The following is a 65,680-nucleotide window of genomic DNA, read 5'->3' as shown; positions in this document are numbered from 1 at the left end:
AAAATTATAAAAGAAACCAAAACCACAACAAAATCATCAACTGGCTGTGAAATGCTTGTAGTGAATAATATTGTAGAAGCATATTCTTATTCTCACTATCACACCTTCTCTGACCCTCAACTCTCACACACACACACACACACACACACACACACACACACACACACACACACACACACACACACACACACACACACACATCCACTTGCATTAATTGAGCAATGTAAAGACTATAAATAAGAAAAACAAGAAAAACAACATATACATAACAATAAATAAATAAAGAAAAAAGAGTCTTTTGGCTTTCGGTTAGCATCTAAATCTCTCTCAGGACGCATCGAGGCTGCCTCACCCCACAGGATGAGCCCTCTGACACACATGTTGAGGATAACTTCATCCTGGACCAGCTGCAACCACAGCGGCGAATAAACCCCGATGCCCCAGAGGAGCCATTGTCTGCGTCTCTCAGCAAACCTCCTGAGACCCGAGTTTAGACCCCGGAGCGTCTAAACGCTCCGCCTGCGACTCCCGTCCAACCCACAGGTATGGCGGCGCACGCTGCCACGGCCAAGACGGCGTAATCAGCAGATTGCGGGGTTGGAATCCGCAACCGTGAAGATGAGTGGCGCCCGCCATCGCAAGTCGTCATTGAGAACTAAGCTGCAGCTCCGCGATCCTCTGGGAGGCTCGCCGGCCTTAAAAATGTCTCTCAATGCGGTCTCCACCGGAGAGCGAGCGAGAGAGAGAGAGAGAGAGAGAGCCACGAGGCTCCTCGCTGCAGGAAGACGCCGACGTCGCTACGAGTTCTTCAGGGGTTCAGGGGACCAGTTTATTTCAACTTGTTGCGCAATAGCTCACGGAGTTTACGGCAGAGCGGTCGGCCGCGAGGTCGAGATGCTATTTGCGGGTTAGTATACAAACAGGAACACGGGAAACCAGTCAAACTCGTCCAAATATTTAGATTGAACTGTTAAACACAAGCGCTTCTCCTGGAGGTGTTTCACACCTGCAGAGCGGTCAGGGCCCGAGGTGAAGTGCATTGTGGGTCATGGGGCAGACGGAGCAGTTCAGCTGCGTTCACGCCGAAAGCGATTAGATCCCATACCCGTACCCTCTGTTCCATTAGCACCATTAGCACCATTAGAATTTTAATTCTCCACCAAAATTCTATTTGTCTAAACTTTGATCAATTTAATTGAAACAAGGAACATGGTTGACGGCCGGCAGCGACTTTTACTTTATACTCTCATCTCCACATGTTACTCACTATGATTTATTATTTCCTCATAACTTCTCAATTACCAACTCTACATTTTTTATTTTGTATATCACACCCTCCCTTGCTTGAAGACTCCTTCATTGAGCACACGGCTGCACGTTTAAATGCATCTGCAGCCTTCTACTCAAACTTAAACACACATTTTGAATTGCAATGTTACATCCTAATCAGAAGTATTCAGATTATTCCTGAAAACCCCAAATTAAACGTCTTTGACAAAGTCAGCGCTAACACCTTCTCCGTGATTAGCCGCATCATCGCTATACGAATGCCTCCCTCCCGTCTCTCTGCCGTTGTCTCTCTTTAAACATAGATTCAACTATCCTGGCGTTGGGCAAATAAACCCCCTCGCATCTCTGAAGCCCATTACACAAGAATGTAAACAGGGTGGCCTCGGCCTTCCTGTATTTAGCCATTATTACTGGGCTCTCGCTTCTCGGGCAACGCGACCGGTCTGCTATGAGCCGACTGGTTTAGAATCAGATCCAGGTCGGTCATCCTCTCTCCCGGTTCTGACCTTTGTTCCTCAAACATCGCCGACATGGACTTGGTTAGAACTTCATTCTCAGAAGATCCATTGGGCCGCCTATATACACTATATATAAATATATATAAATATAAATATATATATTTATATATATACATTTATAAATATATATAAATATATTCATATATATTTATATATATACATTAAAAATATATATAAATATATATATATATGTATATTTATATATTTATAAATGTATATATATAACTATATAAATATATATATTTATACATACATTTATAAATATCTAAATATATAAATATATTAATATAAATATATATATATATATTAAGGAGCTTTAAATATACCACAATCTCTATTTGATCTATTTGAAGCTTCCTCATGATCTTGAAAACATAATTATAACCGATATAATTTGGGGACTTACAATGAATCCAAAAGGTTAAGACATTATTCCGTGTATGCGTTGAAGTCCAACCACCCACCCAGAACACGTGTATGGCATGACTCAATAAAGAGAGGCCATGGCTGAGTGAGGGTTTATGGGATGGATCACAGTGTGTTCTGCTCCTCTCACTGTGATCTCTCAGCACGAGGTAATGACGACTTATCGGGTTCAGCGAGTTGGTCCATGAGCCCTCCGCTGACCCCCCCCCCCCCCCCCCCCTGCACTCAGCTCTGATGCTCGGCCACGCGAGGAATGTTCACACATACGGATACAAACACAAACACTCGGGCATGGCCTGAAAACTGGAAGCAGGCGATCGGACATTCCTGACCCGCAAGACATTCGTTCTAAATCTGGAGACAGAAACACAGCGCGAGTTGAAATGCCTTAAAAGTTAACGATTTTCTGAGAAGGAGCTCATGTGGCCGTGTGAATTATGACTGTTGTCTGTCAGGAGCAGAAGTGGCAGCAGAGTGATGTTGTTAAAGTACCACAAAAGCTCTTCGGGAAGAGGTCTGACTTGATGGTTGGGTGACACTAGATGCTTTTTTTCGTCACCTTTTTTACGACCAGCTGTCAACATGCTCGCCTGAAGCCAACCACGGAGTGTGTTTTTATAAGCCCAAACCACAATATGCTATGTATATACAGTCAGGGCCATAAGTATTTTGACTTTGACACAGTTGTTCTAACACACATCTGCGATGGATTTTAAATAAAGCAGTCGATGTGTGGTTCAATCCTTATGGATGAATTTATCTCTCTATTGCACATTACTAACTCTGGTTTCTCCCCGGAGTCCTTTTGACTTCACGTCATAGATCCATCTGCCTGATGGATCGTGGAATATGACTACTACCAACTACGCCACGGCCCTGCTGAGACTCCGCCCACTGCTGAGACTCCACCCACTCCTCCTCTCTACCTCCACCTGATGGATGGTGGAGGTTTGGATGGTGGAATATGCCGACGACCAACTCTTCATCCACTCTGTCGTATTCATTGTGTTGTTGCTGTGTTTTAATGTGTGTGTAATGATTCCTTCTGGTCACATGACATCTATGACACCTGTCCATCCTGGAGAGGATCCTCCTCTGTTCTCTCCTCAAGGGTTCTGACCTTTTACCCTGAAGGGTTGTTTGGGAGTTGTTCCTGATCCGATGTGAGGTCAAAGGTCAAAGGTCAGGGATGTCTATGTGTACAGATTGTAAAGCACTCTGAGACACATTTGTAATTTGTGAAAATGGGCTTTACAAATGAACTGAATTGAAAACTGAATTTGTTGAATTGTCGACTTTCAGCGAGATGTAACAAAAAATATGGTATTAACTGCCATTTTTACGCAGTCCTTCACATTTTCATAATACTTGGAGGAGAATCCTTAACTGTGAAAGTCTTCCACCCACAGTCACCACCCAACGCTGAGCTTCCTCCCCGGAGACGCTTTGTCAGGCCTCCTTCCGTTGCTGCTTGTTTGTGCCTCTTTCTGCCTTCAGTTTTTTTCCCTAAGTAAATTAAAAGCATGCTCACTCGGGTTGAGATCAGGTGACTGACTCGACCCATGAAGAATGTTCCGTTTCTCCGTCTCTCCGTCTCTCTTCACAGCGTGTTTTGGGGTTGTGATCCGTCTGTCCAGAGAAGCAACATCCAATCAGCTGTGCAGGATTTGGCTGAATCTGAGTAGATAGCATAAAGCCCTAAAGACCTCAACACTGATCCTGCTACTTCCAAGAGTGGTGACATCATCAACCAGGGACTCGGTTCCATTAGCACCATTAGCACCATTTGCACCATTAGCACCATTAGCACCATGTGTACCCTCTGTACCAGTTGCACCATTAGCACCATTTGTACCCTCTGTACCATTTGCACCATTTGCACCATTAGCACCATTAGCACCATTTGTACCCTCTGTACCATTAGCACCATTAGCACCATTAGCACCATTACGAGCGGTGACATCATCAACCAGGGACTCGGTTCCATGTAGCGCTGCCTCCACCATGTGAACCAGGCGAGGTGCTGCGCTTCGGCTCGGGAGTCGTTCCTCTCCTTCTCTAAACTTTTGTCTTCCCATCATTCTGATACGAGTTCATCTTGTTTTCATCTTCCAAGAGAACCTGATCAGGCTCGTTCAGAAGAGTCTAATCTGCACCTTGTTGTAAACTTTATACATTCACATTCACGAAGGCAGCTTTTGACTCTAGACTTTGCCAAAAACACGTCTTCTTGACCGCTACATCCATCTTCTGAAGAGGGATTTCCTTCACCAAGAATGCTGCTACATCTCGCACGTTCCTTCTTTTTTAGGAATGTACCAAACTTTTGATTCGGTCCATTCAAACCAACAACATTGTGACAGTAGCAGTCCAAATATTTAGGGCCCTGACTGCATGTATAACACGTCTAACGTTGGCCAAGAAGTGTTTTGCCACGCTAGAGACTAACATGTCAGTCTGTTGGTCACTTTGGGCCAGAATGAAACATTTCAACAAATAAAGAGAGGATTGTCAGAACATTTTGTACAGACATGTCCTGTGAACCGCTGACTTTGACTTCACATGATGGCTGAGGACTAATGGTGTTCTTCTCCAGGGCCATAACACCCTGGGGAGACCGGCATACTGGTATAGCCACGCCTCAATCAGCCTCAGTGCTAACACGGCCCCAGACTCCTCTGGAGGACAACCGCCCCACCTCCTTCCTCCTCGTCTTCGTGGCACAGCGGGTTTATCCGGGCTTTGTTGTGGCCGAGCTCCGATACTCTGTCCTGCACCCGGCAGCTTCTCGTTGAAGCCCAAGGGGTTTGGCAATGGAAGAAGTTCTTCTGTCACTTCTTGGCCGTCTCGTCTCTCTCTTTCACCTTCGGTGCCACTCGGCTCGACGGAGAGTCGTGAGTTTTTTCCTCTGGATGTCTCGCAGCTCTGCTAATGAAGCGAGCGTAAGTTCAGACAGGAAGAGCATACCCCTCATGCCAGCCCAGGTCTGGACTCCACAGGGGGGGGCGGGGGGGGGCTATCTCGGCCCTCAACTACAAATCTCCCCGTAGAGTCCAAGCGCCAAAGACTCTAAGACTTCATCATTGCACATCACCTGTTGACAATAAACTTCCTCCTTTCTTCATTTAACTGCTCTTCCCTGATTGAAGTGGCTCGTGTTTCTCTTCACTGGCCACCGCATACAGCTTGTTGACAGTTCTATACTCTGTAATCTGTAACTGTTGTATTATGTTGTCCCTCCTGTTCTTGATAGCTGACAGTGATAGTTGTCACTGCCTGAAATCGGCTGTTGTTTGCAAGATTCCACACACATCCTCTTCCAGCGGCTGGCCATTCACTGGAGTTGTGTGACGGAGCACATTTGATGCACAGTGAACCTGAGGTAGGTGGAGGTGTGGGGGTCCAAAGAAGCGATCCCTCGGCATAGCACCTGTGGGCCTCATGAAGGGCCCCTGTGTGCCGTCTCTAATAAAGGGCCCTTCTATCCTCACGGGCCATTCGCAGCGTGGTCTGGCTCCAGGGGCTCGACCCTAAAAATAAAGAAAACGAGCCTTTACGTCTTTTAGGAATCGGTGTATTTGTGTCATAGAGAAGTCATGCACACTCACTGGTGCTCACGCCAGGGAGTATATTTAGAAGAGGAATTTAAAAAAGAGAAAAAAGAGAGGTTACTTCATGGTTTTTTATTTAAAACGATTCATTACAGTTTTACAGGCTGACAGCAGCACAGAAATATGCAGTCTTCTTCTGACCCTCTTCTTTCTGACGGCATTGGGATGAGGTCGGGAACATGTTGGTCAGCAATGCTGTTTACAGAACTGCCGAGCACATGAATTCATCTTCGCTGCCTGTCAGTTGATATATTGTCAAAATAGTCGCACTTAATCAGTGAAAGTTCCCCAAGGAACAAAATGTACGGAGCAGACAGAAACACGGTGTGCACCTCCCACGGCTCACCCCGGAGAATACGTGTCCCAAAGCACTGCTGGCACACAGAATAATCATCACAATAATCATAATAATCCATTAAATTTATATGGCACTTTTTAAGCTACTCAAACACACTTTACGAGTGACATTTATAAACCCTACGGGGAGCAATTCAGGGTTAAGTGTCTTGCTCAAGGACACTTCGACTCGGGCGGGCATTGAACCGCCGATCTTGTGATTAAAAGACGGACGTCCAAACTGACCCACAGTCGCCCGAAATGAAGCTGCATGTAAATCTACAAAGTTAATCAGCCCTAGATATATATATATATATAAATAAATAAATATATATATACATATATCTATATATATTTATTATATATATATATATATATAGAGAGAGAGAAGATATATATATATATATAAATATATATATATCTGTATATACATATATCTATATATATATAGATATATATATATATTCTCTCTCTCTCTCTATATATATATATATACGCTTTGATTTGGATGTGATATATGAGGGCAATCAGTTTAATAGTTAAAAAGTATGTTTAAAAAAAAAACTGAAATATTGTTCCTACTTAAAACTGCTATGAGCAATATTCTTATACTAACAATCACGTGACTTTTTGTTTGTGAAAGACTTCTCTGGAACCTCAGACTCCCCTTCACTCATCATGACGATAACATCTTCCAACTCGTCCTGCTGGTTTTCGAGCCCCGACTCGTGCCTCTCGCTCACTGCTGAAGTCCTGAAGTCAGACTGTAAACTGTGGACTAGCTAGTGAACACAGTGCAGCGTTTAGCCGCTAATGAGCCAGATATTCCCCTCGAGAGTCGGCCGAGGACACAAGCGGAGCTCCAAAGAGAGAATATGGACGTGTTATAGGCGACTAGAAACACAACTCCATGTGAATGCTAATGTTTCTGTACCTGCCGCATGTGGAAATACACAACTGTACTAACAAGTCCTCCATATCAAGATTAAAGATGATAATATCTCAGTGTTGTATTTAGAGCTTATTCCTGCTGCCCCCTAGTGGCCAAATACATGAGTTATTGCAGGTTTAACTAAAGTAACACAAACTTATTGGATGTCTTTTAATCATACCGCGTGCAGTGAGCACTGAGATTAGCCTAGTTTAGCTTCACGTAGAGGAATACCAGAGGACACCAACAGCGTCACACTTTCAGTTGCATCAACCCGAATCCGGGGCGGGGCGACGACGCTAGTGTCACACTACGATCAAGTGTTAGGTACAAACGTTGTGCAAGTTAATCAAGCTAACGTTAATCAAGCTAACGTTAATCAAGCTAACGTTAATCAAGCTAACGGTGCGCAACTAATTAAACCCCCTGAATGAGGATGTGATGCATTTCCAAACCTTTAACAATACCTGTCACTTGACCCAACGACCTCCAGGAACTGGGCCAGGCCGAAGCCCCCCCCCCCCCCAGACCCTTTAAGAGACTCAAAGACAGACAGGGAAGCAGCGTGACTCCAGCGTTCTGCAACGCGCACGCCAGCTCTTCCTCCTTCTTTGATTTCTTATCTTCCTCTTTGTGCTCCGAGGCTCTTCATCCACTTCCTGCTTTTGTGTGCGATGAAGCTAGCAGAGGGGTAGCTGGAATGTGTGCGTGTCGGGGGGGTAGGAGGAGGGGGGGGGGGGGTATGTCGGGCCTCTTGCTGCGCGGATGTCGTAATTAGAAACTGCAATTCTGGGAATTCCTGGAAAGGTTCGGCGGTCCGAGGACATTTTTTCATTTCCTGCGGCGGCCGAGCCCCCTCTTTGAATTTTTTTTTCCGACGCAATCAATTATAAAACCCGTAACCCCGACGAACCCGAACAGGACAACACACAAACAAACAAATATCCATAAACATCAAACTGTAACCTCATGGCACGCAGCTTCACAAGCATCTGTGATCCGAAGCCACGAATTCATGCCGCCGGCTAATTAACCTCAACTATTCTAAATATATCATCATTTAAAAATGTTTTATTTCCCAACAAGAGTTTTTTGTTGTTGTTTTAAATTCACTCCTCATCAGTACAATACTAAATCACTCATTCTTAGTCTCTTATATTTTCACACAGGCGCCAGTGCAGAAACAATGCTCTCCAATTAAGACGTGTCAAAAAAACACTCTTCTAACGAGCCTCAAAGGTTTTATAGCTCAGTAATCAGAGAGAGTCGGACTTCCTGGAACAGCCACGCTCAACAAAACTATTCATGTAATATTATATTTTTAATTGTTGGTGATAAAAACACAGCGGTATATGTCAGCGTTTTTTTGGGCCCTTTTTAGCATCTTTAAAAGGGCACGATGCAACGAAATAAAAGATTAACCAAACCTTTTATAACAGTGTTTCACCTGGAGCGTCATCACACTCAGTCCTCTTCGGGGTTTCAGCTCGTCAAGCTGTTTACTTCTCGCTCTAAAGAGTCGGAGCTCATAACTTAATAACTTCTGGTGTGAAACCAACAGAGCTCACAGCATCTCATGGGACAGGCAGAGAGAGACATTCACTTGTATAGAGAGAGAGAGAGAGAGAGAGAGTCATTAACTTGTATAGAGAGAGAGAGACACATTAACTTGTAGAGAGAGAGAGAGAGTCATTAACTTGTATATATATATATATAGAGAGAGAGAGAGTCATTAACTTGTATAGAGAGAGAGAGTCATTAACTTGTATAGAGAGAGAGACATTAACTTGTATAGAGAGAGAGAGTCATTAACTTGTATAGAGAGAGAGTCATTAACTTGTATAGAGAGAGAGAGAGAGTCATTAACTTGTATAGAGAGAGAGAGAGAGTCATTAACTTGTATAGAGAGAGAGACACATTAACTTGTAGAGAGAGAGAGAGAGTCATTAACTTGTTATTATATATATATAGAGAGAGAGTCATTAACTTGTATAGAGAGAGAGAGAGTGATTAACTTGTATAGAGACAGAGAGAGTCATTAACTTGTATAGAGAGAGAGAGAGACATTAACTTGTATAGAGAGAGAGAGTCATTAACTTGTATAGAGAGAGAGACATTAACTTGTATAGAGAGAGAGAGAGTCATTAACTTGTATAGAGAGAGAGAGAGACATTAACTTGTATAGAGAGAGAGAGTCATTAACTTGTATAGAGAGAGAGAGACATTAACTTGTATAGAGAGAGAGAGTCATTAACTTGTATAGAGAGAGAGTCATTAACTTGTATAGAGAGAGAGAGTCATTAACTTGTAGAGAGAGAGTCATTAACTTGTCGAGAGAGAGAGTCATTAACTTGTATAGAGAGAGAGAGTCATTAACTTGTATAGAGAGAGAGTCATTAACTTGTAGTGAGAGAGAGAGTCATTAACTTGTATAGAGAGAGAGAGAGTCATTAACTTGTATAGAGAGAGAGTCATTAACTTGTAGAGAGAGAGAGAGTCTTTAACTTGTAGAGAGAGAGAGTCATTAACTTGTAGAGAGAGAGAGTCTTTAACTTGTAGAGAGAGAGAGTCATTAACTTGTAGAGAGAGAGAGAGTCTTTAACTTGTAGAGAGAGAGAGTCATTAACTTGTATAGAGAGAGAGTCATTAACTTGTAGTGAGAGAGAGAGAGAGACATTAACTTGTAGAGAGAGAGAGTCATTAACTTGTAGAGAGAGAGTCTTTAACTTGTATAGAGAGAGAGAGTCATTAACTTGTATAGAGAGAGTCATTAACTTGTAGTGAGAGAGAGAGTCATTAACTTGTATAGAGAGAGTCATTAACTTGTAGAGAGAGAGAGAGAGAGAGTCATTAACTTGTATAGAGAGAGAGTCATTAACTTGTAGAGAGAGAGAGTCTTTAACTTGTAGAGAGAGAGAGTCATTAACTTGTAGAGAGAGAGAGAGAGTCATTAACTTGTAGAGAGAGAGAGATAATTTATATCATATGGGGCAGAAGTTTAATGTGTGTGTGTGTTTGTGTGTGTATGTGTGTGTAATTAAGTGAGTAATTAACTTGTAGGTTGAGGACATATATATATATATATATATATATATATATATATATATATATATATATACAGTATATATCTACACTGGTTCACACGGGTCCCTCAGAAACACGTCTACATCACACACGTCACACACATCACACACTTCACACACGTCACACACGTCACACACATCACACACATCACACACGTCACACACGTCACACACATCACACACATCACACACGTCACACACGTCACACACATCACACACATCACACACGTCACACACGTCACACACGTCACACACGTCACACACGCCACACACGTCACACACGTCACACACGTCACACACGTCACACACATCACACACGTCACACACGTCACACACGTCACACGTCACACACGCCAACGCACGTCACACACGTCACACACGCCAACGCACGTCACACACGCCAACGCACGTCACACACGTCACACACGTCACACACGTCACACACGTCACACACGTCACACACGTCACACACGTCACACACGTCACACACGTCACACACGTCACACACGTCACACACGTCACACACGTCACACACGTCACACACGTCACACACGTCACACACGCCAACACACGTCACACACGTCACACACGGCAACGCACGTCACACACGTCACACACGCCAACGCACGTCACACGTCACACACGTAACACACGTCACACACGCCAACACACGTCAACGCACGTCACACACGTCAACGCACGTCACACACGTCACACACGTCACACACGTCACACACGTCACACACGTCACACACGCCAACACACGTCACACACATCACACACGTCACACACGTCACACACGTAACACACGTCAACACACGTAACACACGTCACACACGTAACACACGTCACACGTCACACACGTCACACACGTCACACACGTCACACACGTCACACACGTCACACACGTCACACACGTCACACACGTCACACACGTCGCACACATCACACACGTCACACACGTCACACACGTCACACACAACACACACTCACTTTATTCATGTATTGTCCATATTACCGGCGAGTGAATAAATAAAGCCAACCCGGACCACCGTGTGGTTCCCCCTGCGCAGAGCGGCCCTTGTTCCCGCTCGTCTTCCCCTCTAATGAGGCGGGAACAGATGACTCTCCGCTCTAACGCTCTTCCTCTACGTGCTCCTCTCTGAATATCGTCCATTCTCCCGCCGTGTCTTGGCTGACCCGGCTGCATGTGGGTCACGGTGCTGCACAATCACCTGGTCATCACCACAGAGTGAACACGCCGGGCCGGGGGACGAGTTCTGCTGATTGTCAGGCGTCCACAAAGGAGCCTTCATCTCTAATGAGGGCGAGCGTGTCATATGATGTTGCACAACGATAAATAAATAAATATATATATATATTTATATATTTATTTATATATACATCTCCGGATCCAATATTACGGGATCGATGAGATTTCTGTGTGACCCAAAAAGGCAGTTTTACCCCGAAGGACGCCAAATCAACGACCTTACGTAACGCGCCCCGCGCCCGGCTCTTTGAGTCCGATGGTTAATTGCTCGCCGGTCTTTTCCTGCGGCGCGATGTGCGTGAGCCACCCACGGAGTCCCGGCTGCGGCCTCACGCTCTCATTAAACTGGGCCTTTGTGTCCCAGCTGCTCTCAATGCCCACCGACCAGAGGGGTCGACCCCTGTGTCTCCGGCCACCATGACATCATGCTCTGCCCTTGTCGGGGGGGGCGGGGGGGGGGGGGGCGTCCAAGGTGAGGGCTCTCATGGGGCGAGCCATCTCGTCCCCCCCCCCCCCTCTTATCACTCAATCGCTCCTTTGTGCCCGCGGACAGTAACGAGAGGGGGCACTTTGTAATCTCCCCCCACAGCAACTTCTATAATAGCACATTGTTTGAGGCGAGCTAAGTGAGGGTCTGACATCAGAGCCAGGAGTTCGCCCGCTGAGCTGGGCCAGTAAAAACCTCTCTTTTCACGAGTCAGGTGAGTTAATGCACCAAAGAGTGTGATAATCGGAGGGGGGGGGCTTTAAAAGCTCTAAATTACCAAACTGCTTCTTTTTGTTGTTGTTGTGGTATTCACAAGATCAAGTCGACATGCCCTTCGGTGAGTTGAGACTCTGATGGGGGAGGTCATCCTGCTGGAGCATGCTTTTATGAAATGTGGCTCCCAAAATGTAGGAGACACAATATACTCACCTGACACACACACACACACACACACACACACACATTTGAGAAACCAAGATCTCATCTTCAGGTTGGTATTTCACGACTTCTGCTCCTCTCTTCCTCTCAGAGAGATCGTATAAATTGTGTGAGCTTGATTTACTCCCCAATGCAACACGTTGATGAAGATATTGTAAGCAATGTGGGTGTGTGCGCATCTACTCTTACAATATTAAGAGTTATAAGCTATAAGAGTTTTAAGCTATAAGAGTTTTAAGCTATAAGAGTTATAAACTATAAGAGTTTTAAGCTATAAGAGCTAACACATCGAGTCAGTGCATTGCATAAAGTCGTGTTCAGTGTGAAACTGGCAGATATACTCAGGTTGCATATTATTTGAGTTTTTATGGGATAATTCCACATATTTAGGAAATATGTATTCATTTTCTAAGGAAAAGGAATATTTCACCTGTTCCTGCATTGGTTTCTCATCACCAGCTACACAACTCTCACTGTTTTTTGTGTGTTTGTTTGTTTTGTATTTCTTCTTCTTGGCGTCGATGCAAAATGCCAAAATTCCATTCCAAAAATAATCCTCCGAGCGCAGAATCAATGAGAACTTTTCAAAAAACATCACAGTCACAATATTCAAAGAGTTTTATCCCATCGAGTGGAGGAAACATACGGAGGAGACACCAGAGCCGCGTGGTTACAGTCATATTCACACTGATCTGATCACAACTACATGCATGAATTGTTATCTCGATTGCACTTTACGAACTCTGCTTCCTCCGCGGAGTCCTTTTGACTTCACGATGACCCGAAGAGACGTCATAGATCCACCTGCCTGATGGATGGTGGAGGTCTGGATGGTGGAATATGCCGACGACCAACTCTTCATCCACTCTGTCGTATTCATTGTGTTGTTGCTGTGTTTTAATGTGTGTGTAATGATTCCTTCTGGTCACATGACATCTATGACACCTGTCCATCCTGGAGAGGGATCCTCCTCTGTTCTCTCCTCAAGGGTTCTGACCTTTTCCCCCTGAAGGGTTGTTTGGGAGTTGTTCCTGATCCGATGTGAGGTCAAAGGTCAAAGGTCAGGGATGTCTATGTGTACAGATTGTAAAGCACTCTGAGACACATTTGTAATTTGTGAAAATGGGCGACACAAATAAACTGAATTGAATTGAACAGATGAAGTGTGTCAGGTGATCCGAGCCTGAAGTGTGTGAGTGTGTGTGTGTCCCTCAGGAGTTATTACCCCCACATGCTTCCTGCACAGCTCTATAAGGAGTCTGTAAACTGGGAACATTAATTGCTGTTACAGAAGCCTCCCTTCCAGTGAAGTGCCCCCCCCCCCCTTCACACACACACACACACACACACACACACACACACACACACACACACACACACACCCCTCAGTCCGACCTCTCTGTTGGGGTTTCATTGGTTGATCCCTCGCCAGGTCCCCAGGGGTCCCGACCCAGAACACATGTCTGCTCTCGGTGTGTTTACAGTGCGGCAGTTACAGTTCCTCCTGTCGGAGCACGCTCGTCTCTCCTGGACAGCGTCACCACACACACACACAAAACAAAGAAAAGAGGAGACGACGCCTCCACGAAAAACACGAAACACATTCTAATATCTCCAGAAACAAGACGGGTCGAATGCAAAACACACACGTGTAAACACATCACTCACTTAGCTGTCACGCGAGCATCTGGGGCACGGCGGGCGAGGACCATCCTCACACTCCGGGCCACGTGGTCGTGGTTACCGTGACGACTCAGATCATGTTTAAATATTCAGAGGGGACCCGAAACAGATGCAAGAGAGTTGCTGAATGACAAGCGTGGGAATATAATATTTCGAAATAATGAGTTAAACTTGTAATCCCAAAAAAAAGACAGGTATTCGCTATACAGACAAATTAATAAACTTGAGAATATTAAGCCACGGTGGTCATAGTTCAAATATATATTTATATATTATCTTTCACTGCTCACTCATCGCAACCCGATATGGAAAATGTGATTATTTTAAAACCTTGTGAATAAAGTTTTAATCATGTTTCTCGTTCCCAGTGTTTGGCCTTGTGTGTTGCGTTCAGGGAAGTGGTAAATACGAACGCTCCAGGACAACTTTACCTTCTCCCCTCTGCCAATTCCCTCCAGTTTTCTCCAGTAAATTATTTTTAAAAGTAGGCCACCATTCACCTGATGTTCCACCCTATCAGACCCTGTGGAGCGTCGCGTTCACAGTCTTCACTCACTAAAATGCATCGTTAGCATCGCTGAGCTCCAAAAAAAAGAGAAATTTATTGAAAGCATTTCTTGCCTCGTAAAACATTTGTAACGCCTGAAGTTTGGATGCAACCTCACAGCCGTGTTTCCTAGAAAGCAGTGTTCCTAATCCCAGACTTTACTGGCGCTTTGCTGCATTTCTTGGCGCATTAGTGCTCGGAACAAACACATGGAGGGTTCACTCATAAAGAAAGAGCTCAGAAACTCCACAAATCACATTTAACTGAATTATAAATGTTATAATTAGATCTCTTTAACGTGATTGGTCCTTCTTGGAACAGTAGCATGACCAAAAAACTAACATAGAGGCGACTTAGGGGCGACTCTGGGTCAGTGGTTAGCAGGTTCTGTCTTCCAATCAGGGGGTTGAAGGTTCAATCCCCGCCCTAGTCGGTGTGCCCTCGAGCAAGACACTTAAGTAGAGACACCGTGTACAAATGTAACATGTAAAGTGTCTTTGAGTACCTTAAAAAGCACTACTTAAATTATTATTATTATTAACGTAAGACCTCAAGGTTCCTCGATGGATTGCTCCGTTGCCATGGCGATACGTTGAGAGATGCCTGAGATAACTCCCAGAGCTTCCTCCCTTCACGACGATGAAGAAGTGTAAATGTAAGCTGGAAAATGGACTTTGACCCTTTTCTCTTTTTTTCCCGTCACAATAACTGAAGAGAAGATATTAATTTATGTTGGCGCTGTGTCAGCACTAATGTCGAATAAGTGCCTTAAAATGCTATAAAAGTATTTAATTGTCTCTGCAGCTCGAGCACCTTCAGCTCGTTCTGCTCTTGTGTTGAAGGCCTCTTGCAGTTTTTCTTCTTCTCCTCTTCCCATGCGACTTGAACGCAGCACCGCTTGGCCACTGTGACGCACTCTCACGAGCCCGTGGACCGCTGCGAGCCCTCTGATTGGTCCAAACCGAGGGTGTGTTCACAGCGTGGGCAGCTTTTTAACAGACGCGAATTGAGGAGCCGGAGATTCCAGTTTGCGGTGGAGGCGCAAATTCGAATTCACCCAAGAGCATCCAGACACATGTCCGGACGCGCGCACAGTGCGCGCGCCTGCGTAAAGCTCGCTGGAAATACAACGGACGATGAGAATACTGCTGCGTTGCAATTTCCGTCCAGATGAATCCGCGTTGCGGCCCACAGGCTGGAACAACGTGTTATTACAGACAACAGCTTCTATAAGATTAGACCTTATAGCGACACGTGTCTGTGTGTTGGAGTGACGTCACGAGGACACAAGACAGGAGCATCCTAACTGCGTGGCAGGCTCAGCCTCCCACATCCACCAGATAATATAGAGTTTTAAGACGTTGAGGTTTATGCTTCACCGTCTCCAAAATACCTCCCGAGCCTCCGCCGTGGTGACTTCTCCAGAATTCATTCCACGGCCTGAAACCTCAATTAACCGATAGGTATGCAGCCAATGATTATAATTATCTTATATTTAGAGCTTTATAAGTGAACGTCATTTTGGTCAGATTAGAGTCCAAATCCCGCTCAGACTAACTTCACGGTGGGTCTAAATATAGACTGATGGGGTTTTAAAGTTTCTCTCCAGCAGACAGAATCAGAGCGTCGATGAAAACAGGAGCTTATCAAATAAATGAAATGTGTATCGTGTTTATAAAAGAAATGAAATGTTTAAAGTGTTAATAAAAGAAATGAAATGTTATAATGAACACGTTTCAAAGTCATCCGTCTATGAAATCCGTCCGGCCAGTCAGATGTCTGTCTGTCTGTCTGTCTGTCTGTCTGCATGCCTGTCTCTGTGTCTGTGTGTCTGTTTATCTGTCTGTGTGTCTGTCTTTTCATATGTCTGCCTGTCTGCCTCTCTGTCTCTCTCTCCTGTCTCTCTTCCTGTCTCTCTGTCTCTCTTCCTGTCTCTCTTCCTGTCTCTCTGTCTCTCTGCCTGTCTGTCTGTCTTTCACCGTGGCCACTCGACTACCCTTCGTCTACGCCTCTATGGAGTGCCTGAGCGGTGGTGTCACGTTTGTGTCTGGTCCCCACGCCCACACACACACACATACACAAACACACACGCACACACACGCACACACACACACACACATGCCCACACTAACACACACTCACTAAACCACATCACCATCCTTCAGGATTACTGCCACACATTGAGGGAAGTGGAAGTTTGTCTCTGCAGCATTTGATACGACAGCGTCCGTCTCCACATGTCCTCCATGTGTCCTCCATGTGGCCTCCACATGTCCTCCATGTGTCCGCCACATGTCCTCCACGTGTCCTCCACATGTCCTCCATGTGTCCTCCACATGTCCTCCACATGTCCTCCACGTGTCCTCCACGTGTCCTCCATGTGTCCTCCATGTGTCCTCCATGTGGCCTCCACATGTCCTCCATGTGTCCGCCACATGTCCTCCACGTGTCCTCCATGTGTCCTCCATGTGTCCTCCACATGTCCTCCACATGTCCTCCACGTGTCCTCCATGTGTCCTCCATGTGTCCTCCATGTGTCCTCCACATGTCCTCCATGTGTCCTCCACATGTCCTCCACGTGTCCTCCACATGTCCTCCATGTGTCCTCCACATGTCCTCCACGTGTCCTCCATGTGTCCTCCACATGTCCTCCACATGTCCTCCATGTGTCCTCCACATGTCCTCCACATGTCCTCCATGTGTCCTCCACATGTCCTCCACGTGTCCTCCATGTGTCCTCCACATGTCCTCCATGTGTCCGCCACATGTCCTCCACATGTCCTCCACATGTCCTCCATGTGTCCTCCACATGTCCTCCACATGTCCTCCACGTGTCCTCCATGTGTCCTCCATGTGTCCTCCACATGTCCTCCATGTGTCCTCCACATGTCCTCCATGTGTCCTCCACATGTCCTCCATGTGTCCGCCACATGTCCTCCACATGTCCTCCACATGTCCTCCACATGTCCTCCACGTGTCCTCCATGTGTCCTCCACATGTCCTCCACATGTCCTCCATGTGTCCTCCATGTGTCCTCCACGTGTCCTCCATGTGTCCTCCATGTGTCCGCCACATGTCCTCCACATGTCCTCCACATGTCCTCCATGTGTCCTCCACATGTCCTCCATGTGTCCTCCACATGTCCTCCATGTGTCCTCCATGTGTCCTCCATGTGGCCTCCATGTGTCCTCCATGTGTCCTCCATGTGTCCTCCACATGTCCTCCATGTGTCCTCCACATGTCCTCCATGTGTCCTCCATGTGTCCTCCATGTGTCCTCCACATGTCCTGCACATGTCCTCCACATGTCCTCTCTTTTTCTCATGTCCTCTCTGTGTCTCCATGTCCTCTCTCTGTGTCTTCACATGTCCTCTCTGTGTCTCCATGTCCTCTCTCTTTGTCTTCACATGTCCTCTCTCTTTGTCTTCACATGTCCTCTCTGTGTCTCCATGTCCTCTCTCTTTGTCTTCACATGTCCTCTCTCTGTGTCTTCACATGTCCTCTCTCTTTGTCTTCACATGTCCTTTCTCTGTGTCTTCACATGTCCTCTCTGTGTCTCCATGTCCTCTCTTTGTCTTCACATGTCCTCTCTCTTTGTCTTCACATGTCCTCTCTGTGTCTCCATGTCCTCTCTCTTTGTCTTCGCATGTCCTCTCTCTGTGTCTTCACATGTCCTCTCTCTTTGTCTTCACATGTCCTCTCTGTGTCTCCATGTCCTCTCTCTTTGTCTTCACATGTCCTCTCTCTGTGTCTTCACATGTCCTCTCTCTTTGTCTTCACATGTCCTCTCTCTGTGTCTTCACATGTCCTCTCTCTTTGTCTTCACATGTCCTTTCTCTGTGTCTCCATGTCCTCTCTTTGTCTTCACATGTCCTCTCTGTGTCTCCATGTCCTCTCTCTTTGTCTTCACATGTCCTCTCTGTGTCTCCATGTCCTCTCTTTGTCTTCACATGTCCTCTCTCTTTGTCTTCACATGTCCTCTCTGTGTCTCTATGTCCTCTCTCTGCGTCTCCATGTCCTCTCTCTGTGTCTGCATGTTCCTCGCACAGACCAAAGACATGCCAGTTAGGGGAAAAGAACAACCTGAAGTGTGTGTGTGTGTGTGTGTGTGTGTGTGCGTGTGTGTGTGTTCGTCCTGGGAAGTTCCTCTCATTTTATAATTAAGGACAAAGTAAAGAACAATCTTTATCACATTGTTCCTTCTCTTTTCCTCCCTCGTTCCTTCCCTCCTGCAGACTCTGGAGCCCCAGTGCAGTTCCCATCATGCACCCTGACTCCCTGCCGCACAGCGACATGCATCGCACACACACACACACACACACACACACACACACACACACACACACACACACACACACACACACACACACACACACACACACACACACACACACACACACACACACACACCTACACACACACACACACACACACCTCTCTCTCTCTCTCAGAGGCCTCGACCTGACATCATGAGCACCATGAGGTCATTGGAAACATTGGGGAGACTTCCTGTTCCTCCCGCTCCGTCTTCGTGTTATTCCACATGTCGTCCCGGAGCGTTGCTCTCGATGTCTCCTCATGCTCCGCCACGCCAGAGCCGGTCCTCTATTCTTAGACCTGAGCCTGCAGTGAAGACCTCATTGTCACAGACCGAGGGGGGGGGGGGGAAGGACCCCGACTCATTCACTCACACATAAAAACAGTTATTTAGGCATTCTATTTCTAGGAGCCTTCGCTAACCAGTAATTACAGCATTATCTCAAAAGCAACACGGACTATATGCCAGGTTCTCACATTCCTGTCGAATATCGATGGCACGACTAAAGGTTATAATATTATATTATATATATATATATACATAGGAGTGTTTCTGCAGACTTTTCACCTCCTCAGTGTGCAACCCCCCCCCCCCCCCCCGCAGGCTCTCCTGAAGCCGTGCTGCGTTTAATGACCACCTTGCATTAATGACTAAGTAGGTTGCAAAGCCACAAGTTAAGTCCATTATATGTGCATCGCTTGAACATCACATGCTTCCATTTTCTCCAGTTTTGTTGGCCAGCTTGGTATTTCTTGACCCCCCCAGTTTTATGGAAAACGCAGACTTTCTGTTGACTTTTCTCTGCTGCAACAACAAGCAGGAACAGGAGGTTATCCTGCAGCACATGCGCATCAGGAGGATTACGCGCTAACATCGTGACATGTTATGATTGAGCTTTGCAGATATCGGTGTGTGTAACACTGTGTCATCACCCCGAAGCTGCCGCGGTCCATGTGCTCACCCATATTGCAATATAACGCCTGTTTTATTGCAAAAAAAAGGGGGGGACTTTCACTGGACACTCCCCTAAAACCTTGGACGTGGATATCTGCGCCTCTGATTGGTTGCGAAGCTCCAACCGACGACACCTGCTTAGCTCCTTCATCCAAATTGACACCCGGGGCTCTGAGAAATATAGGCAGCATCCCTTCCAGCTCATGCATTCAGTCCCACAGCTGCCCCACTAGACACCCAGCCGCAGCTCATCCAAGGTGAAGCCTCACGCGCGCACACACACACACGCGCACACACACGCGCGCACACACGCGCGCACACACACACACACACACACACACACACACACACACACACACACACACACACACACACACACACACACACACACACACACACACACACACACTGCCGGATCTTTGCAAAGAGAATCGGAGCTCACTTGAGACGCGATGATGGTCCAGCTGGCCGTGGCGCTGCTGGTTTTGTCGGCGCTGGAGCGAGCGGTGGGATTGGATAATATCGATCTCCACGACAGCCTTCCGGAGAAGCCCGCGAGTCAGAAGGGACGCCTCTCCCTGCAGAACACAGGTAAGAGTGTCGGTCGGTGGAGGGTAGTCGGTTTTGGTGCGCCTGCTCGCGCACGTCTCCGTAGGGGTTGCCCGTACACGTGTTTCCGTGGCTGCACATTCAAACCACTCAGGGGACTCTTTTATAAGTCAGATCCCGGTTCACGTAGAGCCCGTTTCGATCCCTCAGAGAGACGATGTGTTGTAAATACTCACGGACCGACATCCAATACGTTAGTAAACTATTAATAGAGCGGCTCAAGGTAATAGGTAATGTATACGGCGGCGCGTCGAGGTGTGCGTGCGCGCTGGCGCGTTGTTGGGAACCGTTTTTAATGTTTTTTTACTCATTGGACGGAATTCGTGTTTTTTACGCACGTGTGTTCCAGGCTGGATGTGTGAATGCTGGGGGATGTGTGTAATGACTGGAGCAGTGTGGGTCAGCGGGACTTTATCTATTGAATCAACTCTCTGAGGGAAATCGCGTAAAGACACCCGCGCGTCTTGCTCTCTAACGCCACACTGGACACATCACTGACCCCTCAACGTGACTTCATACTCATCATGTGAAACTTGAAAATGAAAAAGTAAATAAAAAGTGGACACGTACACTCTCGCGCAGGTTCCACAACAGGACGCCGTGTAGCGCCGCTGTGTAACGCAACGCGCGCGTACGATCCAAAGCGCATTCCCGCGATGCCAAAACAAGCTCCGCTGACAGCGGCTCACTTTTCCTGCGCACTAAAGTTAAACTCGGTGCCTACAGACCCCGCAGCAGACCCCGCAGCAGACCCCCTACCCCCAAACAGAGGCTCTTTGTTAACAAGCGTGATTTCTAGAAGTCACATCCAATCGTGATTCTCTCCTTTACGCACCGGTGCGTAAGGAGAATGAATCTTTCTATCAGCTTCAAGGCGACTCGCGCGTGTAATTCTGTTTGACTTAAGTCAACAGTTGGGTTTCTTTCGTCCTCAAACTGTGTCCTGCCTGTTGGCTGCAGAGCTAACCTGCAATTTGCCATGAACTGAGGAGTGAAACTCATATAAGCAGCAGTTTCTGTTCCGGTTCCCTGCCGGTTGTCAGATGGCTCATTATACGAGCCGCTGGACAGCAATTTGGGGCTAAAAGAGAGACCTTCACTTTCACATGGTAATTTCTGTCCTCAAACATCTGTTTTATTCCTGTCTTTAATGGCCACAGGAAAGAAAAAAAAGGGAACTTGAGAGCCAGGAGCTGATATTATGTATTCCCATGACATATACTTGTGTGTTGTGCCTGCATTTGACTCCATTATGCAATCTCAGTTTATCTTTGAACGCAACCATTGTCCACGGCGTGGAGTTGACAGACAACAGAGATGTGGACGACTGTGTCTGTGTCTCCTCCACAAGTGGTCACGGCTGTATCTGCAATGCACCACCCCGTCTCTACGCTGTAGCGGTGCAGATGGATTGTGGTGCAGAATGACTAAAGAAATACAAAGAGTTCCTCTGCAGACTCTCTCACACACACACACACACACACACACACACGACCCTGCATCCCTTTTCTCTCTCAGGCTCCAGGTCATGAACACGCGACCGCCCGCCTGTGTCTGTGAACAGTCAGAGGCCTCATCAGCTTTCTGAAGGGCCGGAGTGGAGTAGAAGCTCCGTGGACTTACCCAGATGATATGCCCCCCCCCATCCCCCTCTCCACCTCCTATAACCTGTTCTCTCTATCTTTCCAGCTGAGATCCAGCACTGCCTGGTGAGCGCGGGCGATGTCGGCTGCGGTGTGTTCGAGTGCTTTGAGAATAACTCCTGCGAGATCCGAGGGCTGCAGGAAATCTGCATGACGTTCCTGCACAACGCTGGCAAATTTGACTCTCAGGTACTAAACCGGTGCGTCGGTGTGGAGGCAGCATTCCTTTTCTTTTTCTTGCTGCTCCACGGCTGACCCGATTTGTTTACTTTTCTTCTATTTCCTACAAAACGTAGAACTTTCCCTTGAAGTGCGTCTCTCACGTACACTGATCTCCTCCTCATCTGTTTTCCTCTCCTGGGAGGTGCACTTCTCTCTCAGTGCGCTGGTGCACAGTTAGGATTTAGGGTCATGAGCCAGTTGGCCGGATGCCTCGTTAGCTCCATTTTCATATACATAGCGCACAGGCCAAGCCAGGTCGGACCGGGCTCTTCACATTTCTATCGGGTCACATTCTTGGCCGACAAATGCAAAACACGTCAGCGGCGGAGTGACACAATTTATTGCTATTTACGCAGAATTTCCTCACCCGGTTGTGCGTGGGAAGCGTGTAGCTACACACATGTGCATCCACACATGCTCTCAAACATTTATATGAGTAGAAACAACGGGTCTGACGGGTGAACTCCAAGGAACCGTGTCCTCCTCTCTATGTCCGCAGGGGAAGTCCTTCATCAAGGATGCTCTGAAATGCATGGCTCATGGGCTGCGGCACAAGTTCAGCTGTATCAGCAGGAAGTGCGTGTCCATTAAAGAGATGGTGTTCCAGCTGCAGAGAGACTGCTACATCAAACACAACCTGTGCTCCGCCGCGAAGGACAACGTGGCCATCATGGTGGAAATGATCCACTTCCAAGATCTCTTCCCCAAAGGGTGAGTGGCGGCTCTGGATCCCTTTTCACAAGCCGTCTCTTTGAAGTCTTCCCTGGACTCTTCCAGCCCGCTCTCTTCTTCCATGTATCGTATGAGCATCACGCCACCCGCTCACTGCCTCTCTGTGCCTCAGGCCGTACGTGGAGCTGGTGAATATCCTCCTGAGCTGCGGCGAGGAGGTGAAGGAGGCGTTGACCCGGAGCGTCCGGCTGCAGTGCGAGCAGAACTGGGGGGCTCTGTGCGACAGCCTGAGCCTCTGCTCCTCCCTCGCTCCGTCCCCCGCCGCCGTGGACCACCACCAGCGCCGCCCCCTGCCCCCCCACCCCGAACCGGAGCACCCTCGCCCGCCGCGGCAAGGCGACAAGGAGAAACCCGCCAAGGCGAGCTTCAACGCTCACCTGCGCAACCGCAGCCAGGGGCCCCGCCGCCAGAGCCCCGAGGCCGGAGCCGGAGCCGAAGACCCCGAAGCCTCGAACATCCGGAGGTGAAAGCGCAGGAGGCCTGATCCGACCTTTGACCTCCCTACAACGTATATAAAAACCCACACGTGCAGACTCATGCACACCTTCACATAAAACCACACCCTCACACACACACACACACACACACACAGACTGAGCAGAAGGGAACAAGCCCCGCCCCCTTTCCTGACCTTATTCCGCCCTCTCCAGTCATTCCAACAACCCCACGTAGTAAACTTGCAGGGTAATCGTGGCGTAGCTTGTACCGTTACGCCGGACCGTAGGCCTCGATTTAAAAATATATATATATATATTAATGTAATCACAATTGTTATTATCTTGATTATTTCAACTGTTAGGACTATTTTCTGGCTCTAATATAGCATTTCTCAAATCACACTTACCGTAAGATTTGACCGTATTTGTATTATTTATTTTATTCTGTATGCAATGTCGAAGTATCAAAATGTACATAGAAATATACTGATCTATATTTATATCAACATGTATAAATATAGTTACAATATGCAAATACTGATATGCTATAGGTGACATAGTGTACGGTGCGCGGTCTGTTGGTCTCGTCACACGTCGGTCTGTAGATATGTAACATACACCATTTGTTGTGTATTATAATTATAGATACTTGATGAATAAATACAAATTGTAGGCCTACAGGTTTCAAGTCCGCTCCTGGCACATATGGATTGTAGTGCATGATGGCCACGAAGCCAACAAACGTGTGCATTCTTAAAAGTGAAGATCCACTCTAGGGAAGGACGCAGAAGTAATACTATGAATATGGACGGTTATTTCACACATGTATGAGTCACAAAGCTAGAAATAAGAGAGCCGAGGCCGATCTCTGACCTGGAAGAGTCATGGAATTTAAAGAAAGATTTATTGGAAATAAATATATATTTTTAATTCCATGACATTTCCAGCCTTTTTCCAGGCCTGGAAAAATCCTTGAAAAAGAAAAAACTAAATACCAAATTTTTTGGAAAAGTCATGGAATTTTTTAAATATTCATATGTATCATTTACGCTGAGTTTAAATGAAAGGAATACACATTTATATGAATATTTATTCTTTTAATTAAGCTTTTGTCTCTCATTTATTTACACCGAGATTTCACACAATATTTGGTGATGTAAATTTGTTTTAAAGTCAATGAGAAGTCCCGTAACCCCATTGGTCCTCCTGTGTATGAGCCCTGTAGCTGTCAGCAGAGAGGATGCTAAAGTCCCACACATGGAGGTCCCTGAACGTGTCGTAGTCCACGGTGACCGCTCCTCTGTGATTTCTAAGTGAATGGATGATAATAATGTGTCGTGGGCAGATTTTATCGTCGAGCTATTTCACGACGTTGATGTTGAGCCTCGGAAGTCTTCCATTTTTTGTTTGTTTTGCACTTTGGATGATTGTCATGATTGTGTGTTGGACTGCTGCAGCCTGCAGGTTAGGAGAGAAGGTCCCCATGAGCGGCGCCCTCTAAATCGGACCTCACTGTATCGGATGTTTTCATTTGAGCCACCCGAGGTTTCTCCCTCATGTGTGTCCCCCCAACGCGCTCTGAGCCCCTCCTCAGAAGATCAGCCTCACCTTGAGGTGGCGTCCTCGCGGGCAGGAGATCTCCGGCCCCTCTAAACGACCCCCGACCCCTCACCTCGGTCAGAGAGCCTGTTATTCTACACGTTAGAACCGCGGGCGACGCAGCGAGGAACCCAGGAACTGGGTTAAGTCCACACGCGGCGGCTCCGGCGCTGATATGCTAAATGTTATATTTACTGAGGCCACCAGAGAATTCCTCTGGGCCGCAGCCAAGAGCCAGAAACACCGAGGCAGAGGGTGGGGGTGGGGGGGGGGGGGGCGAGAAGGAGAGAGACAACGCTTATTTTATTTTCAATGTGATGATCCACTCCATCTTTTACTTCTCCTATTCCCTTCTTCTCTCCCTCCTTCAGGCGTTCACCATCGCAGGCCGGTCTCTGCTTGTAGCCGTGTTTGAACACACTGAAGAGTGATGGGTGCAAAAATAAATACAAAAACCTGCTTAGATTGTGTTGCTCAGTTAAGCGTTTCTTTAATTGTTTTTCTATTTTGCTGATGTACTTACAGTAAAGTAATGCTTTTCCTCCCCCACCATTTATTATATGTGCAGAGGGTTTGAATCATCAATGAGGCGTTCAGGCTCTTCTGTTGTTTTTTCTTCTTTTTCTTCTGTTGGGATTCCTGTGACATCCCACGAGACATAAGCTAATCCTATGAGAATGTACTGTATGTGTGTGAAGTGACAATCTGTCTCTCTGTCATTAGGCTTATTTTTTTGTAATACTGTAGTGGCTTGAATGGCTTTACTTTATTTGTGCAGAGGAAAATAAAAACGTTGTTATAGTTTCCTCCATGAAGCACAATGAAGTTGCAGAACATGGTCTAGAAGTGTGTAACTCACCTGTAAGACATGGGGCATACGATCCAGCTCAATATCTGTGGACTCATGATGTCGGATGTATCTTGTTACCATTAAAATATTTTTGTCTGTATTCTGTGTGTGCATCAATATAGTTTATATTCACCGTGGATGCCATGTTGGCATACACCCCATGCATGACATTCAAGTGGTGAATCCACGACCTCTGAGCCCAGAGGTCGTCTCAGGTACACACGCCAGTCAAGAGACACCCTGTTTGCCTCGGTTGACTTACCAGCCTTTGTTTAAAGATTCAAGGGCTGGAAAAAAAGATATCCTCCTCCATTGGAAGGCCTAAACATTTACGTCAGCCGCTCTGGATCGTGTGCAATGCTTTGTGGTGAGTTCAGGGTGTCAGCTTTTATGAACTGTCCCAACAGTGTACATCACCTCCATAAACATTTAGACATTCCTCTGGTTTGAAAGGTAGACTTCCAACTGTTGCTTCAAGTCATCCGAGGGTCACGTTGAGTGGACCGAGGTGCATTCCTGATGGACGTATATGGGAATTTGACACCGAAATCCTGCCCTAATTTATTCTAATTGTTTTTTTTATTGTCCTCCAGATTGATAGGAACACGTGACACGAAACATTTCATACAGCTTCTGTAATATCACCTCTGCCGTTCAGTGTGAATCTGCCCTGCACATTCTGTCACGAGCCAGCTGTGAGTGTGTAATGACATGAAATGACCACTGGGTGGCGACACATCTCTTTGTATTGACCTGAAGGCAGATGGTGGGAGCAGGTGCAAGGGGTTGATTTGTTTAAGAGGTGAGTGAGTTACTTGATTGAAGGTACACATGCTTTTAAAAGTGAAGGAATAGTTTACATATTTTACTTCCTGACATGCTCCCTTCTCTTGGATTTAAGGAAACACTCAAACATCTCCAAACAATCTCGTATGGAAAAACAGATGCATCTCAGTCATGTTTTATTTAAAAGGAGTACTCTGTCGGTGGAGTTGAGTTCACTACCTCTTCTTATTGTCTTCTTTGGCTCTAGTGGAGCTTTTCAAACTTTTTAAAATCTCATTTTATATCTCAGACAAAACTATCGAGTTGTATTCTTCTCTGCAAAATCGAGCATTATTGCGGATTGACCCAGATTAAGATCTAGAAATAAGGACATCTGGTTACCTGCAGCTTCAGGTTTGTCTAAAGTGAGTCTTTTTTTATTGTATACCCCTTCAGCCTGACTCCCTATTATACACTTGATGCATAACACAACATTTCTAAACATCTTATCACACACAAATCAAAATATCTGCAATCAAACAACCATCCCAGTGTAGAGATAAAGTGAGATAAATAAATATTATTCTCCGGACCCGTGCCCTGGTGCAGGAGCTGATAAGAAAGGCTTAATTACAGTGTGCGGGGGGAATTGTGCTGTGTCACACTCGGCCTGCTGTAACAATGCATTGAGTGAGATGGATGACCTCCAGGACAAACAATGGGCTGCCGGCTGGACCGGAAGTCTCCCGGTTTGCGCGGTTGGTATGGCAACGTACAGCTCTATCAGTACGGAGGCCCGAAGAAGTCACACACGAGGAGAGCCCGAGCAGCAGAGAGAGAGAAGTGAAACCTGAGATAGCCGGCCTCGGGTGCTTTGTGAACATCTGCCCCTTCGCTGCAGTCTGAGCGGATGAATTAGGGACTGCATAAGTTCCACGGATGAATCATTAAAGAACCATGCAGGGGTGAATGGGTGCAACCCCATACTCCTGTCTCCTGCTGCAGGAAGATCAATGTTCTATATTTACCTCAAGTTGGAACGGTAAAAACTGCATAAAACAAGTGGAACCTCATCAGCAACGCCGCGTTTCACGGGGGAATACAGAGCGAGTTGCTCTCGGGGAAGAAAACGCTGACGCAACTCACTGTGCTCGAATTACTGTCAGCCTCACAAGACCTGCAGCGGGCTGCAGCTCACATAAGATGGTGGAGCACAGCACACACACACACACACACACACACACACACACACACACACACACTCACACACTCACACACTCACACTCTCATGCACAGAGTGCACCGACTGGTTTAGAATTCAACAAAGAGTTGGTAGATATAAAAAACAGAAACATGTGAACCAGCAGTCTGTTATTTAAATTTAAAAAAGTACTAAACCAGAAGCTCTGACACGGTTGTGTGTGTTGTTAAACCACCCGACAGGCCCCGCTGCACATGGGGTGGGGTTGGGTGGGGTGCTACAGGATAGGGTGGGTCTGCCTTGGGGGGGGAAGAACTCTATGTTCCCAAGACTATCTCTACTCCGACTGGGTGGAAGTATCTCTCTCAGAACCGTATGGGTGCATGGTAAAAACCAGAATGTCAGGCTTTATTTATGTTAATTTTGATGGGGGGGGGGGGGGCAGTCAAAGAGTCACCTGACAGCCTCCAGCTGGGGTGATGTGCCAACATCATGAAGATGTTCTATTTGACCTGGCTTTGGAACTCGTGTCTTAATAAGGCAACTGTAATGCTGCACGTATTCACGTTAATGTGACAGAGAACTGTGTTTTCTGCTCTTTAAATTCGTCCCTTTTGCTTGAGTAGCTCCAACACAGAGTAATTGCACCTGAGTAATGTATACTGCAGGTCTAGCAGTACTTCGATTGGAAAGGATACTCTTTGCTCTCATCATTAAGCTTTTAAAGAATGCACTTCAGCTGAAGCGAGAGCGCTATTTGAGATTCTAGTAGACGAGGAAGACCATATATATGTCCTAAAGATGCCATGATATGATCACGATCAGGGCACAGCACAGATCTGACTAAAGTCAAATAAATCTAGCTTTTAAGCTCGATTGGCTACTGAAAATAGCAACAGTTTATTTTTAATGAGATTGATGTTCGGTACTTTGGACTCGGGTTATAACAGTTCATATCCATCATTCTTTCCTGCGTCAATATCAATATAATCCATTTCTGTTTCAAGGCCTGTGTGACACACAACACTGCTCACCTAGACAACTGCTGTCGGCTGAGGCGGAGGGAAGGAACATAATTGCTTAGTCAAATTAACTCATTTTGCATGAATGCAAATATCACCACTGAACCTCGGGTTCTCCTCTGCCTTGAATCGGCCTACGGTGCTCTTGTATTAAAATGTTATTTTATTTCAAAGTCTTGTTTAATTATATTCTTTGGATCTTTAATGTTTTTTTCTCCTTTTACGTGACATCAACTCCTCCCAGTGATTTTCAAGGCCTCCTTATTTGGGAGGTGAACGTCTTGGGGTCGCATGTGCCATTCATTGAAGAAATGAGTGCTGTGGGCGTGGCCTCGTGGCTACCGTCCAATCAAACGTCTGACTTTTAGTGACGTGGGCGTGGCCTCGCGGCTGTCACCCAATCGAACGTCTGACTTTTAGTTAAGAGGGCGGGGCTTCTGAGGGAAATCCTGCCACCCGAGTGGCTGGTGTGCGGATGTCGAGGGGCGGGGCTTGTAGCCGGAAGTGTCTCCCGACTGGTCCAGCTGTCATCTCGCAGAGAGAAGAGACCATTTACGCCGGCTGCCGAGGAAATGCAGAAAAAGGGAAAACGCTAAAAAAAAATAAAAAAAATATGGCAACATCTAAGCGATAAAGGTCATGACGCCGAACTGAAGGTAGCTATGCCCGACATGTCCCCGCTCACGAAGGTTGGTCGATGCTAGCTTAGCCGTCGAGGGTTGCGTTACGTTTATTTCGAGACGCCAAAAAAAAAAAAACTGATGATGACACGGTTTCGGTCGGCTGTGTGACATTGAAACACACACAGGACACTGACACACGCACACACACACACACACACACGTCCCGTGAATTCACCAACGGTCGTTTCGCCGATGACGCCGCCGTGTTACTTTTTTTTATAAGAAAATGTCGCTGACGTCGGAGCCGTTGAATTAATTCCTTGCCTCCCCAGCTGGTTGGCGAATGTTCCTCAACGTCTCCGCTGCGGCTGTTACCCGAGCGGAGCCACCCCGAGGTCTGCGGCGCTTTGAACACGGTCACGGAGACGAGGAGGTCACCGCCGGGGGAACGGAACGAGACGAGAGGATTAATCGGTAAGTGTCGGTGCTCGGTGCTCTCGCGCGGATGCGCACGAGCGCACATTTAAATGGACTCCGCCGTCGGTGCCGTGTGAAGGGGACACATGGAGGGTGGCGGAGCAGCTGTTAGCTCGCTGCTAGCTGCGTAACGACCTTTAAGGAGACGTCAGCGTCGCGGTAGCCGCGGCCGGGAGCCGGTTCCGTGGGGTGTTTTCCGTGGGTCGGGCTTTTCCTATGCGAGTGTGATATTCCCGTCCGGGCCTCCCGTGGCCCCGCGAGTCAATGATTTAATCTCATTGATTGCATCACAAGACCAGACAGGGTGCAGCCTAAGCACATTCAGTATGGCGAGGCTTGTGTGTGTGTTTGTGTGTGTGTGTGTGTGTGTGTGTGTGTGTGGTGTTAGGCCAGCTCAACTTGAGCTGTAACAGCCTTATGCTTTTTGCCCTCCCCCTCCTCCTCCTCAACCCACTTATTAGGATAAAGAAGACGGTGAATGCCAAAAGTGAATTGAAGACTTACTGGGCGTCCTAAATGGGGGACTACGGGTTTGGCGTGCTGGTGAAGAACAGCAGTGGTAACAAATCTGCTTTCCCTGTAAGGATCCCTCCTCACCTCCAGCCCCAGCACCCTCACCACCCCTCCAACCCCCCCAGCCCCCCTTCCTTCGTAAACAACACCTGCGCCACCAATGGGGGCAGCGCCTGGCTGTTCCCCGTAGCCCAACACGGCAACATGCAAGATGAGATCCTCGAGTCGGACAAGTCCAAGGCCTTGGACCTCCAGGACATGCAGGACAAGTCTCAGCTCCAGGCCCAGCCTCAGGCCCTGTCCCCGGGCCACCAGCAGCAGCAGCAGGAGGCGGCGGGAGGCCTCGGAGAGCTCGAGGGAGCTCTCCTCGAAGACGGCCAGTTGGAGAAGGGCTCTTTGGAGAGCAGTGGCGGGAAGGAGAAGCTGAGGATGGATTCCCCCGTGCTGAGCGGGTTTGACTACCAGGACGGCCTGGGGATGGGTACCAGCTGCACACAGTCCACCTCCTCCTCGTCCTCACTCACCAGCTTCAACAACTGGTCCCCCGCGGTGCCGTCCGCCCAGTCTCCGGTGGTCGGCGAGGACGTCGGAGGGTTCTTCGGCCCGACCGGCTCCAACTCCAACGGACCCCCGCTGCTGTTCCAGAACTTCTCCCACCACGCCGCGCCCGACTTCGGCGCCGGAGGTAGCTTCTCCCCGCAGATCGGCCCCGTGTCGCAGCACCACCCGCCCGCGCCCCACCCCCAGCACTACCACCCCCACGGCCAGGGAGTCCCCCAGCAGCACCGCCGCTCCCCGGCCAGCCCTCACCCGGCCCAGCCCTCCTTCCCGCCGCACCCCCACCGCACCGGGCCGTTCACCCAGCTGCCCCACCTCGCGCCCGCCCAGAGCAAACCCCCGTCACCCTGGGGAAGCTACCAGAGCCCCTCCACTCCCACCTCCACCTCCTGGAGCCCCGGTGGGTACAGCGGCTGGGGGGGAACGCAGGGCGTCCGGGAGTACAGGCGCGGGGTCGGCGGCGGCGGCGGCATGCCGGGTCTCAACTCCATCTCCCCGCTGAAGAAGTCGTTCCCCAACAATCAGGTAGACGTGATTAACAACCGACACTTTTTTCCTGCACCGGGTCGGTCGACGTGTGTGTGAACTCTGACGGTCCCGACAGGTTCCGTCTCAGAAGTTCCCCAGGAACAGCTCCGGTTTCAATCACAAGGGCTGGGTGGAGGACGGCATGAGCCGCAGCGACAGCGTCTACCCTTTCCAGGTGAGCGCATCGCAGGTGAGGGACCGGTTCTGATTCCTCCATGAGTGCTGTTTTTCGTTTCCCTGTGTGAACGATAAGTTAAACACCCTCGGCTGTTTTCAAATTAAACCGCCGAGCGTGACCGCGAAGCCGACCCGACGGATGAATTGAAACTTGTGTCCGAGTTGTTATCTGGATGGTTCCGTCGAAGGAGAGCAGTGTTACCGGCCGCCGTGCTCACATGGCCTTCCTCTTGCCCTGCTTTGAGAAGTCTTGTGCTCTCGACCCATTTAGACACCCAGGGAAGCCCCCTGACTGCTGTTGGGTATTACTCATCATAAATTCCCTATTTTTCTAGTTTATTTTTACCTCCAGGATATTGGAGCTGAATTTCTATTTATCATAAACTGGTGGATGTTGATTGATGCATTTATTTATATATGTATATGTGTATATATATACAGGACTGTCTCAGAAAATTAGAATATTGTGATAAAGTTCTTTATTTTCGTCATGCATTCTGATTTACAAATCAACTGAAATATTGCAAGCCTTTTATTCTTTTAATATTGCTGATTATGGCTTACAGCTTAAGAAAACTCTAAAATCCTATCTCATAAAATTTTAATATTTCCTCAGACCAAGTAAAAAAAAGATTTATAACAGCTGAGTGTTTGTCAAGGCTCAGGAAACCCTTGCAGGTGTTTCGAGTTAATTAGACAATTCAAGTGATTTGTTTAATACCCTACTAGTATACTTTTTCATGATATTCTAATATTTAGAGATAGGATATTTGAGTTTTCTTAAGCTGTAAGCCATAATCAGCAATAAATCAGAATAAAAGGCTTGCAATATTTCAGTTGATTTGTAATGAATCCAGAATGCATGACATTTTTGTTTTTTTAATTGCATTACAGAAAATAACGAACTTCATCACAATATTCTAATTTTCTGAGACAGTCCTGTATATGTGTATATATATGTATGTGTGTATATATATATATATATATATATGTGTGTGTGTATATAAACATTAATATATCTGTATACACACATATATGTGTGTATATATATATGTGTGTGTATATATGTATATATATATATATATGTGTGTGTGTGCGTGTACAATTTTAAATATATATTTTAACCCCACGCCTGTATGTATATATGTATATATTAAACAGAATATTATATATATTTAAAAATATATATATACACACACACACACACACACACACACATATATATATATATTGCCTCATGAGTAGCACATTTTCTTTCATAATGCTTTGAGTTTCAGTAGAATAGATTAGAGGTATGCAGGTGGAACATACTCATGGCCTCCATTTTCTGTTTCTTCGGGATATTCTCTCCATTTTTTAAAATTATTAGCGTCGTGGCAAACTGTCGGTGCTCCTGCAGCTCGTGCTGCTTCAGACGGTGATGTGTGGAGCCGGGGAGGCTAATGGTTGTCTTCCTCTCTTTCCAGCAGGAGAGAACTCGGTCCTTTGATGGGTTCAGTATGCATTCTCTGGAGAACTCCCTGATTGACATTATGAGGGCTGAGCAGGACTCCTTGAAAGGTTAGTGCCCACACATGCCGAGGAGAAGATTCCCCACCGCCGGCTGTCCGTGCGTACGGACGTTTGTTGCATCTGTTTCCCACCTAGAGGATGTCGGCTATTTCCTTCACAAGGCTTCCAACCAGCTTGTCAGTTTGAACAAAGCATGCTGCAGGGTCCCCAAAACAGGGTTTCACTCACCAGGTATACAATGTTACTTTGAATATTTGACGATCTTGTTGACCTCTTTTTAAAAAAAAATTTAGGATTACTCCCTCTCTCATTCTCTCACTGGGACCAGGGAGTGTCAGCTAAAATGTCTAATTTAAATATGTATTTAGATATTGGATACCTCCCTGTATATCATCGTTACTCTTGTCATTTTTAAATAAACACAGGGATGTCAAACATAAATGACAAATGTGTCCACAGACATTTAAAAAGTAAAAAAAATAGATGACATTGCATGTCTGGATAGTTCCTAATTTCAATTCTTCCCATTTTAGATCACACGGGCAAGTATATGGCCTTAGTTGTTGTATTGTTACACGTATGTGCTCCTCCAATCCGGTGAACCATGTGGTGAACGAGAGCCACTCGGATGAGTCACAGTTCAGCCCCGCAGGACATTTCTGTCTTTATCCTCCGTAACTCGTGATGAGAATCGCCTGCAGCGTCTCTCCTGTTTCTTGGAGCTCATCTCTAAACCCGTCGGCCACTCTTTAAACAACTTTATTTTTATTTTTCACCACGAGCATCTGATGCTAATCAGGATTTTTGAAAGCTCTCTTTTAGTTTTTTTTACAGCTGGAAATGTACATCCTCCTCAATAACAGAATCCCCGACTCATCAAAGTTCTATTCCCGTATTTTTCTAGCATTATTTTGTACATAAGCTGAAATAACTTAGAAGAATTTTGTCTGCCGAGTTCTTCATTATTAATCCAAATAACTTCGATGTGTTGGGGAGAAACTGAACGGGAGTGAAGGAGCCGAGCGTCGCGACGTGGCGTTCCGAGGGTCCGGGCGTGGCGTCCGACTGTCACGACGTGGCGTTCTGAGGTCTCTCCTTTGTGTGTCATGTAGGACGCTACAGCTTCTCCCACCAGGCTGGAGACGGGCCTCTACCCATGAACGGTATGTACGCCACCTGCATATACTTGACATTAATGTTTGCCACATGGAGGTGCAGAGGTGCGACGTCCGGTCCAATCAAATGATGGGATCTGGTGGTCACATGACCACGCAGAGAGAAAACCCAGCGGTGGAAACACAGACTCCTAAAGGCAGAATAAGTTTGAGGTTTTTGTAAACGTCGTCAGAGCTTTCCGTTGTGAGGGTGCAACACGCTCTCCCCTCCTGGCATTTTCTCACCATATTTGCATGGATGTCTCTACGACTACGGCCACCATTTCTGTAGTTCCTCTCGGATGCGCGCTCACAAAATGTCCCCTGGTCACATTTTTCTTTTTTGCATTTTTCTTTTTTTAAAGTCACTTCCCAGAAAACGCCCTGAATACAGGACAATAACAACATGCAGGCCTTCTGTTATTCATGATTAAGAGGGATTATTTGTGTTTGAGTCTAAACATTATCCTAAATGTTCTGCCTGAAGTGGCGTTGCCGTGGCATGTTGTCTAAACTGTGACGCACGACCCAAATAAATGAAGTGAATATGACCAGGAAAACCAGGAAAAGTCATGGAATAAAAAAATTTCAGGCCTGGAAAATTCCTTTACCGGCTTCTTCTAGTAATGAATATATATTGTTGACGGGAAGCAGCAAACAGTAAATAATTGATACCGCAAATATTTTTTCTGAGGCAGATGATTTATGTAATAATATTTCAAATCTATACATTGCACCATAATGAACATTTTATTAGTATTCACACATTTTCTTCATATGTGGTGTAACTGAAAGAGTTGCGCAATACATCTTAAAGCATTTGATACCTGCGGGGTGTGATGTTGTGCGATGATGTTTCTGTCTAACTTACACAATGTATATATTTACTGATAACAATTTGATATTTATTGTGTTTTATGGATGTAAATAGTTTAGTCTATTTTTTATATTTGATTGTCAGATAAATTAATAGTGGTTATTACTTTAAAATACAGTCGCCCTTTTTTCATCGGTGATTCAACAGATTAAATGTGTTTTACCTGCTGCTCTTACTTTGTGCCTTTTTTCTCTTCAAAAAGCCATTTAAAAGTATTTTGTCTTTTACATGCAGCGAGAAGTTATGGCAGAAGACGAGGTAAAGCCTGCGAACATGTCTTGACTTCTTCAATGTGATTTTTTTTATTTTTTAGAATGCGCTAATGACCCCTGACCCCTGTTGTGTGTCTGCTTGTTGTTCCGTGTCACTGATTACCCTAAAAACGATTACCCGGCCTCGAATGATGTCGTGGGTTAAGCCCCTCTTGTCGCCTCAATAATCTGCTTTTACAGATTTCATCAGATGTAGCATTACGGCTGCTTTCGTGTGCATCTCTTTAAATTTAATTTTAGTTGCAGTCTAATCAACCCCCCCCCCCCCGCTCCATTAATACTGCAATATTGTGGTTTGACCTCGCCGGTGGTGAACCAACACATGTGTGTGTGTGTGTGTAATCGGATGGTTTCCTCCACCAGGCCATTCCTCTCTGTTCCCGATGGAGGACGAGCGCTCCTTCGGCGAGGACGAGTCCGGCGAGCAGGGCCTCACGGGCCTCGGGTCGGCCCACTGCTTCCCCCACCTCAACGGGGAGCGCGTGGAGCGATACTCACGCAAAGTGTTCGTGGGCGGGCTGCCCCCGGACATCGATGAAGGTAACGACGCGCTGAGGACGCTTGTGATGTACACGACCGCCACTTAGAAATGTCCTTATTTTTCAAAGCACTGTTTTTTAAAATAAATTAATCATAAATACTCTCTACATGGTTAATGTGTACATGACTATTCTCTGGTGTTTAATGAAGTCTCTACAGAGGTGTGTAGAGGCCCATCTCCAGGGTTCTAATGGTACATTGTGTTATCGCCTTAGAAGACTAGTGAAGGGGTAGAAAACCCTTTAAACCCTTTTGATGTGAGCGCAGCTGAAAACAGTTATGCTGCTGAGAGAAGCTCTTAAACTGGCCTTCCTTTGAGCCACAAGAAGAACTACATTAATATTTACAATAACAATCATTATTTATAACCTCGTCAACGTCTCGACTAGATTTTATATTCATTTTGAATTTATTTGATGAATACAAGTTTGAGTTTTCATGTAAAACACCAAATTGTCTGGGTGACCCCTAACTTTTGAACGGTCGTGTACGTTGTCGTAGATCAAAATCTATTTAAATGTTTCCGTCACTTGTGAGAACTGATCTAGATTAATTTTTATTTTTACTGATGGATTTTGGGTTCATTCTTCCAGATGAGATTACTGCCAGTTTCCGCCGGTTCGGCCACCTGTTCGTGGACTGGCCTCACAAGGCGGAGAGCAAGTCCTACTTCCCCCCGAAGGGTGAGTGGAACCAGTCCTCACACACACACACACACACGTCTGCCGGCGTGTTGACTCTGCAGCCCCGTGATGATGAAGATGATGAGTGTTTGTACGCGCTCATTATTCCTGCCGTCCAACCTTTTTTTCTCTTCTTTCCAGGATACGCATTCCTGTTGTTTCAAGACGAGAGCTCCGTCCAGGCCCTGATCGACGCCTGCATCCAGGAGGACGGCAAGCTGTACCTGTGCGTCTCCAGCCCCACCATCAAAGACAAGCCGGTGAGCGCCGCGCCGGGTCTCACCGGCCTTCTTTGTTTACGTGTGTCGGGCAACCGACACGCGTAAACAATCCCTCAACATCTCCAGTATGTCACCATCATTCCACAGGCTTTCTGTATAAACCACCGTCAACCACAACAACAACAACGTCCTAACATAACAAAATCAATATATTAATCCATATTACATGAGCAGCAAGCTGCTTTTCAGGGTTCATAGAAAACACGGAAAAGTCATCAAATTTAAAAATAGTTATTTCCAGGCCTTGAAAAAAATTAAATCCCAAAAGTTTTGGGAAAGTCCTGGAAATATGTTAAATTCATGTTCATTTACACAGTTTGATTAAAAAGAATTAACATTTCTATAAATATTTATTCTTTTAATCCAAATATTGTCTCGTTCATTTGTGTCACTTAAAGGGTACCTGTAGTGCAAAACAACAACGTGCTACATCCATTCGGCGCATCAAATAAATCATATTTACCCCGCCGCTATTGTCAACAAGTCACGCATAGCCCGAGGATTTACATTTCTTTGTCAACATTCCGAGTCCGTGGGCGCAGCCATTTTGCTAGTTATTTACTCCAGCTCAACGCTAACTATGACGTAGAGTCGTTGAAAGGAATTCAGCCCATCCGGAGCCACTTCTACACGCGTTGCTTCTTGGGATAGATCGGTGGCCTCAAGAATTACACAATCTATATCAGGGTGCTCAATACGTCGATCGCGGCGACCTGCCAGTCGATCGCGCGTAGTATTGGTAGATCGCATGACATTAAAAAATTGGCCCGCCCCTGTCACTTTCTCTATAGCGCCACATTACAGCAGCAGCACGTCATTTCTGTCTCTCGTGTTGCGTTGACAGTCCTCTGCCCGCCGTCTCGTGCGCGCGGAGCTCCCGACACCGGTTTGCGCGCATCGGGACGGACGGAGCAAAGAAAAGTCACTAGCACCCCGAACATGTCGGCCGAACATTGCATCAATGAAAGACATCTCCAGCGCTGGCTTATGCGCGATGTAGCTATCAAGCTCACTCTTTTGTGTGAAGCAGATGAGGTCTAATGACACTATATCAGGGCTCTCAAGTCTCACGCATTGAGCGTGAGACTCACGCATTTCGGTCTTATCTCACGCACTCCCGCCACACATCTAATTCCTCACGCTGAAAAAACCTCCCGGCTATTTAATGCTTGAATGCAGGGGTGCTCAATACGCCGATCGATTGTTGAGTAGAAATAGTCAGAAATCTCACGCTTGCCTGTCTTCAAAACTTGAGAGCCCTGCTATATCATCGGACATAAGTTCGTGCTCTTTACAACAAATGCACTCTATGTCTGTTTTCTGTGGCACACATTTCCCACAACTGCACCAAACGTCCGCCGACTTGCGTGCACGGTCCGCACGGTGAAGCATCTGGACCGGCGGTCCTTCGGCATCAACTTCATCAGAATCATCGCTATCATCGCTGTCACAATTCACTAAATGGGGATAGTCTGCTTTTAAAGGTTCAAACAAGTATCCAGTTGCTGAATCAGACAATCTTTCATCGTCCATATTATCAATCTCTCAGCATTTGTTTGCGAGCGCTCGACGTTGTTTATATTGGTATCTGAACACATCCGCTGTGGCTGGCTGTCGATCTATCAACGATCTGACGTCACACCACCCGCGACATATTCAAGCTCCAGTGCAATGTCGCATGTCGGAGTTGAGGACTTTGAACAGCCTAAACTACGTATTGTTATTGAATACTGGACCGTCAGTGCATGAATAACCTTTAGAAACACATTATCTTTTGATCTGGCTACATATTGTTTTGCACTACAGGTACCCTTTAAGGTTTATTAATTACTCATCTATACACTGAGATTTTACCAAATGTTTGGTTGTGGAAATTTGGTTTAAAGTCCTGGAAATCCACTAGTCAATGTGTGTATTCTCCAACTATCGTGAATAAAAACAGATTAGCACTTCAGTGGCACTTATGGTATTTTAGTACTTATGGTTTTTTAGTACTTATGGTATTTTAGTATTTTGGCTTTCTTGATTCTTATTCTGAGTTTTTCCTCGTGGTTGAATTCACTTATTGTAAGTCTCTGTATTAAAGCGTCTCTTAAATGATGTAAAGTAACGTATGAACTTATATGGCTTTTATTGTCACAATCCAACGTGTGCGTGAGTCCTGACTGGAGGACGTTTGTCTTGCAGGTCCAGATCCGGCCCTGGAACCTCAACGACAGTGACTTTGTGATGGACGGCTCTCAGCCGTTGGACCCCAGGAAAACCATCTTTGTGGGCGGCGTCCCCCGCCCCCTACGCGCAGGTAAGCGCTTCCGTCGATCCTGAAAATGTGTCGATGGCGTCGCCCGGATGCCATTAACCCCGCCGTGCACATTGCTCCTCCAGTGGAGCTCGCCATGATCATGGACCGCCTGTATGGGGGCGTGTGTTACGCTGGGATCGACACGGACCCCGAACTCAAGTATCCCAAAGGGGCGGGGCGAGTGGCCTTCTCCAATCAGCAGAGCTACATCGCGGCCATCAGCGCCCGCTTCGTCCAACTGCAGCACGGGGAGATTGATAAACGGGTGAGTCCCTCGCACGCCGTCCCTCGCACGCCGTCTCCAGACACGAAGACGGGATATAAAATATTCATTTAAACCACGGGAGGACATTTACTTTTTTTTTTATGGGGTAATTTTTGCCCCAATGACTGAAATCCAGGAGCATTTAAAAATAAATTTGGGCCCTTTTTGAAACTTGTGAAATAACATTTAATCTTTGTTAAAAAATAATAAATATAATTAATTAGGCTCACAAGATATGAGCAACTGTCATAAAAATGGCAATAATAAGACAATTTGGCTATAATAAGAGTTTTAGACAATAATAAGACTATTAGGCAATAACACTATTGGGCAGTAATACATACCTGCAAACTTGTCACCTTTCGGTGAAATTCACTGTTTTGAACTCAAAATAGGTCATCCACGTGAATCGTGGAGATCCGAAGAGTTTTTGTTTTGGGGGGGGGGGGGGTCACCTGGCCCGCTGCCGTTGAGATTGCAGTGAGACGCGGGGAAAAATGTGAAGTGGTGCTCTTCACAATAGAACATCTTTGATGGGCGTGTCGCGGCCAATCAGCGTTCAGATGTCGACAGCGTTTGGGGGTTCAGGTTAGCTTGAATGTTAGCCCGCTACATCTACTCCTGTCACGCTGCACGGTGTAGCGATGCTAACAAAGTACCCGTACGTTAAACACGATGTGATTTAGCATATTTTTAGTATCGATACTTCATTAAGAGAGCGATCAGAGCGCACGCGCTGCTCCGTGTCGAGCTGTCTGCGCACACTGCGCTGCGCAGCTCACAGCGAGAGAAGTGGCGCAGCTTTAGAGACTTCGGCTTAAAAAATAAAAAGATGCCAGAAGTGAAATGTTTCAGTCTGTAAAGTTCTGTAACTCCAGCTGCTCATCCTGATGAACTGTGGACCATCTGGTCAGAGACTAACGGCCTCATAGTGTATAATCAATGCTATGATGGAACCATGTAGTTTCATTCATATCTGGCTGTATTAATACTAATATTACTGCCATTTGTTAAGTGTTGAGAAAGTTGGTAAAAAGTGATCCATACAGATGTTTTATTTATTACTATTATAGTTAAATATACCAGTCTCGTATTTATGGTATACTGTTTTTATGGTAATGTATCAGTATCATGATATTTATGGCAGGTATGGTAGAGAAGATCGTGACAAACAGGTAGAGGCAGAACAGATTCAGGGAGAAGTCCATGAGGACTGTTCAGGAAGAAAAAAAGGAAGTTGGTTCATGAATGACTTTAACCATATTATATATAATGACAATGTATATTTGTTATTACTATCATTATAGGGCTGAGTCAGAGCGGAGGACCTTTTGTTCTTAAACTGTTTATTATTATTATTTAGATTTGTGGTCAGAACAATAAAATGACTGAAGTTGTGGTTCTAAAAGCTTTGAGGCTTCAAACAACGTGGATGTGGTGAAAAAAAAAAAGTCACCTGCACCCCCCCCCCCCCCCCCGTTGTCACCTTTTTCACCCCTCATGTGTTTGCAGGTATGGTAATAACACTATTAGACAATAATAAGACTATTAGGCAGTAGTAAGACTATTAGGCAGTATTCTACAGATTCAAAGTGTATTCTTAGATTTTCTTTGAACAAAAAACAAACAGAAAACAAAAATCAGACGATCATGTTCAATGTTATTATTATTTCTTTGTGGTTATTTATTGAAAAAAATGTTTTGAACTAATAACAATTCTAACTTATTTCTTAGTTTTTTTTCTAATTCAATATTAGTTTTTCTTTGTGTACCCACCTCACACAGGCAGTAGAGACAGGACACACACAACAAAGAACACAACCAAAACACTATTAAATTGTCTAAGTTATGTGGCATTTGTTGCCCCTCCCCGTGACATCAGGGGCAACATTATATTCCGAAGGGTCAGTTTTGCGGCAGTATTTTTAACCTGTCCTCCGTGCCGTCTCCCTCAGGTGGAAGTGAAGCCATACGTCCTGGACGACCAGCTGTGTGACGAGTGCCAGGGCACCCGCTGCGGGGGCAAGTTCGCGCCGTTCTTCTGCGCCAACGTCACCTGCCTGCAGTACTACTGCGAGTACTGCTGGGCCGCCATCCACAGCCGGGCCGGGCGCGAGTTCCACAAGCCGCTGGTGAAGGAGGGCGGAGACCGGCCGCGACACATCTCCTTCCGCTGGAACTGAGGCGAGAGAGGGGGAGGAGCAGGATGGGGTGGGGGGGGGGGATTGACAGAAAGGGGGGGGGGGGTAGTCAGGAAAAGGGGTACGGGCTACGACATGAAAAATAAATGCACTTTTCTTTTAAGTAAAAAAACAACTTAATTTATTTTTTATTTTAATTTTAATTGGGCCTTCTAAAAGAAGTAACTGCTAAGAAGAGAGTGAGATCCCATTTATGTTTTGACTTTAAGTGTGCATGAGCATATGGATGCATTAGATTTGGATTTAGACGTTTTTCTGACTTGACTGTACTTTCTTTTTCGTGTTGGCTGGCAAAGCTGCTTACATTTGTTGTCAAGGGTAACATAAAATTTAAGTGAGGTTCATCATACCTAATCAGTATACTAACTATGGAATTTGAGTTTAAGAAGGGTGCATTTTCTTACTTTTTGCTTGCAGGATTAGAGAACAACTGTACCATTTACCAAAGGCTGGGTTAACAGAGGAGGGACTGAGTTGTTTAAGGAGCTCAGAGCATCGCATCGGGCCACGTCACTAAAACTAAATCTCCCCTCAGCTCCACTGCTGGCTGGAGTTTTTAGGTTTTTTTTGGTTTAAAAAGTCGACACTTTGTAACCAGAAAGGGCAAAAAAACCAAAGATTGTCCGAAAAACACATCGTCAAAAGCAGATGTTGATCCGAAGGTTTTTCGGGGACGACGTCGTCGTGTCCTCTTGTCATGCGGCTGGAGTCTCGGTTCGTGGGTGTCGGCTAATAAAGACACAGCCCCTCAGGGCTCAGGTATTGGCAGTAGTATTTGCTCACTTTATATTGTCAGGGATATTAGCACTGGAAGCTAACATGCTAACGTAGTACAAACTAATGGGATTGCACAGTCCAGTCTCCCTGAGCTGTCCTCATGGTGTACCACTGCACGCTCTACCGTGACTGGAGCTTCTATCACAAGTGTTGTGGTTGGATTTGGTAGTAGCTAGAATTTGCTGTCACAGAGATAAAGATATTATTTTATACATGGCCTGCTGATTTTTGTACAGTGTTTTATAGCTGATTATTTTGTCATGAACATATATACATTTATTATGCACTACTTTTCTAAATATTTTTTTCAATAGTCATTTTAGGCACATTTTTCACAGATGGGAGAACTCCTTTTGCAATACCTCATTTTTTTCACTTGGTGAAAAATAATTTTGTACCTTTGTTACTAAGAGATCTGCATTTATGGTAAAAACTTAATTTAAAAAAGAAAATGAATGATATTAATATAATTTTCAATTAGCTTTTATATATTTAAGTGCTGGTAAAAAAAATCTGAAAATTGTCTGGTGCATTGGTGTGATTCTGTAGATAAAAAAATAAAAAATGAGGCTATCATTAGCCGGTCATATATGGATTCGCCTCTGTCCTAATACACATAATTACAGGATCCTAAGGCATGACAAGACCTTTCTAAACTGATTTTGATAGTCTTGAAAGTATATTCTGATATTTCGCTCCTAGGTGTAGTCAATAAGATTATCAATAGGGTAAATGTTTTGGCGTTGGTCAATGTGAAATCTTCCCTTCTATCACCAGAGTGGGTATCAGCTGTTTGAATATTTAGATCCTCTTTTCTGGGACTGCCTGTAAGTTCTACTTATTCTTGGCATGCATAATGTAATATGAAAAATATCATGGCTAGTGTAAACGCAGGACCTGATGTAATGCACTAGATCTCTCCTCTTTCCTTTGTAACGTTCTTCTGTTCCTCTTCTCTTGGAGATCACCTCTCTTGTAGCCTCTCTTTACACGATGGCGTCTGCCTTCCTCACACAGACACGATGTTTATGCAATCTACACAGTGACAACACTTTGGATGCGTTTTTTTGTAACGTCGAGGACACTCAGTAGGACATAGGTGAGGAGACTTGATCACTTGACCCCCCCCCCCCCCCTGTTGTGATGTGGCATGCTTTGGGACATAAACCTGAATGTGATTTAATGTTGCAAGTTAACTTTGAGCCATTATGTGCAATACTTATTCTTTCCAGAAACAAGTCTCCGCAGTGCAAGTCATTTAATTAATATAAACCATGCAGTCAATTTACACTTTATTTTGTTTCCTTATTGTTCATGCTGATGTCTGCAAGAAAAAAAAGAATTTATACCTGAATTTATTTTTAAACATTAGTTTTGTGCTTATTTACTTATTTTGCTACTACCATGCTACTGTGATTGAAAACATTGTATATACTAGGTCGATAATGTATTTAGCATTTGCTATATTTTCAATTGAAATGTATAACTATCATTTTGATCAGATTTTTGTTATATTTTTTTGGGTGATGTGTTAAACTCGTTGATGTGTCTAGTTTTTCTAATTGCTGTATTGTGCTCCACATTTTCAGATGAAAAAGAATATTGATCATGTCTGTTAGTATTACTTGATTGCAAAATTTCAATAGTTTTTAATTGTATGCTGGGAAGGTTATATTTATTAATTTTTTTTTTCTTTTTTTTTTTACCTGATATCATTTTGATTTTTATTAAGTCATTTCACATTTATACGTGAGTTCCAACTTTTATATTTTCTTCCTGATTAATTTACGCTACAATACAGACGTCAGTTTTTATAGTTGGTTTGTAGTATTGAAGTAAAACAAAGATCTAATGTCATATATTCATTTGCTGCCAACTGTTTGTAACTGTATGCATACATTTGAAGTATTTGTAATGTGAGTTGTTGAACGAATAAAACAGCTGTGAGGAAGAATTATATGCCTAATGTTGATGAGCAAGAAGGGTTTACACTTTTTAATTGATTTGCCCCCTGAAGGTTTTCATCGGGATTCTCACTCCTGATGTTGTGTGGCACATCTGGTTGAATCAGGTCAGGTTTAGGCTTATTTCAGGTCTTTTAGTGCTATTTTTAGCTCTCTAAATCCTCTGCCTTATGTCCCAAGAAACTTGTTGTAGTCAATGATTTATAAATATAAGCCACTATTTATTTCTCAATGAAAAAAATATACACAGGCAAAAAAATTTCGACATTTATACATAGTTACATATAATTTGCACAGTTCTGACATGCTTATAACAGGGAGGTCTTTAAAAAAGGGGTTTATTCAATGGTAGTATTTAGAATATTAAAAATACTCTTTAATTATGAGGGAAAATGTTTACTCTACTCTAATTGGACATGCACAACTTCTGATGAGCTATACAATGTGATGCAGCTAATGTTACTGAATAAATTTGTTTAAAAAAACAAACGCCTTGACCAACTAGTTGCAATTTAATGCATCAGGAATAATAATGTTAACACTATTAGCCAATATCACTAACTTGCTTTTGACTGCACATTTGTAATTGTATTTGAATACTTCCTCCATTACCCTCACTGCTCCCCGGGAGAGCTGCTGTCGTTCAGGCGTTAGGACATAACGTACCGTCCCCACGGTACCCGGTGGACTGCCCCCTGCTGGCCGACAGCGGAACGACCACAGGTTAGGCCCGCAGGAGAGAAACTCTCCCCGGGCTCCAGGTGAGGCGGACAAGATGGTCCCACGTAAAAAGGCGTATGTTCCCTCCTTTAATTCCCCGCTAAGCTCCAGTCAAAGAGATGAACCTCAACCGGACCAGCCGCTAGACCAGACCGCGCCCCACTCTCGGTACCGGCCTGACGCGCGCGCTAACTCGCGGGCTAACGTCGACGTGAGGGGGCGGAACAAACGGCTCCTTTTGAAAGTCAAATTTAAAAAAAACGACCGGACTTTGTCCAAAAAGGTGAACAAAACACGGAGAAGTGGGACGGAAGAGCCCGGAAATGAAACCGAGACAACCGTGAGCCGAAAAGGTGACTAACATTATAACTAATGTTGATGTTATTGGTTATTATTAGTTAAATTGGTTTAGCTCAAGTTAGCTAGTTGAGCTAGGCTAGGCTAGCAGTGATTGCCATGGTAACCCTATGGAGGACACTGGAGCACGGCGTGTCTGGGCCTACACGTAGCCGTTTAACACTCACAATGAACATGGCCCCTGTATAAATATGTAAAAACAACTTACATTTTATATTTATCTTTTTTAAACAATCTTGTGAAATAGAGCTCAAAATAAGCCAAATAAAACTTAACTCAGACTTAATTTTCCATTTTTTTAAATGTACTTTTATTTAAATGGGACCATTTGATGCTCTGTACCAGATTGCAGCTTCAGCTAATTTGCATCTGTAGTCCCTTGACAGACCATAATAAACATAAAACAATAACACACAGGACAGGATAAGGCAGTATATGTGGTAAGAAGAACACAAAATACACACAATGTGAAGCTACAGTACAGCACATTAAAAGTAAGCAATACGTATTCATTATTTTATTTTTAAAGTAAGTAATAAAAACAACAGTTTTTATTTTTATTTACTTGTTTACTTACCTCAAAATATGCCAAATGAAACTTCCCACTTCAGGAAATTCAATTTTCATCACTAATGTTTAGACAAACATGTGATTTTGGGTAAAGTAGAGATTTCTTCATCGTGTTTTGTCACAAGATTAAAAGGGCGGGGACACGACGGCAATCCACTAAATTATCTCTGCAGCAAACATGATTTATAATTACGTTTTCGGGTTAGATTTGTGACCACACCCTCAGTTTCACCTCAAGTACCTCCACTTCACAGGTCTGTTATTTCTCGTTGGCTAAACTATCTTACATAAGCTCTAAACTAGTTTTGCATATAGTGTGGAAATCTGTCATCAGAAACTGCCTCATCTTTTATTTGTGTTTGTCAGGAGCTGCTGCCACTGAATCTGAGTCTGTTGGCGGAGATGTTTTCTTCTTCTCCCAAAGACCCACCAGCACAGCAGCAAACAGGAAGGATAAGGTACAGCCATGCACACTGGGTTATGTGCACAATCAGAGACGTATAACAAAGAAAAACAAACAATACATGATGGAACTACAACATGTTTGCATCTTTTGTTTTTCCTTTCAACTTAATGACGAACCAAAAAAATATAAAACACGGTAACGTGTCAATAAGTTAATATTTTTAGGCCCACTTTGTAATTTAATTTGAAAATATCCAGTTTCCCGTTGAGGTTTTTGCTTTGGCGCTGGAGACGAGTGTATGGATTTGTTTGTTTGACCCGCTCACGAAGGTAAACATTAGCGTGTTACTGGGCGCTCGCTGTGTACCGTCAGCCCGAGGTAAACATTAATCATGTGTGTCGTAATCACTTTAAGTTTAACAGTGGAGAACTATCTTTCATTGGATTTAAGTCATATACTTTATCTCAGGGTTCGTACGCTCATGGAAAACCTGGAAAAGTCATGGAATTTTAAAATGGTCATTTCCAGGCCTGGAAAAGTCATGGAAAAAACTTAAATCATAAAAGTTTTGGAAAAGTCATGGAAATTTGTTATAATCACATGTTCATTTACGCCGAGTTTGAAATAATTAATATGTTTTTTAAAGAAAGACGCTCAAAATATAAGCCGGCGTACGCTCTCAATACGCAAAATGTTCTATATTTTTAATGTTTATCCCGAGATTTCAGTTTGGTCATGGAAATTTGTTTTAAAGTCATGGAAAAGTCCTGGAAATCCATTGGTCAAAATGTGTAAGAACCCTGTTCTCTGATATGTATGTATTCAGTTTGTTTAGATAACACAATACTTTGTAAATCTGACTACATGTGGACTTTAATACTAGCCAATACAAGTCAGAGTAAGTGTGTGTTCTATTCAATCTAGTCCTTGATCACAGAAGGCTTCCCACATGTCACAGCAGGAACAGCACAGGCGTAAACAAGAGCATGAATGTCTCAGTGGCTCACGTGATGGAGCAGAGTGATGACTTCATGTTATCAGTAAACCCCATTTCGCACCTTTCAGACTAGATATTTCATTATTCCCTCTTTCCTTTCCTGGAAACATGTCCCCTGTCCCGGCAGGCCAAGCTCTCAGTTCTGAAGACCATCTCCAAGATGACGGAGGAGAACAAGATCACCAGACAGAGGCTAGTCGTCCTCAGCCAGGCCCGCTGAGGCTAGCCGTCCTCAACCAGGCCCGCTGAGGCTAGCCGTCCTCAACCAGGCCCACTGAGGCTAGCCGTCCTCAACCAGGCCCACTGAGGCTAGCCGTCCTCAACCAGGCCCGCTGAGGCTAGCCATCCTCAACCAGGCCCACTGAGGCTAGCCATCCTCAACCAGGCCCACTGAGGCTAGCCATCCTCAACCAGGCCCACTGAGGCTAGCCATCCTCAACCAGGCCCACTGAGGCTAGCCGTCCTCAACCAGGCCCGCTGAGGCTAGCCGTCCTCAACCAGGCCCACTGAGGCTAGCCATCCTCAACCAGGCCCACTGAGGCTAGCCATCCTCAACCAGGCCCACTGAGGCTAGCCATCCTCAGCTAGGCCCACTGAGGCTAGCCGTCCTCAACCAGGCCCACTGAGGCTAGCCATCCTCAGCTAGGCCCACTGAGGCTAGCCGTCCTCAACCAGGCCCTCTGAGGCTAGCCATCCTCAACCAGGCCCACTGAGGCTAGCCGTCCTCAACCAGGCCCACTGAGGCTAGCCGTCCTCAACCAGGCCCACTGAGGCTAGCCGTCCTCAGCTAGGCCCACTGAGGCTAGCCGTCCTCAACCAGGCCCACTGAGGCTAGCCGTCCTCAGCTAGGCCCACTGAGGCTAGCCGTCCTCAGCTAGGCCCACTGAGGCTAGCCGTCCTCAGCTAGGCCCGCTGAGGCTAGCCATGAGGCTGCGTTGGGTCACGACCGTTTCATGTCGCTAACCTAACTTCTTTCACGAAGCGACATCATCAGTGTTTCGCCATCAAAGATTAATTTAGTTCTGTAAGCATGGGATGTTGACATTGTTAAACAAGGCACCATCTAGTGGTCCATCTACATCCGTGTGTGTGTGTGTGTGTGTGTGTGTGTGTGTGTGTGTGTGTGTGTGTGTGTGTGTGTGTGTGTGTGTGTGTGTGTGTGTGTGTGTGTGTGTGTGTGTGTGTGTGTGTGTGTGTGTGTGTGTGTATAAAATGCATTTTCACAATGTTCAATTAACGGCATTGGTTTATTAAAAGAGTTTGATTTTCAAATCTGTGTGCTACAATTTGTATTATAATTAGACCGGGTTCAATCTCACTTTTTAAATAAAGGTTTTCAGATTCTAAACACGAGTTAAAATACTCTTAAATGGAATACAGTTTGGTGACTAAGCTTTTACTGCTCTGTAAGCAGAGGCTGTTTCAGAGCAGAATAGTATGTACTGTATTGTATTGTAGACATACACCCTAAAAACAATAGATGATGAACACTTTAACAGTGAACGACAAGCATCAGCAAGTTGAGTTGTATGAGGTTGAATAGATTAAATTGAGTTTAGTAACCACGTGGCAGGATTTACCATGTTGTGCTATTTCAGATCAAACCACCAGAGGGCGCCACCTCCTCTCACATCAACACCTGAGTGGGAGTCGCCTGTAAACTGCATACTGTCAAGCTAACACATTCCTGTACCTGTTGATGGTGCAACTTCCTCAGCGAGGAAGTATTATATTATACTTTATATTAGTATTATAATAATAAAAAAGTAAAAAAATAAACCCCTGTTACGTTTTACATTTCAAATAGTTGCCTGGATTTTGCTTTCTATAAGAATATTTCTGAATATCTGGAGTGGGTATTGTGTTGTCGGGCGGATGATTTTACGAAGGCTGTTATCTCCAATGTTAATTGCGGTTCCAGTGATGAATGTGTCACCAGGGGTTTGCTCCTATTTACCAGAACGTGTATTACAGACTCCACTTGAGAGCAGCATATGGCTGCCATTATTTTAACGGTAATATAATTGCCGTTTAAAACCCATGGGCAATTTACCTCAAAATCGTTGTGCAGTCGCTTAATGTTTTGATTGACGCGCCTCATCGACCGTGTGTCTCGGGGCCAGTTTAGAGACGCGTGCAGTATTTGCATAAATATATCGACCGCGAGTCTTCAGGGAAGGACCCGGAACAGCGGAGAGAGTTTTAAACACATGTCAACGCTGTAACGTCTCGACTGAGATGGAGCTTTCCTGTCCCGGGGCCTGTAGTCAACAACGTGATTATTGTCCTCATTACCTTCAGCATGGAATCCTTAAAGTAGATTAACCTGCACAGGTGATGACGAGTTGCTCTCTAATTATTTGCTTTCTACAGATTCCTGCAGCAAAACGAGCACAAAGCTGGATTTAAATATATTTAGTAAAATCACAAAATAGAACTAGAACGGGCACTCGGTAGAGCGCATACCTTCGCATATCACAAGATTGGGCATTGAATTATGAACATTTTGGCATTAGTTGCATGCCAATTGGACAAAAATGTATCGTGCTATGGTAAAAAAAAGATGTTGACCTTTCCATGACCTTGACCCGATTGATCCCAAAATCTAATCAAATGGTCCCCGGATAATAACCAATCATCCCACCAAATTCCATGTGATTCAAGAAGATTTGACCTGTTCATGACCTTTGACCTTGACCTTTGACCCGATCGATCCCAAAATCTAATCAACTGGTCCCCGGATAATAAACAATCATCCCACCAAATTTCATGCGATTCGGTTCAATACTTTTTGAGTTCTGCGAAAGATTTTGACCTGTTCATGACCTTTGACCTTGACCTTTGACCCGATCGATCCTAAAATCTAATCAACTGGTCCCCGGATAATAAACAATCATCCCACCAAATTGCATGCGATTCGGTTCAATACTTTTTGAGTTTTGCGAATAACACGCATACAAATAAATAAATAAATAAATACACGGCGATCAAAACATAACCTTCCGGCATTTTCAATGCGAAGGTAAAAATAAGATGTGGGGCTTTATCACTTCCCTGTTATGATACAACTATGTAGTCATTCAGGAAATTAAAGTGTTTTTTAAAATAGATTAACAGAGTTGGAGATATAGGTTCGTCTGGTTGTAGATGTGTTCTTTGACTGAGGTGAGTGCGCCTGTGTGAACCAGTTAGGATGACTTGAGTCTTAGTTTTGGTTTATTCATGCTGTGATGTAAAAAAAAAAGAAGAAGAACATCTTCATTTTTTAAATGTTTTATCTTGTCTGTCACTATTTTATGTTGTATTGTCTAAAACGTTATCATTAAACTTAATCTCAATGAGGCCTTTCCTGGTTAAATGAATGAAAAAAATAAAAAAGATGCTTTAATTGTGGTTGTTTTCAGCCGTTTGTGGTTCAGAGACTACATAGTTGAGTCCTTGCTAAGCCCCTCCCCCTCTGTCACTGACACTAAGCTCCTCCCCCTCTATACTGACACTAAGCTCCTCCCCCTCTGTTCCTGACACTAAGCTCCTCCCCCTCTGTTCCTGACACTAAGCCCCTCCCCCTCTGTTCCTGACACGCATGTCAATAGATTTCTGGAATAACACTGAAATATCAGAGAAGTATACAGAAAAGACGATGATACATTTGAGAGCTTCAGTCACGATATTGTTTGTGAACCAGGAGACCCTCAGGCTGTGCCCCCCCCCCCCCCTCTGTAGTCTGCAGAAGCCGAGGTGGAGAGGAGACCCTGCAGAGGACGACTGATGTCAAGGTTTATAGACATTAAGTCGCCCTCTGTTGCTGCAGCTTTAAACATTCAAAGCTTCTTTTTTATGGTAAGCAGCTTTCAAAGACTGGCATCCTAAACGCCTCTCCTGAAACCACAACATATCATTATGCAGATATGAGGCGTCTACTGACAGCTTCTCAATCGTCAAATCAATCAAATGACGCTTTGTTGTTGTTTTATTTTGATTCTGTCGAGTTTTGATGATCCGAGAGGCGGAGTTACTGCTGTCTGACGGAGTTACTGCTCTCTGACGGAGCGTCTGAATCGTGTGATAATAAAGCAGAATAATTGTCCAAATCTCTATTAAAACTCATGTGTATCTATTGAATGAATGTGCAACTATTTGGATGGTTGGATTTATCGTTTAAGTAATTTATTTGAGGAAAAACGTGGGAAATATTTCAAATTTTTCCTCATAAATCTGGCGGGACCAAATCTGACTTTGTCGGGCGGCCACCGTCGACAATGAAACTAATTAAAGCACGTGAAGGATGTGTTTCCTTCATGTGTTTCCTTTAAGAGCTTTTCCTTCATGCTTTTCCTCGCCGGCCGGCGGTCCTCCTCTCCTCCTCCTCTCCTCCTCTCCTCCTCTTCTCCTCCTCTCCTCCTGCTGATGGAGGCGCCGCCGTCTAGAGAGCGCTCTGCAGCCAGCGTCAGTAAACACACCGTGTGAGTGGTGGGTGTCGGCATGACTCAAATCACCCAGAGCTAAACATCTTCACTTCTAGCCGTAATTTTTCCTCCTCTGACCTCGAACACATCAAGCATCAGACGTCTGGAGATGGAGTCTTTTTATGGGTTTATTTTTGACTTTGAGTCTCGATTGGCCTGTGATGCAGTGAGACGGTCCGTGTGTTTCCCCCCGGAATGCAGCGATGTCTTCCTGGAGGACTTCCTCCACACTGAAATGTGGTACTGGCCCTTTAATTGATTGAGCTGCTGCTTGTGTGTTGCCTCACACGGAGAACGATGACGATGATGATGATGATGATGCTGCTGCTGCTGCTCTGTGTAATCCTGCTGATTACAGAGAGCCGGACCACTGCAGCGCCTCACAGGTGGCCTGTGGCTGTGTGGGCTTCTGTGTGAGAGAGACTCCTATGAAGGAGACAAGAAGGCAAGGAGACAAGGAGAGGACGGATAGACACTTGTGATGTTTCCTAATACTTCTCCGTAGGATGTTTCCTTCTCCACATGATGTTTCCTCCTCCTCCTCCTCCTCCTCCTCCTCCTCCTCCTCCATCATGCCAACAGGCTGCAGCTGCCGTGTCTCCTGCAGCAGACACTGGGCCTATAATCTGGGCGGGCGCCGCTCACCTGAGGCAGGTATAATCTTCCTTCATTCCTGTAGAATCCCTTAAAGAGCCGGATCCTCATTGATTACCAGGTGATGCAGGTGTTCCTCACAGCGGCCCCACAGAACCCACTCCCAACGGGTCCTCTAGTGCCCGGCTCCTCCTGGAGCGGTTTGAGATGATAGAAGAGCCCCGATCGTTGTTATTGATCACCTGATCGCTCCTCGCTCCTCGGTGGCAGTTTGCAGCTCACACTCATTTTTTTTCAGCCTCATCCAAAATTCACGTGAATTAATTCAGGAAATAAATCTCTGTGTACTTCCAGAGGCTGCTGAGTGAATGTAATACGTTTTAAATACTTTAATGTATTTAAAATATTCTTAAAATGTCAATAGTACATTTCAAATATCAGTCAAAGAAATGAACTTTCTGCAAATATATATAAAAAAGTATACTTAGGTCACGCTTTCACTTATTTCAAACATTCAACTTTTAACACACTTTAAAATAATTGTAATTATACACTTCCAATAGTACTTATAAATACTATTTAATCACAAGTTAAATATATTAAGTATACAATTAGTTATTCCAAAATAACACACTTTAAGTATACATGTGATTAGCAGAGCTTCAAGTATCCTTAAGTATGCTAAGATTAAATATACTGAGCTGCATAATTACTGCTGAATGAGGCTGATGTGAGACTGACTGACTGTGTGTGTGTGTGGGGGGGGGGGGGGGGGGCACACCGTCCAATCACAAGTCAGGACGCATCACCGCCTGAACCTCCCAGTCTTTTGTTTTTCCATCTCAACTTTGCGCCAACTTGCTCTGAACGCTGCGTGTTTCTACTGCGTGTTTTTCCACTGCGTGTTCCCACTGCGCCAGAGGGACGTTATGCGTGGTCTGGACCGGGTCTAGGTCTCGACCCGCCGACCCTGACCCCAGCATGTCTTCCCCCGGAGGCCGGAGAGACGAGCTTTCCACAGACGTGGACGCGCAGCCGCCGCCGCGGACAAAGCAGCGCGCGCCGCAGGTGTGCCGCCGCATGCCCTTCAGCGTGGAGGCGCTCATGTCGGGCACGACGCGGCCGGACTGGAGGGATGGAAGTCACGTGCACGCGCACGGACCGGCTGACTTGTCCCAATTAGTTTCTATTAAACCAGAGCCATCGGAACCGGGAGGGTCCGCGTCCTGGAGGTCCAGCCGCATGAAGACGCCGGCACCACCCAGTAAGTGATCCGGGGTGATGGAGGTGAAGATGTATTCATATGGATGTAATATGTATTTTTGGTAATAACGAGATGGAAATAATTACATCTAAATACATGTTAAGTTAAAGAATAAACGTATAAAGGTAAAAAAAAAAAATTTGAATTGAATAATATTTTAAAATTCTGATATTTGAAATAATAGTAATACAAAAATATTTTCAGCTGCACCTGAGGTTTTGAAATCTGATTATTGATGAATTGATTTTTAAATAATCTAATTAAATTGTCAAAATGTCCCAGAGCTTAATGAGGTGAGGGGATAATCAACTGTCCCAATGGAAAATATATATTTAATTTTGTCTGTTAAGCACCTGAGGTTTTAAAATCTGAATATTTATTGACAAATTGATTTTTAAATAATCTCAAAATAATGGTAAATAGTCGAAAAGTCCCAGAGTTTAAAAAAGTGAAGAGATAGTCAACTGTCCCAATGGAAACAATATATAAATATATATATTAAAACCTGATTATTTATTGATTATTGATGGATTGGTTTAGTCTAAAGGAAATAAACCCAAAGAAATAATCTGAAAATAATGGCAAATATCGTCGTGATGTCCCAGATCTGAATGAGCTGAGGGGACAAATTGTTGATATTGATTTCAAGTGAAAATAGCCTCAAACAATCATTCTGAGGAGAAGCAGCGGTTGTTTCTGCCCTCTTCGTGTATTTAGGTCTATTAAATATCTATCTATATCTATATATATATATTAAATATATATTAAATATGACCCGGTTCCCCTCATGTGGCCCGTGTCCTGCAGGACCCGGCCCGGCCTCCTGCTCCTTGAGGACGCACAAAACCAACCGCAAGCCCCGCACGCCCTTCAGCGGTGCGCAGCTGCTGGCGCTGGAGAGGAAGTTCCAGCACAAGCGGTACCTGTCCATCGCCGAGCGGGCCGAGTTCTCCTCCTCGCTGGCGCTGTCCGAGACCCAGGTCAAGATCTGGTTCCAGAACCGCCGCGCCAAAGCCAAGAGGCTCCAGGAGGCCGAGGTGGAGAAGCTCAAAATGGTGGCCGGCGTCGGGCCCCATAAAGCCGTCTTCCACCCGGGCTTCCCGTCGTTGGGTTTCCCCCTCGGCGTGAACGTCCACGCCGGGTCGGCGGCGCTGTACGGACTGGGCTGCTCCTACGGCCGCGGGCCCGTCCTCCCCGCGGTGCACCTGGTGGGCCACGGCCTGCTCCACCTCTCCTGAGGGGAACCGGAGCCTCGGGGACGGACCTGCTGAGAGACTTCATTCAGGACCCGAGCTGGACCGGAGCCGGACCCGAGCTGGACCCGAGCTGGACCGGAGCTGGACCCGAGCCGGACCCGAGCTGGACCCGAGCTCGACCGGAGCCGGACCCGAGCTGGACCCGAGCTGGACCCGAGCTGGACCCGAGCCGGACCCGAGCTGGACCCGAGCCGGACCCGAGCTGGACCCGAGCTGGACCCGAGTTCGACCGGAGCTGGACCCGACCTGGACACGAGCTCGACCGGAGCCGGACCCGAGCTGGACCCGAGGGTTTATGACCTTCTATCTTTATTCACATCTTCTTCTTTTTTTGACAAAGAATCTTGAAGTTCTTTGTCTGCGGATCCGGGTCACTGAAGATGAACAGAACATATCAGGACCGCTGGCCTGAATAGAAGATTTCACTTTCATATTCTATTTTTTATCCATTTGCTTTCTTGTATTTCCTAGAAAAAACATAAATAAAGAAAGCTAAGAATATTTAACGATGTTTCACAATCAGAGGCTTTCGACCTGGAGGTTTCCTTCATGAAGCAGATCTTCACGCTCACAACAGCTTTATTACCTTTGCATTGAAAATGCCGGAAGGTTATGTTTTGATCGCCGTGTATTTATTTATTTATTTATTTGTATGCGTGTTATTCGCAAAACTCAAAAAGTATTGAACCGAATCGCATGAAATTTGGTGGGATGATTGTTTATTATCCGGGGACCAGTTGATTAGATTTTGGGATCGATCGGGTCAAAGGTCAAAGGTCATGAACAGGTCAAATCTTCTTGAATCACATGGAATTTGGTGGGATGATTGGTTATTATCCGGGGACCATTTGATTAGATTTTGGGATCAATCGGGTCAAAGGTCAAGGTCATGGAAAGGTCAAAATCTTTTTTTTACCATAGCATGATACATTTTATCCAATTGGCATGCAACTAATGCCAAAATGTTCATAATTCAATGCCCAATCTTCTCATATGCGAAGGTATGCGCTCTACCGAGTGCCCGTTCTAGTTCATATCTGCTTTACAAAGAATCCTGAAGATCTGCTGATTCGACTGAAGATGAACAGAACACGGATCAGTGGGCGGCTGCAGCTCAGTGGGGTCAGGGGGTCGTCCTGCAACCCCGAGGTCGTCGGTTCGATCCCCGCTCTCCCCATTAGTTGCAAGTCGAAGTGTCCATGAGCAAGGCACTGAACCCCCAGTTGCTTCCCGGGCGCTTCACTGCAGCCACTGCTCCTTAATGACTAAGGATGGGTTAAATGCAGAGAATACATGTTGTTACATGTGTACCTGTACTCTGTGTACCTGTACTATACCTGTACTCTGTGTAATGACAATAGATTGAATCCAATCAGGACATGGATCAGCCACGCCGTGCACGGAGACTCTACACATACGTCGTTGTGTGGTCGTTGTGTGTGGCGGCTGCTCACCGGGTGGTCGGTGGAGACGTGTTTTTCTCTTAAATTAATACTTTCATCCAGACAAATGATGTGAAATTATGTCCAGCAAACAGCACCTCACCGGTGCTGATAACACGTGTTACAGCGACACCGTGGAGGCGGAGGTGGAGGTGGAGGCGGAGCTGGAGGTGGAGGCGGAGCTGGAGGTGGAGGAGGAGGAGGTGGAGGCGGAGCTGGAAGTGGAGGAGGCGGAGGTGGAGGAGGTGGTGGAGGTGGAGGTGGTGGAGGTGGTGGAGGCGGAGGTGGAGGTGTTTACTCTGAACTCAGTGTGACATCATACAGTCACTGAGGTCTCAGCTTTAATTATCCCTGAACTCCAACACTGTGAAATTATAGGTGGAGACTCAGTGATAACAGCACAAGGTCTCTCTCTCCTCTCTCTTTCTCCCCCTCTCTTTCTCCTCCCCCCTCTCTCTCTCCCCCTCTCTCTCTCCCCCCCTCTCCTCTTTCTCCTCCCTCTCCCTCCCTCTCTGCCCACCCCGCTCTCTCTCCCCCTATCGCTCCCTCTCCCCCCTCTCCCTCTCTCTCCCTCTGTAGACTTAGGGGAAAGCTTGTTACCATTAGCACATATTTCACAGCCCATTTGCTTCCCTCCATTTTGAAATCCGTGGCGGCGTTGAGCTGATAGGTCTGATAACCTCCACCTCGAGTTTCATATGATGAGAAAACCTCGATGGAGGAAACGATCCCAAAGCGGAGCAGATATGAAGAGGCCTTGAGTTTGATCAACACATCAACACACAATGTGCTCTGAGGAGTCATTTGATATCTGGGTGAGCTAACCTGAGTCTGAACCATGGAGTCACAGCCGGTGGGTTCAGTGAGATTCATATCCTGAGCCCAGAGCTGAGGGTCGTGTCTGGTTCACAGCTACAAGGCTATCTTGACACAATAATAACATGCACATGTACATTGAAAGTGATCCTGGTCATAATTAATCATGATAATCATACTGGCTGTAAACCAGTTTAGGGAACGAGAGACAATCCACAATCCTCCTCCTGAGTTAAAATCCTTTCTTAAATTACATTATATATATATAATAATAAAGTTTATCTTCTCCATATGTATACTATTCCTTGAATCACCACATTGTGTCTTTGTGTTTACCTGCACGGTGGTAAGAATACATGTCAACCTCCACTTAAAAGGTCATGTCTTTGCTTTTGCCTGCAGTTCTCTCTTCACTCCGCTAGATGTCGCTGTTTCCCCTCGGTTGCTGCTACTGGGTCCAAAAGGGCCACACAGCCGATATTATAGAGTTATTCTATTCTTGGCATTTAAAAGGCATTTCCGACCACGTGAGGCACCAACATTCTATCAGATTGAGATCTACTTGTTATCCAACCTGCAGTTTAACGGCTCTGGGATAATAATCTGTTTAATTCATCACGAGTGTGAATACAAGATGAAACTATTCTGCCTCGCTCATTGTGTGTGTGTGTGTGTGGGGGGGGGGGGGATGTGGATTGGGGACTTCTAGAGTTCAGTTGAAGCATGCGGGTGCTCACACATGCACGGGTGCAGAGTAGCGCTGCATCAACTCAGATTAAAAATAGGATTAAATCTGATGGAGGACGAGTTCATGTCGCTCCGTCTGTTCAAGTTTCAAGTTCAGAGGTTTTATTTCACATTTGTGACAAACAGTCGAGACGCAAAGGAGTCAAGAGTTTAGAAATAACACTTTAACGAGAAAGAAAAAATACTAAATATAAAAGAATACACGATACAGTGTCTTTTCCTCCTCTCTCCTTTCCTCACCTTTCCTCTCCTCCTCTCTCCTCTCCTCCCATCTCCTTACCTCCTCTTTCCTCTCCTCCTCTCTCCTCGCATCTACTCACCTCCTCTCATCCTCTCTCCTCTCCTCATGTTCACCTCTCTCCTCTCATCCTCTCTCTTCTCCTTTCCTCTCCTCACCTCCTCTCTTCTCTTCTCCTCTCCTCTCCTCATGTCCTCCTCTCTCCTCTCATCCTCTCCTCTCCTCATGTCCTCTCCTCTCCTGTTCTCTCCTCTCCACTCCTCTCCTGTCCTCTCCTCAGTGGCAGTAGTTTGATTTATTTATTAATTAAAATGTATTTAACCAGGAAAATCCTCATTAAGATTAAATAAAATCTCCTTTTCGAGAGACAAGCGGCAGACCATTAAACACCTAAAAATAGACCAATAACGTGAGATATGACAAATGAAAGAGGGAAGAGGAGGAGGAAGAGTTTCTCCTCCTCACCACAGAGGAGTACAGAATGACATTGTGTTGTTTCTAGTGCTGTAATGAGATGACAAGCTTTCATCTGCTCTTCAAAGCGGTGGAGCAGGTGTGCTCCCAACTCTCCTCCCTCTATTCTCTCCTTTTTCTGCTTCACTTTCTGCATCTCTGAACACAAGTTCTCCCTCCCTCTCTCTCCCTCTCCCTCTCTTTCCCTCCCTCTCCCTCCGTCTCCCTCCCTCTCTCTCCCTCTCCCTCCGTTTATCTCCCTCTCCCTCTCTTTCTCTCCCTCTCCCTCCGTCTCCCTCCCTCTCTCTCCCTCTCCCTCCGTTTATCTCCCTCTCCCTCTCTTTCCCTCCCACTCCCTCCGCCTCCCTCCCTCTCCCTCCGTCTCCCTCCCTCTCCCTCCGTCATGTTCACCCCCCTGTTCTTCTGGAACATGTTCCAGTCTTTATGGAATTGTAAGAAGCTCCAGTGGAGAACCTGGAAAGGGTCAAAGGTCAATGGCACCTGAGAGACTAAAGACTCACCTGAGAGCACAAAGACTCACCTGAGAGCTCAAAGACTCACCTAAGAGCTCAAAGACTCACCTGAGAGCACAAAGACTCACCTGAGAGCTCAAAGACTCACCTAAGAGCATAAAGACTCACCTGAGAGCTCAAAGACTCACCTGAGAGCATAAAGACTCACCTAAGAGCTCAAAGACTCACCTGAGAGCTCAAAGACTCACCTGAGAGCATAAAGACTCACCTGAGAGCTCAAAGACTCACCTGAGAGCATAAAGACTCACCTGAGAGCTCAAAGACTCACCTGAGAGCATAAAGACTCACCTGAGAGCTCAAAGACTCACCTGAGAGCATAAAGACTCACCTGAGAGCTCAAAGACTCACCTGAGAGCATAAAGACTCACCTGAGAGCATAAAGACTCACCTAAGAGCTCAAAGACTCACCTGAGAGCATAAAGACTCACCTAAGAGCTCAAAGACTCACCTGAGAGCACAAAGACTCACCTGAGAGCTCAAAGACTCACCTGAGAGCACAAAGACTCACCTGAGAGCTCAAAGACTCACCTAAGAGCTCAAAGACTCACCTGAGAGCACAAAGACTCACCTGAGAGCATAAAGACTCACCTGAGAGCTCAAAGACTCACCTGAGAGCATAAAGACTCACCTAAGAGCTCAAAGACTCACCTGAGAGCACAAAGACTCACCTGAGAGCTCAAAGACTCACCTGAGAGCATAAAGACTCACCTGAGAGCTCAAAGACTCACCTGAGAGCTCAAAGACTCACCTGAGAGCACAAAGACTCACCTGAGAGCTCAAAGACTCACCTGAGAGCATAAAGACTCACCTAAGAGCTCAAAGACTCACCTGAGAGCACAAAGACTCACCTGAGAGCATAAAGACTCACCTGAGAGCTCCGACTCGGAGGTGCGTCCACACAAAGCTCTCTGGAGGAACGCCCCCCCGTCCCCCCATCCATTCTGATTTGCATCTGTTGATATCTTAAGTTGCACCATCCATGTCATTTCAGTTCCTCACTAAGATGCTCATCGTGTCTTTGATGACAGACGGGAACATAGACCCGCCGGCTTCATCTATGATGTTATCGTTTTATTACGAGTTAACAGACTTAATAATTCATCTGGAAGAAGAAATCAGCATGTGGTCCGTCATTAAACATGGTGAGAGGTTTCTATCCAGCTCCTTTCTCCCGTTCACATTCACAAGATCTAATGTAAATATGCTAATCATGTAAAGCATGTGATTACAACAGGCTATCTGGTCGTAGATTGAATTATTGAAAAGCAGAAGATGGGGTAAGCATGGCAGGCTGATATTTGCATTTATCTGGAGTATTCTCACACATCTTTACTTTTATTCTAACACAAACATTATTCAAATAGCCCTTGTGGGAGAGGAGACGCACCCTTTTTTAGTTTGGGTATGTGTTTTTCGACAACAACCCATTACACGATGTGTTTGAGGACGTGTCGTGGTGCATTCAGGCACTGAGCTGCCACGTGGTAATATGACACCATGGTGGTGTGAAGACCACAGAGACCTGGATCGTCCACCTCACTGCGGTGTCCATGACGCCCGCACCAGCTCCCTATCCAGCCTCGGGTGGCTGCTCTGTAAACGACCCTGACCTTTGACCTCTGCTTGGGAAATCTTTTCTTGTGGGAGTTTGTGAGGAGGAGAGAGAGAGAGGAGAGAGGAGAGAGGGGAGAGGAGAGAGGAGAGGAGAGAGGAGAGAGGAGAGAGGAGAGAGGAGAGGAGAGAGGAGAGAGGAGAGGAGAGGAGAGGAGGAGAGAGGAGAGAGGAGAGGAGAGAGAGAGGAGAGAGGAGGGAGGAGAGAGGAGAGAGGAGGGAGGAGAGAGGAGAGAGGACAGAGGAGAGGAGAGAGGACAGAGGACAGAGGAGAGGAGAGAGGACAGAGGAGAGAGGACAGAGGAGAGGAGAGAGGACAGAGGAGAGAGAGAGGACAGAGGAGAGAGGAGAGAGGACAGAGGAGAGAGGAGAGGAGAGAGGAGAGGAGGAGAGAGAAAAGAGAGGACAGAGGAGAGAGGAGAGAGGACAGAGGAGAGAGGAGAGAGGAGAGAGAGAGGAGAGAGGAGAGAGAGAGGAGAGAGGAGAGGAGGAGAGGACAGAGGAGAGGAGAGAGGAGTGAGGACAGAGGACAGAGGAGAGAGGAGAGAGGACAGAGGAGAGAGGAGAGAGGACAGAGGAGAGAGAGGAGAGAGGAGAGAGGACAGAGGAGAGAGGATAGAGGAGAGAGGAGAGGAGAGAGGACAGAGGAGAGATGAGAGAGGACAGAGGAGAGAGGAGAGGAGAGAGGAGAGAGGACAGAGGACAGAGGAGAGAGGAGAGAGGAGGGAGAGGAGAGAGGAGACTCGCGGTGCCATCCCTCTGCAGTAATGATGTGTGTGCTCCCCGACTCTTCGTCCCTGTCTTGTTCTTCATCATCATCATTAAAACTGGTTGTAAATCAGGATGAATTCAGAGCGTCGGACATCCGTCCTAAAGGAAGCGACTTGTTAGAAGAGAGAAGATGAGTCACTTTGGCTTGAGGAGCGAGTTTAGAAGTCGTATCAGTTAAAAACTCCCCTCATCAAACACACGACATCTGGTCATCTCTCACTTTGACAAACATGACACCGCTTATCTTATTGGTTATTAATTCATCTTAATTCATTATTTTTATTTCCCCTGGCCTAGGAACCAATTCAATTCCACGTGCATGCATACGCTCACACATATACATCTGCCTTCCTCTATGTATTTTGTTTCTTTAAATAAAAAATAAAATAAAATCATAAAAAAGAATCTAAAAAAGCTCACACACACACACACACGTGTACACACGCATTTCTATTTATTTTTATTTAATGTTCTTTTTCTCAATACTCTGCCTTTATGATGTCGTGTCCACTGTTTCGTCGTCCTCCAGGTGTTACGTCTATCTATTGTCTTTTGACTTAGTTATGATAAAACATTTTTTTTAAATGAAATAACAAAGTGGTATGAGTGGCGTGTGAAACATGAACGCGTCTCACCCTCATGTTCATCATCTCTGGTCTCAACCCTCTTGGTCAGCGCACAGAAAATGTCCAACGCCGTCTCTTCAAAATGTCCGACGCTGCAGACGAGGAAATGAAGCGAGGAGTCGAGCTGCTTCGCTGAAGCGCGGCGACGTTTCTCCACGCAGCAGTTTTCCCCCAATCTGTGAAACTGCTGCAACCGCCCGGAAAATACTCACACAGGTTGTTTTTAAAGGCGGCACTATTTGTTAAAGAATAGAAAACAGCAATTATGCATCCCTTGAGTTCATGTTTATTATATAAGTTCATGAGTCATGAAGCTGGAGCGAAAGACAGAAGAAAGAGAAGCATTTCACTTTCTCTCTCCGCTCTATACCTCGGAAAGTTAGAGGACATCACAGAGTTGAGGATATATATATATATACTGTATATATATATATATATATACTGTATATTTACAGTATATATATACGCATGAACGCATCATCTCACTCTTCCGGTAAGCTTTGGTTGCCAGCTCAACAGCGAGCATGACTTCTTCTTCTCTCCCTCCCGCTCCCTCTTGCTCAGTGTGTCTCATGTATAGTTATCCCCCTGCCTCCCTTAATGATAACGATACATGCAACAAGTGTAGTTTATTTGCTAGGTTGGAGGCAGGTCTAAGTGGGTTAGATGCACGGCTCCGCGCTATCGAAGCTCAGACAGCTATGCTAGTTAGCCCGCCCTCTCCCGTAGTCGGGCGGAGCTACAGTCAGCTGTTAGCTGTGCCCGGCGGTAACCGTGCAGCCGGATGGTTGGGTAACTGTTCGCAGGAGTCGTAAGTCTACACAGAAGCCCGCTGTGCACCAACCACTTCACGTTTCGAACCAGTTTTCCCTGCTCAGCGACACACCCGCTGAGGAACACACCCTGGTTATCGGGAGCTCTATAGTCAGGAACGTGAAAATAGCGAAGCCGCGGACCAGAGTCGTGTGCCTCCGGGGACCAGAGCGGGCGGCGTGGAGTCTTGTTTGAAGCTGCTGGCTAAGGATAAGCGGAGATACAGTCAGATTGTAATACACGCCGGTGGTAATGACGCCGGAACTCACTAAAATTAATGTGGAATCGGTGTGTGCTTATGCCAAGACGTTGTCGGACACCGTAATTTTCTCTGGCCCTCTCCCAAATTTGCAGACAGACGAATTGTAATGTCGTCTTTCAACCGCTGGCTGTCGAGGTGGTGCCCAGCGAATAATGTGGGCTACGTAGACAACTGGAAGACTTTCTGGGGAAAACCTGATCTGATGAGGAGAGACGGCATTCATCCCACGTTGGACGGAGCGCGTCTCATTTCTGCGAATATGACCAAGTTGATCACCGGACTTAATCTATGACAACCCAGGGTTCAGATCAGGAACCGGGAGCAGAGTTGTAGTTTAACACCCTTCTCTGCTCTTCCATTCGAGCAGTTACCCACCCTTGACTTTAGAGTAGAGACTGTGTCTGTCCCACGGCCACTTCAATTAAATAAATCAAAAGTAAGCAGAAGAGGAGTCGTACACAATAACCTTATACAAGTTAACACAATTATTTCAGCAGTGCAACAAAATAGGTCTATTAAATGTGGTCTCCTAAATATTCGATCTCTGTCATCTAAAGCTGTGTTACTGAATGATTTAATATCAGATAATCACATTGATTTATGTTGCCTAACTGAAACCTGGCTGAGCCATGAAGAATATGTCTGCCTGAATGAATCGACTCCTCCAAGTCATATTAATACTCACATTCCTCGAGGCACCGGTCGAGGAGGTGGAGTAGCAGCCATCTTTGAATCGAGCCTATTAATTAATCCTCAACCAAAATTACACTACACCTCATTTGAAAGCCTTGTTCTTAGTCTTTCACATCCAACCTGGAAAACACTACAGCCAATTCGATTTGTGATTCTGTACCGCCACCAGGTCCATATTCAGAGTTTATATCTGAATTCTCAGAATTTATATCAAGTTTGGTTCTTAAAACCGATAAAGTTATTATTGTTGGAGATTTTAATATCCATGTGGATGTTGATAATGATTGCCTTAGTGCTGCATTCATCTCCTTGTTGGACTCGATTGGCTTCTGTCAGAGAGTACAGAAACCCACTCACAGCTTTGGCCACACGCTTGATCTTGTTCTTACTTATGGCGTTGACATTGAGCATTTGAACGTCTTCCCACAGAATCCTCTTCTGTCAGACCACAACCTCATAACTTTTGAATTTATACTACCGGAGTGTACTCCGTTAGTCAAAAGTTTTACACTAGATGTCTAACTGATAGTGCTGTAGCTAAATTTAAAGAAGCGATTCCTTCTGTATTTGATTCGATACCACGTCTCAATATAACAGAGGACTCCTGGTCTAACTTTAGTCCGTCCCAGATTGATCATCTTGTTGACAGTGCCATAGGCTCTCTGAGAATGACACTGGACTCGATAGCCCTCTGAAGAAGAAGACAGTGAGGAAGAGGAGGTTTGCTCCTGGTATAACCCTCAGACCCGCAAACTGAAGCAAATGTCACGAAAGCTTGAGCATATGGCGTTCAACTAATCTCGAAGAATCCCGCTTAGTTTGGCGAGATAGTCTTAAAACATATAAGAAGGCCCTCCGTAATGCCAGAGCAGCCTATTACTCATCAATAATAGAAAAAATAAATAAACACAACCCCAGGTTTCTCTTCAGCACTGTAGCCAGGCTGACAGAGAGTCACAGCTCTGTGGAGCCGAGCATTCCTATAAACCTTAGTGGTAATGACTTTATGAACTTCTTTAATGAAAAGATTTTAACTATTAGGACAAGATTAATAATCTCTTGCCCATAACCAGTGCCAATCTGTTCTCAAGTGGAATGGCCTTGGAAACCGCTGTATGCCCTGGTGTATATTTGGAGGATTTTCTCCTATCAACCGTGACCAATTATTTTCAACGGTTTCTACTTGAACACGTCTACCTGTCTCTTGGACCCCATCCCGACGAGGCTGCTTAAAGACGTTTTGCCTTTAATTGGCGGCTCTCTATTAGATATTATCAATGTGTCTCTGCTAACAGGCCACGTACCACACTCCTTCAAGGTGGCTGTTATTAAACCTCTCCTGAAGAAGCCCACTCTGGATCCAGAGG

At 45.6% G+C, this 65,680-nt stretch overlaps 3 protein-coding genes across 11 annotated transcripts; all 3 read left to right on the top strand.

Annotated features, from left to right (window-relative positions):
• Window positions 1-20,146: 20,146 nt before the first annotated feature.
• stc2a (stanniocalcin 2a) lies at window positions 20,147-26,086 on the top strand. Its single transcript, XM_056440236.1, has 5 exons — window positions 20,147-20,485; window positions 22,193-22,335; window positions 22,868-23,079; window positions 23,213-23,563; window positions 25,508-26,086. The coding sequence occupies exons 1-5, from the start codon at window positions 20,347-20,349 to the stop codon at window positions 25,539-25,541; spliced, it is 879 nt and encodes a 292-aa protein (XP_056296211.1). The 5' UTR covers window positions 20,147-20,346; the 3' UTR covers window positions 25,542-26,086.
• Window positions 26,087-29,502: 3,416 nt separating this feature from the next.
• LOC130209752 (cytoplasmic polyadenylation element-binding protein 4-like) lies at window positions 29,503-41,926 on the top strand. 9 transcript variants are annotated; one of them, XM_056439567.1, is made up of 13 exons: window positions 29,503-29,630; window positions 29,930-30,071; window positions 30,659-31,670; window positions 31,750-31,848; window positions 33,317-33,410; window positions 34,475-34,525; window positions 35,628-35,651; window positions 36,029-36,205; window positions 36,799-36,888; window positions 37,030-37,148; window positions 39,357-39,471; window positions 39,555-39,736; window positions 41,692-41,926. In XM_056439567.1, the coding sequence occupies exons 2-13, from the start codon at window positions 29,941-29,943 to the stop codon at window positions 41,917-41,919; spliced, it is 2,322 nt and encodes a 773-aa protein (XP_056295542.1). In that variant the 5' UTR covers window positions 29,503-29,630; window positions 29,930-29,940; the 3' UTR covers window positions 41,920-41,926. The 9 variants fall into 9 exon arrangements, with proteins under 9 accessions (XP_056295542.1, XP_056295541.1, XP_056295540.1 ...); XM_056439566.1 differs by having other exon boundaries at window positions 31,750-31,863; window positions 33,320-33,410; XM_056439565.1 differs by having other exon boundaries at window positions 31,750-31,863.
• Window positions 41,927-53,604: 11,678 nt separating this feature from the next.
• On the top strand, window positions 53,605-55,809 carry LOC130209849 (homeobox protein MSX-2-like). Its single transcript, XM_056439737.1, has 2 exons — window positions 53,605-54,052; window positions 54,860-55,809. The coding sequence occupies exons 1-2, from the start codon at window positions 53,770-53,772 to the stop codon at window positions 55,288-55,290; spliced, it is 714 nt and encodes a 237-aa protein (XP_056295712.1). The 5' UTR covers window positions 53,605-53,769; the 3' UTR covers window positions 55,291-55,809.
• The last annotated feature ends 9,871 nt before the right edge of the window (window positions 55,810-65,680 follow it).

This window comes from Pseudoliparis swirei, chromosome 19 (assembly GCF_029220125.1).
Source record: "Pseudoliparis swirei isolate HS2019 ecotype Mariana Trench chromosome 19, NWPU_hadal_v1, whole genome shotgun sequence".
Lineage (NCBI taxonomy): Eukaryota > Metazoa > Chordata > Actinopteri > Perciformes > Liparidae > Pseudoliparis > Pseudoliparis swirei.
This window is presented reverse-complemented; position numbering and strand designations above follow the sequence as displayed.

What these genes read in the sequence shown, in the direction of transcription:
- LOC130209752 (XM_056439565.1), top strand. Translation starts at nt 29,941, where the DNA reads ATGTTCCTCAACGTCTCCGCTGCGGCTGTTACCCGAGCGGAGCCACCC. An exon ending in CGGGCCTCTACCCATGAACG is followed by an intron (nt 34,526 to 35,627) that starts GTATGTACGCCA and finishes TTTTACATGCAG; the next exon opens with CGAGAAGTTATGGCAGAAGA. An exon ending in GCCCCCGGACATCGATGAAG is followed by an intron (nt 36,206 to 36,798) that starts GTAACGACGCGC and finishes TCATTCTTCCAG; the next exon opens with ATGAGATTACTGCCAGTTTC.
- stc2a (XM_056440236.1), top strand. Translation starts at nt 20,347, where the DNA reads ATGATGGTCCAGCTGGCCGTGGCGCTGCTGGTTTTGTCGGCGCTGGAG. An exon ending in CCTCTCCCTGCAGAACACAG is followed by an intron (nt 20,486 to 22,192) that starts GTAAGAGTGTCG and finishes CTATCTTTCCAG; the next exon opens with CTGAGATCCAGCACTGCCTG. An exon ending in CTGGCAAATTTGACTCTCAG is followed by an intron (nt 22,336 to 22,867) that starts GTACTAAACCGG and finishes CTATGTCCGCAG; the next exon opens with GGGAAGTCCTTCATCAAGGA.
- LOC130209849 (XM_056439737.1), top strand. Translation starts at nt 53,770, where the DNA reads ATGTCTTCCCCCGGAGGCCGGAGAGACGAGCTTTCCACAGACGTGGAC. An exon ending in GAAGACGCCGGCACCACCCA is followed by an intron (nt 54,053 to 54,859) that starts GTAAGTGATCCG and finishes CGTGTCCTGCAG; the next exon opens with GACCCGGCCCGGCCTCCTGC.